General features: G+C 36.4%; 1 pseudogene; it reads right to left on the bottom strand.

The window, feature by feature from the left end:
• Positions 1–32,500: 32,500 nt before the first annotated feature.
• Positions 32,501–33,596, bottom strand: LOC128567896 (26S proteasome regulatory subunit 4-like; annotated as a pseudogene).
• Between the last annotated feature and the right edge of the window lie 38,493 nt (positions 33,597–72,089).

The following is a 72,089-nucleotide window of genomic DNA, read 5'->3' as shown; positions in this document are numbered from 1 at the left end:
GGGTGGGAGGTGATGCGCACAGTTCTGGGAGTGCCTGGCACCCAATGACTTTGGCACAGAGAGCCCAAGGCTCCGGCAGTCTCTTGCCAGGAGATGGGCTCTGTGCAGGGGCAGGAAGGGCTCCAGAGGGCACGTGGCTACCAGAGTCCCTGACCAGATGAGTGGGCCAGTGTGGAGGCAGGAAGGGTACAGAATGGAGGACACAGTTTTGTGTGGGTCCTGCAGTTCCTGGTCAGGGCATGCGGAGGCCTGGTGGGTACGTTTTGCTAGTTGGGGGGTCTTGGCTCAGCTCTTATGGAGGTCCAGGCAGTGCCAAGCCCAGGAGTTTGAGGTTGCTATGAGCTGTGATGCCACGGCACTCTACACAGGGCAACAGCCTGAGGTTCCAGTGTGCCAAAACCGGCCTCACTCTGCCCCTGAGGGTTAAGGCTGTAAGGCAGCTCAGTCTCCACCTTAGGCTGCTCAGTCAGTATGTTACTAGCTCCTGCCTGATCCCTGCTCTGCAACCCTGAGGGGGAAGCTTGCTGGGGCAGTTCTCTCACAATGGCTCCCTGTGGCCCACAGCAGAACACTATTAGCTCCATCTGGCTCAGCGGCTCAGTCTGGAGCCCTAGACAATGCCCAAAGTTCTCCGCACCCCTGCTCAAGCTCTCGCCAAGGTAGTTCAACTCAGTGCCAAGTCCAAAAACACCACAACAGTTCACAGGTAAGGCCTTTCCAGTTTGCAGTCTCACTGCTGCTTGTACTTACAGTTGCTGGCAGGATTAGGTAGATGGAACACACGCAACCACTTGCCAGTTTCCCAGTGTTTTTGTCCTCCTCTTGTGGTCCAGAAGTCCCTTGCTGACTCCTTGTATCCTCAAAAGTATGATTATAGGCAGATCCCACCAGCCAGCGATGTCTGGAGTCTTATCTCCCCAGACTCACCGTGCCCTGTTGCAGGTGAGCTGTTACTCAGCTGCCATCTTGGATTGTTCCCTAAACTCTTAATTATTTACCGGCTACTAAGTTGGTTTCACTTTGGGAATTTTCAAAATCTTATCAATAGCAATGTAAAGGCAGAAACTGTATAATTATGGTCATTTTTATCTCTAATAATTTCTTTAAGACTGTATTTCTACTTCATTAAACTATACATGGATATAATATTATTGAAAAACTGTTATTTTAAACTTTACAATCATTCATTCTGAATGGAATGTCAAGACAGGATACAAAAGAAAAGTATGTTCTGGGAGTTTACTTGTTGATTTTAAGGTTTAGTAAGGTTGCCTGGGAATTCTCTATTCATATCTCCACTCTCCACAAGCACATATGACCTCAAACATAAATGTTGAAATACAAAAAGAACCAAAGTAGCACATTTTGAACAACAGAAAAAGAAACATAATTTAAGCCAGCAGATGGTTACATAACTGGATAACAACTTCTAAATTCTCTGGTAATGTCTTTGGTTTAAATTATTCATATGTAAGTGAACATGCACACATGCATATATACATACAATTTTTTTTCTTATCCTGAAAATTTTCTTTTCTTTTTTGACACAGAATCTCACTCAGTCATCCTTCCTAGAGAGCTATGCTGTCACAGCTCATAGCAACCTCAAACTCTTAGGATTCAACAGATCCTTCTACCTCAGTCTCCCAAGTATCTGAGACTATAAGCACCTGCCACAATGCCTGGCTATTTTTAGAAATGGGGTCTCACTCTTGCTATGGCTGGTCTCGAACTCCTGAGCTCAAGCAATCCACCTCCTTTTGCCTCCCAGAGTGCTGGGGTAACAGGCATGATGCACTGTGCCCGGCCATAATCCTGAGAATTGACTATTAACAATGGTATCTTCTTTGCAGAAGCCAACATTATCTTTAAAAATCGAAGCTGAAATTCTATTCGAAAAAAGTCTTAATTCTACCTGGTGATAGGCTAATGTGTCAGGGTTGGGTGAGAAAGTAATATATTAATAAAATATTGTTGGTAAGTCTTGATGTGGTATGAAAATCTACCTAGTGTATGACTAATTCAAAAATAAAAAATAGTATCCCAAGGTTCTAGAGTCTCAGTTTCTAAAACAGGCATTTATTTAATTTATTTTGAAAGTACTTTTAATTTAATTTTTAAGAGATAGGATTGCAAGTATTAAAAATCAATAATACCATGGAGGTGGTCTTCAGCATTGGGCTGGGTCACATTATTTTTCTGTTCTTTCAGATTATCCAGGAGACCACCTCCAACACCAGGAGGCAAAATGATATACACACTTCAGAAAGGAGACTCTGGAGATGAGACAGGCCAGCCGTCTTTGGCCAAGCAGCCGCCCTATAATCGGATTTGGGGCTGACAGTAATGCATTCCCTGATAAGAGTGGTGGAGGCCCATCTGTGCCGGCCTGCTGAGTCCATCACATCAAGGAGACTGCTAGTCAGCTTTCTGAGAGTGACTCAGAACCAAAATTAGGTTACAGAAAATTTCCATCTTCTCATAGGAAGATGGAAAGAAATCTGCCATTATATGAAAGAGAAAAAAATGCATTAAGTATATTAAGAGACTGTCTTAATTTACATATAGCTTTCAACTTATTTTTTCAAATAAATATATTATCTTTCTAGAATTTCTGAAATATATTTATTTACTCACTATTGGTTAATTTTTTCTGATTCTGATTCCCTGATTTTTTCAAAGTGTTTTCAGTAAGATGACAATATAGCAAAGTTATAGGGTAAGCCCATAACCTGGCTTCCTGGACTGATATTAGCCACTATGTCCTTTTGAATGTTTTTTAGCTTCTCTGGTTTATAGTGTCTTTGTCTTTAAAGGGGGATATACGGGCTTTTTTCATTCACTATTATATATTTATGTCCTATTAGCATTTGGCATTTCAGGCACAGCAGCACAAGCTCAGTTCACATGCATGCATACTTTGCTGTTAGTTCTGTGGTATCAGGAGAAATATATGAGACTTGATTTTGTCTCATGTCGCTTTGCAAAGTCTGAAGAACTGGGATAAAAACAGTAGACGAATGAAGTCATGATCTCCTTCATGCAAGCAATGGATGGTCTGTCTGATCTCCTGAGCCACTGGACTTGTTAGGAACGGCTGTCACTGGCTAAGGAACAGTGCAATTTCTATTTGTTCTGTTAGGGTTACTGCCTTACAAGCCTCTATGTGATCAGAATACCCTCAGGCTGTCTTTCTCACTCATCTTTGCTTGATACCTACTCTCAGATTTTAATAAATCATCCTAAATTAGATGTGACTGATGATGGCATAAGCGTGTTACAGGGTTACCAGCCTTTTGAAAGTATAAAGTATCAAATTGAAAGGATGAAAGAGAGGGTTGAGTCAGGTGCCTGTTAAAAGATGTCACAAATTTCTGCCAGGTACAAGGCTGCTCTCCCTCCATTGTCTGCCCCTCCTGACCTGCTGCTGCTCCTGTGCCCACAGATTAGGCAGCTTTGCAGGAGCAGATTAGACGTTGCTCCTTTGCTACAGGGGGTATTTAGCTAACTCTTAGAAGAATCAAAGACAAGGTGTAAGGAGGTTTGTTTCTGTTTTCCTTTTTATAGCACTGTTCTTTGCTAACTCCCTCAGAGACCTGACCAGTATAATTATAAACTGTGTCTCCCTTTTAATCCTCTTTCATCATCATCTTGTATAATAGCTACTTTGAGAGTTGAGGTTGATTATTTTCCATGTTCTAAATCTTTTTCTCTCTCAGTTGTTTCATAGCACAACTTCATAAAGTTTCCATGGTTTAGAATATCTATTTTCTTATCAATGAGTAAGAATATTTCATTAAATGGGAAAGGGGATAGTTGTGGATTATCTTCCACCTGTCCAACTTTCCCTTGAAAACCTTTCAGTCTGAGCTCATGCCCTGTGGACCTCCTCCTCCTCGGACCGGGTGGAAGTCATATTCCAGTAATTACTTTCTGTTGCCCAGAGCACTTTCCTCTACACTTAGAAGATACTAAAATACCTTGGTTTTGCCACCCCCCCCACCAAATCACCTATATAAATTGGTGTGGATTTTATTAAACACATTAAAAACTACAAAATCAAGAAGAATTTCTTGTACTTAGTCACTGTTTTGAATGAAATATTGAAAAAATGCTGTGGATGAAAGAATTTATTGATCAGCTTATCAAATAACCTTATCAGATGATCATACTGAGGCATGGACTTCTAGAAATAAAATTAAATACTTTTTACTTACAGCAAGGTATTATTCCAGAAAAGTGAACAGAATGCTGTATGAATACCATTATATTACCCTATCATAGTCCTTTAGGATGTTTGAATTAGATTATTTCTTTCTTTTCACAATCAGTGCATTCCTTTGCTCCACATGAGTTTCCTTGGGAATAAATTATTCATGGAACTCATGTGTATGTAGTAGCTAAATCTCTGTTCAGTTCATTCAGATGATTTCTTCACAGACATCTGATGTCAAATTAGGTCAGGTGAGTAATAATTGGATCTAATTAACTTTCCCACAAGCTGTTAATTCTTTTACCTGCAGCCAAATAGAAGACTGGTGATAGCTTGTGTGAATGTGTGGCGTTAGTGTGAAGAGCACTAACACAAAGAGTGGTCTTTGCCACTGAAACATGAAAATATGAAATTTGTTTTCTTTCTGCTTAAAGAAAGCAAATGACCTTGCTATTAGAACAAATAACTTGGGCTTGATTCCTTGGTACCAATAAGAAAGGTATATGTGGCAGGGTTTTTTAAAAAATTATATTCCCCTTTAAAGGGACATATTGAGTGTTTTATTATTAAGAATAAATTTCCCTGGACTTGATAGTTATTTGCAATCTAAAAAGCAATATGGCTTGTAAGTGATACAGATGAGACACTACATCACTCAGGACACACTCAATGTAAGGAACTCAGGACACACTCAGTGTAAGGAACTATCCTGCAAGGGCTAATCCAAGTTTCATTTGTTAGAAAAAAATAACCTTGTCACAAAACATGCTGTCTTAGTCTGCAAGTCTTAGCAACTTCCTCCAACAAGATTAAAAATAAAATAGAAAAGGATAGGGGGTGCAAAACTATTAGAAAGATCATGGGAGTCTCAAATGATTGAAGTAAAAGAAAGGTTTACAAATCAACCATATGTGATTCACATTTGACCATTTAATTTCTCAACTTTTTCCCTCAAATTTGTAGGGAAAAAGTTGTGTGTGTGTAGGGGTGTATTCCAGAAGAATCAACTGTAAAATACAGAAAATGGAAAGTTATAATCAGGGGGATCTCATATAGAAGACTATTCCCAGATAGGATGTGTGTATGGGGGTTCATATAAATAGCTATGAAAGGTTTATTTTATCTATCCTGGTTTTATTTAACAGTGGTAGGAAAGGAAATATCTTGAAAGGAAATGTAGGCTGGGAAAATTATGAATCATTCCAAAACTAGTTGCTGATTTCATCATGTTTTCTCTCAGCTCAAATCTGAGTTGAATCTGAATGACCTTTCATTTGGAATCTTTAATGATATGGCTCAATATTTTTAAAAAATATGTTGCCAATCTTACCATTTATAATGTGAATATTTGAGCATAAGATTTTGTATTTAATGATCTTATTAGGTAGTGCTGTGATGATAAAGAAGATCAAGAGATCGCCCTATCTTAGTAGCTTACCTTGACACGTTTCACTCATGGGTTTGAGAGGTTATTTGAGCCTTGGATCAGATTATTTGCACATGTCTTATTTCAGAATCTGAGCTAAAGGAAGTGCCTGGCTCAAGCATGTGGTGGAACAGAAGTTGGTAAGACCAACAATAAAGCACATTATTTTTAAAGCCTCCGGTTACAGTTACATTACCTATGATCATATTCTATTGGACAAAACGCCTCCTGTATACAAACTCATATTCAGTGGGGGCAGTGTTATGGTTTGAGTGTTTGTTCCCTCCACAACTCATGTTGAAATTTAATTGCCATTGTGACATTAGTAAAAGGTGGGAACTTTAATGAATGAGTAGGTCATGAGGGTTCAACTCTCCTCCATGGGATTGATGCCATTATAAAAGGCAAGTTCTATTCTCTCTTTCTTTCTCACCTTCTGCCTCATGATGACACAGCCGGAAGGCCCTCTCCAAATGCCAGAACCTTGATATTGGACTTCCACCTTTCAAGAACTGTGAGCCAGTATGTTAACTATAAAGTACTTTATCTCAGGTATTCTGTTATAGCATCATAAAACAGAGTAAGATAGGTAGGAAAGAATCTCTGCTCAAAGTGACTTGTAGTAACAAAGGGAAGGAAAGGTGAATTGTTACCAAATAATATTAATCTATCACAACAGGAAAATAAACCAATGCAGAATAAATTTATTGTATTTATCAGGTAATACAATTTTAAATGAAATGCTACTTAAAGAGCATAAAAACTTTACCCTAAAGACATAATTAATTATGAAGAACTGATTGAAGTTTACCAATATCAGAGAAAATAAAATCATCCCTAAAATACGCAACACCAATAAAATTTTGTGTAATTTTCTTATTAGTCTTCGTGTAAATGTGTTCACTCCCTTGGGCTTTGGTATGACATCATTGGCTCATATAAAGAGGTATTACATGTATAATAATTATGAAGATAGTCATAGAAATATACTTTTCTTATAATATAGTAGTAATTGTTCTTTCTTGAGTAACCCTATGTGATTTTGTCATTAAACTTTGTAAAAGTTTTTCTTCTTTTTTTTTTTTAAGATAGAGCCTCACTTTGTCACCCCTAGTAGAGTGTCATGGCATCATAGCTCACAGCAACCTCAAACTCCTGCACTGAAGAGATTCTTTCGCCTCAGCCTCCCTAGTAGCTGGGCCTACAGGTGCCCACGTAATGCCTGGCTATTTTTAGAGATGGGGTCTTGCTCTGGGTCAGGCTGGTCTCAAGCCTGTGAGCTCAGGCAGTACACCTGCCTCGGCCTCCCAAGTGCTGGGATTACAGGCGTGAGCCACTACGCCCGGCCCAAACTTTGTAAAATTATTTCTGATCTAATCTCTCCATTCAGATAGCTGCTAAAAATTTAGACACAAATTAATGTTACCTGCTAGAATACTTACAGAAGTTACCAAAAAAAGTATACACATTTTAAGAAAGGAAAACTCTTTATTATAATTGTGTAACAGTAAAATTTGTGCACCAGTAACACTGGTTACATTATAAATTGTATCTTGTTGCATCTTGTATCTCTTGTAATCGCAGAAGTCAAAGTGACTTGAATATTACAATTTTAATATAGCTTTTACTTTCTTAAAATGTACATACATCTTTCTGACACCCTCTCTATATCTGATTTCATTGCATTAATTGCTATTTTACATATATTCTTGCCTCCTATTATTGTTATCTTGTTTACCTATTTTCTTTTCAGCTAGTTTTCTTTATACCATCTTGACTGTGTTTCAGGTATCATTTTAAACTGGCACAAATATTTTCCAGATCAACATAGGAAATGGGTAAACATCAAGCATTCCACGACTTTGGGCAACTTGATTGATCTCTCTAGACTAGCTCTCATTTTCCCTATAAGGAAGATCAGACAACATTGACTTTTTGGTTCATTTGAGCTCACGCAAGTTGTTAGGAAGAGATTCCAAGGACAATGACTGGGGACCTCACTAAGCTACTGAGATACGAGGACTATTAAATGAGTTAGTGAGCATTCTAGTCTGCACAGTGGAAAGAGCAAGAAGATAAAATGAGTCAGCACATAATGTCTGCTCAGGTGGAAGTTAGATTCTGATTAAGGAAAAGGAAACACGCAATTAGGAAACTTACAAACAAAGCAGATTGTTCATAAAATGAACAATGAGGTGGCTGCTTTACTGCAGTCCTTTCATGTCTGAAGCGGTGACCAGTCACAAGTGGCTCTTAAAATAGTTGCAGTTCTATTTTCTGTGTAACATAGAGATCAGCCCTTGTGCAGGATTAGGAACAATTCAAAAATCTTCCTGAGAAAGCTCCTAAGTATGAAGATTTCTGCATGAGTGAGTAGGCTAAATGACTCCTCTCTGAAGGCAGATTAGGAGCAAAACCCTTCTAATTCTTAACAGTTAGCTCTGCTCTCTGCCTATTAGATGTCTTTTTCCATCTATTTCAGAGGCAGTCTGCATAACAAGCACACTTCAGAGACCTCAGACTCAGGAAAGTTGTCATATTGCTCAGTTCATGTCAATTTCTGTCAGGAAGAGCTGACAGGGCGCTACTCATCATATAACCTGGTGCAGCCATTCACTGCTGTGGGTTTCCTCTTAAATACCACCCTCCAGCAATTAGCACACAAACTGTTTTGAGATTCAAGCAAAGAACCGTTCGTTTCTTTATATTTGAGTACACTGTAAATCAGCTTTAGTCAATTAAATATGGAAGGGAGGCTGAAGATCCAGCACATTCAGCACTCCTAATAATTTGTGTTATTATTGTTTTAATTTTCAGTTTTCTACTTTTTCATTTTTGAAACAAAGTAGTAAGAGTAAAATGTTACAATACAAAGAATTGGCACACATTTCTGTACATTAAGCAAAGGTCTGCAAACTGAGCCCCTGGCTGATAGCTCCCACTGCCTTTCGGAAACTTTGTGCTCTAGTCATTCTCTGAAAGGCATCTTGGAGGCGATGGTGTAACAGTGTGAGCAGGCCTTACGGTAAGGCCAGGCTTCACAGGCAACGTATTAATTGCCTTCTAAACCTTTCTTAACCAAAGGAATAGGTTTGGAAAAGTCTTGAGTTCCAGACTGTGGTGATGAAGTAGGACTATTGGATTTATTTTTTTCTGTTGTTGTGAACTTTACTTAAAGAGACATTATAACATATTCTGTTAACTTCTGGGTGCTCTCTTAGTACCATATTAATAACTGTTCATGCTTATACTGCTTTGTGTTATAAATGCACAAAGAACTTTGGTGAGCATTACTTTTTCTAATTGTTCATGTAAGTACTCTGTAGTATTAATATAAAGTAGAGATTGAAAGTCCAAATCCAGGACCCAGACTGTTCTGGTTCAAAACTAAATTTTGTCATTTATTGGCCATCGCACCTTAGGAAAAAAAATGGCATAACCTCTTTGTTCTTCGATTTTCACATTGGTAAATGCTGTTGGTAATAATAATAATAATAATAATAATACTAGTATTAACTGGGTTGATGAGATTAAATAAGTTACCACACATTTACCAAAGTGAAAGGAGTATAAATATTATGAAAATCAGAATATTGTGTTTAAATTTGGGGATTTAAATTTAGGGCTAAGTGTAAAATTTGTACAAGATTTGACTGAGCGTTTTATTAAATATGTGTCAAAGATGGTCCAAATGACGATTACAGTCCACATTTGGTTATGAAATTCGATTTTCTAAAGAAATAAGCTGACTAATTTACTTGAGTGTGGTAATCACTTCACTATACATGAGTGTGTCAAAGCATCATGTTGTACATCATTAATATGCATAATTAAAAGAAAAAAATGAAGAAAATTATAACCTTCCTCTTTCAGGTTTTGCCCTCTTGCCTGTGTTTGCGTCATCTAGTGGGATTTCAATTATTTAAATTCCAAACATAGAGAGCATATCCATTTCATTTTTAATGACAACCACAACAAAAGCCGATTATAGATTTTAAGAATATAGGAGAGAGCATCTATTTTCTTGCCTACAAACTCCTACTTAATTACTAATAATAGGTAATATTTGCATTTTGGAGGATTAAAATGTTAAATTATATGAAATTATAATCAGACTATATTTCACAAAAAGTTTGATTTTTAATTTATTTTACTCAGTTACTGCAGTACTCAGGAGTGCATGAGACATTATGCAATAATTAGATAGTATTTCTTACACTCAGCAGAAGCCCCATTTCCAAAATATTACTATCTCCAGCCTAAAATCCCTAATGTTGAGTAAATAAATGTATCTAGTGAATATCTAAGAAATGTATCTAGTGAATATCTAAGAAATTATCAACTATTATTAAAATGATAACATTAAAACAGTACCTACCATAATGTTGGGAGACAGGGTGATACGTTTTGTTCAACAGGAATGGTTAGAGGCAAATCACAATGATGGTTTATAAGAGAGGCTACAAAGTTGGGTTAAGTGTAGGGCTTATTCTGAGAATTTATTACATATTTCTCATTGGCAACTTTGGCAAATACCATACAGCTTTTATTTTCTCCTTTTTGTATTTTCCTGAGGTTAAGAAGTCACAGCTCAACACTTTTTATCATATACTCTTACTGTTTTTATGAACCACTCTTATTTCTAACTCATGAACAGATTTTGAACAACAGCTCTCCAACAATCTGAAAGTAGCAACACTGTTCTTTAATTTATAGGTCATTTGTCTAGATCACAATTATCAAATTTTTGAAAGACTCAAGCAAAAGTCAATGACTACACAATCTATGGCATCTTTATACTAAAGAATTGAGAGATCTCCCATTTAAATATGCCAACATGTTAAATATTTTAAAAGGATCTTTTGTTAGTTTCAAGAGTATAAAATGATAGTATCCAGATCCCAGAGTAGATTGTTATATGTTTTAAATAAACTAATGTAAATATAACTCTAAAACATACCTATAATAAACAATTATTTAATGAATGTAAGCTATGACAACACTGTCAATGTTCATAATGACAATAAGATTTGGAGCAGAGAGCTACATCATACCATTTAAATCTACAGAAAATGCATATGATTCAGAGATACACTTGAGTTTCTAGAAAAAAGAATTAAAACAATAGTGGTCAATGCCAATAGTAACCCCTACCATATGAGAACATTAATTACATTGAGAAGAGACAAAAAGAACATCAGTGTAACGGATATACTGGATGTTTCTGAGGCTACTTTGATTGTTTCCTATGGGTTTATTTGCACGGAAATCTCCTATTCTGGAGCAAGCCTATCACATCAATCACACCGGAGAACCATCCTGATGTGAATTCTCAGATGTGAGAACTCCAAGGCAGCCTGTGGATGATGAAAATGAAGGAAAGACAGGCCCGTGCTTTCCTTCAACACCTTAGAAAGTCTATTTCTTGGTATTTTCCTTTCTGCCTAGCACATCATTTGTAGATTTAACACTTAAATCTTTAATTTTTCAGGAAATATTGATGAATATATTCAAATATTTAATGGCTTTTCAGTTGGAATGGTATGTGTATTTGTCTCCCAATACTCAGCGTATGTTTAATAGGACTGTCAAGGTGGGTTTAGTTCAGTAGATTCTTCATTTGTGAGATAGAGACTGACTTAGCGATGTTTGCAACATTTTAAATCTACAGGGTGTTTTTTGGTTAGTACAGACAACGTTTGTATATATTTGGTTGGTGAGTTTGTTGGCTCTTGGTGTTAAGAAGTTTTTGCTTATTTGCTACTTGTCAAAAATATCAGCAGTAATCACGTGACAAAAGAGAAAGAAAGTAGAAATTGTATTAATATTACAATTATAATAAAGATGTATTCTTTAGGAAAGGAAATTCCTGGAGTACATATTGAATTTAACTTATGTTTCCCAAAAGAAGTAGCCCTGGCAAGCTAAATTACTCCTTAAACTTTTAACACTGTGGAAGGCAGACACATAGAATGGTTTGCTATTTCATTTGATTTCTAAACCAAGGACTGTACTCAAAGAAATACTAGCAGAGGATAGAAACAAGAAAGTATCACTCAAAAGAAAAGAGTGTGTTTGAAAGATGACAGTGCATATTAGCCAGGGAGGTGGAGCAAGATGGCAGCCGAGTAACAGCTTCCTTGCATCTGGGCACCGTGAGTCTGGGGAGATAGGACTCCAGGCATCTCTGGCTGGTGGGAACTGCCTATCATCACTCCTTTGAGGATACAGGGAGTCAGCAAGAGACTTCTGGACCCCAAGAGGAGGACTAAAACAGTGGAAAAACAGCAAGTGGTCGCGTGTGTTCAACCTGTCTAAACCCGCCCACAACTGTAAGTTCAGTAGCAGCGAGACTGCAAACCAGAAAGGCCTTACCTGTGAACTGTTTTGATATCCTTGGACTTGGCACTGAGTTGAACTGCCTTGGGGAAGGCCTGAGCGGGAGTGCGGAGAACTTTGGCCGTTGTCTAGGGCCCCAGTCTGAGCCGCTGAGCCAGACAGAGCTAATAGTGTTTGGCGGTGGGTCACACGGAACCATTGTCAGTGATCTGCCCTGGCAAGCTCCGCCCTCAGGGTCGCAGAGCTAGAAACGGATGGGAGCTGGTAACCCAGCAACCAAGTAGCCTAAGGGTGGGGTCTGAGCCGCCTTGCAGCCCTAACCCTTAGGGGCAGAGTGAGACCGGTTTTGGCACACTGGGTAAGTGGATAGCCACACCAGCAGTGATTCCAGCGAGAAAGCTGGGAAAGCTTCTGCTCAGCAAGTTTACAAGTTCAAAGTGCCTTTTAAGTGGGTTGAAGAGAGATTTAGGGTGTCTACCTGCTGGGGTTTGAGAAATCAGCAGCCTTCAGTCGTATCAGAACTGTGATTAACATCTCATACCCCAGAAGACCACGTGTTGCCCAGACAATATTCAATAACATATACATACTGCTTTGGTTTTGGTTGTGTATTTTTTTCTTTTTTTTTTTGTTTGGTTGTTTGTTTTTTTTGTTGTTTATTTTGACGTTGTTGATGTTCTTTTGTTTTTCAATTTCAATCTTTTCCATACAGATCCCTTTTTCTTTCTCAATTTTTCTAGTTTAATTATAATTTCCCATTGCTGCCTTTTTTAATAACTACAACTTCATTTTTGCTAGTGTTTCTACCACTATCATTTGGTTTTTCACCCAATTTTATCCCCGTAAAGTTTTCTGTTTGCTTCTTTTGGTTTGATTTATAGCATTTTTGTCTTTCCTCTCTACTTGGTGGAGGTGGGGTACTGTGTCTGATCAGGTTAGCAAAGAGCTGCTGACCTCAAGGGAACCACCCAACTGGGCACCCCCAGAAGGTGGGGTTTTTTAAGGCTGTGTCAAAGTACCCTACTGTACACCTATATTGCCCTGTCTCCCTCTTTCTGTGCCTCTCTTCTTTTTGTCAATATTCCTTATACCCACCCCCTCTCCTTTCTCTATCTTTCTTTTTTTTCTTATCACTCGGTCCTCCTTTCTTTCATCCCTTTTTTGCTCCTCAACCTTCTCACCCTTCTGGTCCTGTAACCCTTAGTCCACAGGCACAAGAACTTAAAGAGCAGCAGGAAGTGAAAGGAAAATTAGGGCAAGGAAACAGATAAAAGAAATCACTCATGAGGAAGAATCAGCAGAAAACTCTAGGCAACATGAAGAACCAGTCTAGAACAACCCCACCAAGGGACCATGAGGTAGCTACTGCAGATGATTCCACCAGTAAAGAAATGTTAGGAATGACAGAAAGGGAATTTAGAAAACACATGTTGAAAACAATGAAAGAAATGATGGAAACAATGAAGGAAATTGCTAATAAAGTGGAAAATAACCAAAAGGAAATCCAAAAACAGAATCAAATAAGAGATGAACGATATGAAGAATATAAAAAGGATATAGCAGAGCTGAGGGAACTGAAACAGTCAATTAGGGAACTTAAAGATGCAATGGAAAGTATCAGCAACAGGTTAGACCATGCAGAAGAAAGAATTTCAGAGGTAGAAGACAAAGTTCTTGAGATAACTCAGACAGTAAAAGAGGCAGAAAAGAAGAGAGAGAAAGCAGAACGTTCACTGTCAGAATTATGGGACTTTATGAAGCGTTCCAACATACGAGTTATAGGAATTCCAGAAGGGGAAGAAGAATGCCCCAGAGGAATGGAAGCCATACTAGAGAATATTATAAAAGAAAATTTCCCAAACATCACAAAAGAGTCTGACACACTGCTTTCAGAGGGATATCGGACCCCAGGTCGCCTCAACTCCAACCAAGCTTCTCCAAGACACATTGTGATGAACCTGTCCAAAGTCAAGACAAAAGAAAAGATTCTGCAAGCTGCCAGGAGTAAGCGCCAGTTGACCTACAGGGGCAAATCCATCAGAGTTACCGCAGACTTCTCTAATGAAACTTTCCAAGCAAGAAGACAATGGTCATCTACCTTTAATCTACTTAAACAGAACAATTTTAAGCCCAGAATTCTGTACCTTGCTGAGCTAAGCTTCAAAATTGACGGAGAAATCAAATCATTTACGGATATACAAACATTGAGGAAATTCGCCACAACAAGACCAGCTCTACAGGAAATACTTCAACCCGTTCTGCACACTGACCACCACAATGGATCCGCAGCAAAGTAAGAACTCAGAAATCAAAGGACAGAACCTAACCTCCACACTGATGCAAAAGATAAAACTAAGCAATGGACTCTCACAAAATAAGACAAACAGAATACTACCACACTTATCAATTATCTCAATAAATGTTAATGGCTTGAATTCCCCACTGAAGAGACATAGATTGGCTGACTGGATTAAAAAACACAAGCCATCCATTTGCTGTCTGCAAGAAACACACCTGGCTTCAAAAGACAAATTAAAGCTCCAAGTCAAGGGTTGGAAGACAATTTTTCAGGCAAATGGAATTCAGAAGAAAAGAGGAGTTGCAATCTTATTTTCAGATACTTGTGGATTTAAAGCAACTAAAGTCAAAAAAGAGAAAGATGGTCACTTTATATTGGTCAAGGGAAAAATACAACAAGAAGACATTTCAATTCCAAATATTTATGTGCCCAATTTAAATGCTCCCAGATTCTTGAAGCAGACCTTACTCAGTCTGAGCAATATGATATCTGATAATACCATCATAACAGGGGACTTTAACACACCTCTTACAGAGTTGGACAGAACTTCTAAACAGAAATTAAACAAAGATATAAATTTAAATGAGACCCTAGAACAACTATGCTTGATAGACGCATATAGAACACTCCACCCCAAAGATAAAGAATATACATTCTTCTCATCACCCCATGGAACATTCTCCAAAATTGATCATATCCTGGGACACAAAACAAATATCAACAGAATCAAAAGAATTGAAATTTTACCTTGTATCTTCTCAGACCTAAGGCACTAAAGGTGGAACTCAACTCTAACAAAAATGCTCGACCCCACCCAAAGGTATGGAAATTAAACAATCTTCTGTTGAATAACAGATGGGTGCAGGAAGAAATAAAACAGGAAATCATTAACTTCCTTGACCATAACAACAATGAAGACACAAGCTACCAAAACCTGTGGGATACTGCAAAAGCAGTTTTGAGAGGAAAATTCATCACTTTAGATGCCTACATTCGAAAAACAGAAAGAGAGCACATCAACAATCTCACAAGAGATCTTATGGAATTGGAAAAAGAAGAACAATCTAAGCCTAAACTCAGTAGAAGAAAAGAAATATCCAAAATCAAATCAGAGATCAATGAAATTGAAAACAAAAGAATCATTCAGAAAATTAATGAAACAAGAAGTTGGTTTTTTGAAAAAATAAATAAAATAGATAAACCATTGGCCAGACTAACTAGAAATAGAAAAGTAAAATCTCTAGTAACCTCAATCAGAAACGATAAAGGGGAAATAACAACTGATCCCACAGAGATACAAGAGATCATCTCTGAATACTATCAGAAACTCTATGCCCAGAAATTTGACAATGTGAAGGAAATGGATCAATACTTGGAATCACACCCTCTCCCTAGACTTAGCCAGGAAGAAATAGACCTCCTTAACAGACCAATTTCAAGCACTGAGATCAAAGAAACAATAAAAAAGCTTCCAACTAAAAAATGCCCTGGTCCAGATGGCTTCACTCCAGAATTCTATCAAACCTTCAAGGAAGAGCTTATTCCTGTACTGCAGAAAATATTCCAAAAAACTGAGGAAGAAGGAATCTTCCCCAACACATTCTATGAAGCAAACATCACCCTGATACTAAAACCAGGAAAAGACCCAAACAAAAAGGAGAATTTCAGACCAATCTCACTCATGAATGTAGATGGAAAAATTCTCAACAAAATCCTAGCCAATAGATTACAGCTTATCATCAAAAAAGTCATTCATCATGATCAAGTAGGCTTCATCCCAGGGATGCAAGCCTGGTTTAACATACGCAAGTCCATAAACGTTATCCACCATATCAACAGAGGCAAAAATAAAGATCATATGATCCTCTCAATAGATGCAGAAAAAGCATTTGATAAAATCCAGCATCCTTTTCTAATTAGAACACTGAAGAGTATAGGCATAGGTGGCACATTTCTAAAACTGATTGAAGCTATCTATGACAAACCCACAGCCAATATTTTACTGAATGGAGTAAAACTCAAAGCTTTTCCTCTTAGAACTGGAACCAGACAAGGTTGTCCTCTGTCACCTTTACTATTCAACATAGTGCTGGAAGTTCTAGCCAATACAATTAGGCAAGACAAGGAAATAAAGGGAATCCAAATGGGAGCAGAGGAGGTCAAACTCTCCCTCTTTGCTGATGACATGATCTTATACTTAGAGAAGCCCAAAGACTCAACCACAAGACTCCTAGAAGTCATCAAAAAATACAGTAATGTTTCAGGATATAAAATCAATGTCCACAAGTCAGTATCCTTTGTATACACCAATAACAGTCAAGATGAGAAACTAATTAAGGACACAACTCCCTTCACCATAGTTTCAAAGAAAATGAAATACCTAGGAATATACCTAACGAAGGAGGTGAAGGACCTCTATAAAGAAAACTATGAAATCCTCAGAAAGGAAATAGCAGAGGATATTAACAAATGGAAGAACATACCATGCTCATGGATGGGAAGAATCAACATTGTTCAAATGTCTATACTTCCCAAAGCAATCTACCTATTCAACGCCATTCCTATCAAATTACCTACATCGTACTTTCAAGATTTGGAAAAAATGATTCTGCATTTTGTATGGAACCGGAAAAAACCCCGTATAGCCAAGGCAGTTCTCTGTAACAAAAATAAAGCTGGGGGCATCAGCATACCAGATTGTAGTCTGTACTTTAAAGCCATAGTGGTCAAGACAGCATGGTACTGGCACAAAAACAGAGACATAGACACTTGGAATCAAATTGAACACCAAGAAATGAAACTAACATCTTACAACCACCTAATCTTTGATAAACCAAACAAGAACTTACCTTGGGGGAAAGACTCCCTATTCAATAAATGGTGTTGGGAGAACTGGATGTCTACATGTAAAAAACTGAAACTGGACCCACACCTTTCCCCACTCACAAAAATTGATTCAAGATGGATAAAGGACTTAAATTTAAGGCATGAAACAATAAAAATCCTCCAAGAAAGCATAGGAAAAACACTGGAAGATATTGGCCTGGGGAAAGACTTCATGAAGAAGACTGCCATGGCAATTGCAACAACAACAAAAAGAAACAAATGGGACTTCATTCAACTGAAAAGCTTCTGTACAGCTAAGGAGACAATAAACAAAGCAAAGAGACAACCTATACAATGGGAAAGGATATTTGCATATTTTCAATCAGACAAAAGCTTGATAACCAGGATCTATAGAGAACTCAAATTAATCCACATGAAAAAAGCCAACAATCCCATATATCAATGGGCAAGAGACATGAATAGAACTTTCTCTAAAGATGACAGACGAATGGCTAACAAACACATGAAAAAATGTTCATCATCTCTATATATTAGAGAAATGCAAATCAAAACAACCCTGAGATATCATCTAACCCCAGTGAGAATGGCCCACATCACAAAGTCTCAAAATTGCAGATGCTGGCGTGGATGTGGAGAGAAGGGAACACTTTTCCACTGCTGGTGGGACTGCAAACTAGTACAACCTTTCTGGAAGGAAGTATGGAGAAACCTCAAAGCACTCAACCTAGACCTCCCATTCGATCCTGCAATCCCATTACTGGGCATCTACCCAGAAGGAAATAAATCATTTTATCATAAGGACACTTGTACTAGACTGTTTATTGCAGCTCAATTTACAATCGCCAAAATGTGGAAACAGCCTAAATGCCCACCAACCCAGGAATGGATTAACAAGCTGTGGTATATGTATACCATGGAATACTATTCAGCCATTAAAAAAAATGGAGACTTTACATCCTTTGTATTCACCTGGATGGAGGTGGAAGACATTATTCTTAGTAAAGCATCACAAGAATGGAGAAGCATGAATCCTATGTACTCAATCTTGATATGAGGACAATTAATGACAATTAAGGTTATGGGAGGGGAAGCAGAAAGAGGGATGGAGGGAGGAGGGTGGGGCCTTAGTGTGTGTCACACTTTATGGGGGCAAGACATGATTGCAAGAGGGACTTTACCTAACAATTGCAATCAGTTTAACTGGCTTATTGTACCCTCAATGAATCCCCAACAATAAAAAAATAAAAAAAATAAAAATAAATAAAAAAAAAAAGAAAGATGACAGTGCAAAAGTAGATTTTAAAATGCCCAAGTGAACTGACCAGGGAATGAAAGCCTCACTTTCTGGTGTTTTGGGTGTTTAGGAAGAAAAAGTGAATGTATTTGCTCTGAGTTCAGAGCCCAAAGGAGTTTCAGTTTTTTTCAATTCAATTATCAAACTTCACTCACTCACCATGAGTTAGGCATCAAAGTGTGTATAAATATGAGTGTAGATGCAGGTTTAAACCTCTTTAACTACCCACCTGTGTGGCCCGTGGTGAGTTAATTAAACTCTCTGATACTCTTATTCCTCCTATAGCAAATCAAGATAGCATCACAGACCTAACCAGGTTGTTTAATATTGAATTAGACATAACAGGTAGCCTGACATGTATTAGAAACTGTAGAAGTTGGTCGATTAATGATAGTCACAACCTATGTTTATACCTCACAATCAAGAGGATTAAATAGGAGAAATAATTAAATAAAAATTGACTGATAACATTCTAAAACACTTCACTGACGATACTTCTGTAACTCTATTGACCAAAGCTAACCTCATCTTGTGTTGTTTTACTTACATAAGTCAACACATCTCACGCTTTTCCTTTTCTAGCTAGTTTGAAAGGTTTCTGTCATGTAATGTACCAAATTAAAAAATAAATAAATGAACAGCACGCTAAAACCCTCCCCCAAAACCCTGTGAATAAAACTTTATTATGATATTTCAGCTATGTTAAGGGATAAAAAAGAGTTGAAAAAATACTAAGTCAAACCTGTATTAGCTTCATATTTCTTTTTTTTTTTTTTTGTAGAGACAGAGTCTCACTTTATTGCCCTTGGTAGAGTGCCATGGCCTCACACAGCTCACAGCAACCTCCACCTCCTGGGCTTAAGCGATTCTCTTGCCTCAGCCTCCCGAGTAGCTGGGACTACAGGCGCCCGCCACAACGCCCAGCTATTTTTTGGTTGCAGTTCGGCCGGGGCCAGGTTTGAACCCACCACCCTCGGTATATGAGGCCGGCGCCTTACCGACTGAGCCACAGGTGCCGCCCAGCTTCATATTTCTTATTTACGTGATTTATTGTGTCTGTTTGAATATTTCCATTAGGGAGAATTTGGTGCCATCTAAAGGAGCATGTCTTCTGATAATTTTATTTCCCTCTGATAATTTTTTCTTCCTCATTTCCTTCCTAGTCTACTTCACAAAAAAAATTCATTTGATAAACATTATTTATGTACAGACCAAGTGTCAGGTACCATGCTAGACTCTAAAATGTTGCAAACATCGCTAAGTCAGTCTCTATCTCACAAATGAAGAATCTAATGAACTAAACCCGCCTTGACATTCCTATTAAACATACGCTGAGTATTAGGAGACAAATACACATACCATTCCAACTGAAAAGCCATTAAATATTTGAATATATTCATCAATATTTCCTGAAAAATTAAAGATTTAAGTGTTAAATAGAGTAAATAGTTTTGCTTGCACATTAAGATTGGGATGTATCAATTTATAATTTGAAAAAATAAGGAAATATTGATTTAAATATTTTACCAAAATAGAATGAGTTTAAGAAAACATAGATTTTTTTTTTTTTTAAGAGACATTAGGTAGCAGAGCTATTAGAACACAGGACACTTGGAAGAGATTTTTCTATTTAAAACATCTAAAAATACTTATATCTCTCAGAGTTGAACCCATTAAAGTCACAGCAGGTGTGTTTGTTATGACCCATAACTTCTTAACATCACTATAATGATGTTCATAACTGATGGTGTTGATAAACCATCACATAATCGTATGTAGAATATGATCCATAGATAATCATTTATATAAATCTTTATTCAGTTGCATACAATTTGTACCAGATAGAGCAATGCTGTTATAAAATATTTACTTTCTTCAAAAGGCTGTGAAATGCAAAATTTTCATTTTTCAGTGAAAAATTATTTCCTGTCTGGATTATGCAAAGACTTCTTTCTCCTCTCATTTTCTACCAAGAAAGTTATGGCTAAGCAGTTTAACTTTTATCAGAGGGGATGGAGAAGGAACATAATTTCAGTTTACTTGTTTCATCCTTTGAGAAAGAATAAAGTTACATTGATTTATAATTTATATGGCTGTTTTAATTATTGTTCTTTGTAATTGAATACACTAAAAATGAAGTTTGATTGATTTTTGCCTCATCTACTGCCCCTTGAAACAAATGACTTTAAAATATACAGCTTGGCTAAATATTTCACATATTCTTTTTTATTCTTAAAATGTTTTTTAAGATTTTTAATCACTTTGCCTTTGCCTTACCTTTCTGCCCAATTCTTCTAAAGATTCAAGTCCACTATTACTCTCCATAGTTTTTTTCTACATTAGATTATCTCACAGTTTTATCATTATCTTTTAAACATCTAAAACTACTACCCGATGTGCAATTAGCTTGAAAATTATCAAGTCAGTGGCAGTTGCCTCTTCTTGTTTTGTTGTTTTTAAATATAGATTAACCATATGATATAATGCCACTATATTGTCATTTGTGCCTTATTTTCCTCGTTAGATATGGGGCCTGAGAATAAGCATAGGCTTTTATATATTTCCATTACTCAAAATTACTGATTTAATGCCAAGTTTATAGTTAGGCTTCAAAACTATTGATTGATTAAAAACATCATTCAATCCATAGTACTTCTATGAAAAAGTAAATTACCAAGTAGGCAAAGTATCAACATCATAATATAAATTCCTTGATGTAAGCCTTCTTCTTCATGTCAGATAGAGCTTAAAAAGGATTCTGTTTCAGGTACCGGCAACCTCTGTTACTTTATTATTTTATGCATTTGTAATAACTCGTATAGACATATACTTCTAAGGCAAAAGAGAGAGAAACTGCTAGAACTGGCCCAGTTACTAAGTTGACCACAAAAATGTGTCTTTAGAAGTACAATGAAGTTTTGGTCAACTTGATATTTGAGGGCCATTAAAATGGGTACAAATTATATAGAAAAAAGACAACTAAACCTTTACATTAGCTACTATTAAGTAGAATTTATTGATATAAAATAAAGTTCTAACCCTTTGCAAGTTACTATAGTCTTTATTATTTGTCCATGATAATAATAGTATAGATTATACAATCTACATTGTTTTAAAAGTTATTTTTTAAAAAGTTGTTTCATCCAAACATTCCTCATTTCAATGATCCACACAGGATTCATGTCCACACAAGGTAATAAGAGGCACAATGTTATTATACTCTACCCATCCTGATCACATTACTGTTTTGCAGCAGCTAAAAGTAAAAAAAATACGAAAACATCACCAATCATCTTTATTTCCTAGCAATGTGTTCAATGTTCTGATTGTGCCAATAAGAAGATAAAGTAGCTTAGTCATTGATTTGTAACTTAAGTGCCTGATTTAATTTTTTTATTCTCTCTCCATATGCCACTAGATGTGTTTGCTGGTGACATAACATCCATCAACAGAAAACCTCTAGATATGGAATAGGGCTATGAATATAGGCAAGCTCTGTCCAATTGTGTACTTGAGTCTTTTTGTAAGAAAGATTACAAGTAGGAGTTTTAGAGCCTGTGTAGAAACAGTAGGGCAATGCTTTACAAAATGGCACTCCTTGAACCTTCTTAATTTAACAAAGAGGCAATCCATCACCTCTTGGGATTTAACTTATATAACTGGCAGGCAATAATGGTAATTGCCCTTCTCACTCAGATGGGTTGTTTTTAAATGGCTATATAGTGCTTTAAACCACAGTGAGTAGTCAATACAGCACTCAGGTGGCATACTCTAGCATAAATAATATGTCTAATATATGGATATAAGCACATAAATATAGGCTCAATCTGGACTGTCTGCAAACAGAATTTATCAAGGGCGAATTTGCATATATCTATTTTCTTGTGCAGATTGTCACAATGCACAGCCAAAAGAACAAATGTAGAAAACACTTTTCATCCAATTTGACAGAGCTCCATTAAGTGTTAGCATCATCTGTGCATTGGATCAATTACATAGCCATGGCTAATATCTTACTGGTTTGTAAAAAAGAGATTTGTATAGCCCCTAGGGTTTACTTCAAAAACTTCCCATAACTCTCCAAGGATAATCGCAAAGAGATGGACACAATTAGGCATGAAAATAAATCCTACCTTAGAGAATTTGCTGGCCATATCAAGCTTCTTTCACCTAGTAATATAGTGTGCATTTGCCTAAAACCAAAACAAGGACAATCTTTTATAAAACCACACTACACTTAACAAAATAAAAAAAAATTAATAATAAGTATTACCCATAGTCTATAGGTAATCTGATCAGTTATCCCCAAACAGGTCTTTATAAGTTTTTTTCTCTCTCTGGCCCAGGATCACTCATTTCAGTTAACTGCTATATTTCTTTAGTACTTTCAATTGGGAAACTTCCCAGCCTTTTCTTTTTCACTGTAATTCTTAAACTTACTTGACTTGGAAATTTTGAAAAGTAAAATATCCTCCATTTTATGTTTTTTGGATATTTTCTCAGGATTAGATCAAGTTACGCATTTTATGGAAGAACAGCACAGCTATACTATTGTATGATTTTAGCATCCGATGTTAAACCTATGCACTTGCTAAGGAAGTGTGTGTCCCTTAGGTTTCTTTACTGTAAATTCATTACGTTTTCTCTTGCAACTATTAAATATGGTTTAGTCAATTTTTTTAGATTATGTAGATATATTGTTAAAGATTAAATTTGTATTTAATTTTAGTATCTATTAATTTTCTAACTCCATCCTTTCATCTATATTTGTAAGCTGTCATTTGAATGTAAGGAAAGGTTTTCCCTTCTACTACATTTTTGCATTCATTTATTCTTTAATTTATTAATACTAGTACGAAATCATATTGTCTTTTGATACTCAGCAAATTTTAATCCACTATTATCTTTATTTTTATGTTCAAATTCCTCCAGATTTCACCTGGGAGAGCCCCTTTGAGACAGCAACTTTGCCCTGGGATTTGTCTGTGTCATCTTTTGAGAAATTCTGGGCACAATAAAATTCCAGGTTGAAATATCTTCAACAAGATATTTCAGGTTGATATTGCACTTCCCTATCTTTTTTTTTTTTTTTTTGTAGAGACAGAGTCTCACTTTATGGCCCTCGGTAGAGTGCTGGGGCCGGGTTTGAACCTGCCACCCTTGGTATATGGGGCTGGCGCCTTACCGACTGAGCCACAGGCGCCACCCAGCACTTCCCTATCTTAATATGTAATATTGCCTTTTTTCCCAAGGATTGTTGTTTCCTTTAAATGGAATGAGATCTTCTTTCCTTCCTTCCTTTCTCTCTCTCTCTTTTTTTCTTTCTTTCTTTTCGTTTCAGTTGTCCTTGTTGTTTTCATAGTAAGAACTGAGTGTTAGAAATTCTCTCCCTCTTTGAGTGTCGTTTCCTAAAGAGCCTCACTTTCAAGAAAGCTAAGAAGTATAGATTTTAAATATATACTGATGACTTGTATTTGGGCATTCATCGCCCCTGTCCCTCTTCCTCTCCCTTTTCTGTCTCCTTTTCCCTCTTTCCCATCTCCCTTTCTCCAATATAATCAAACCCTGAAAAGTATATTCTCATCTTCTCCCTTTCTTTTTGTTCACCTTTGTTTTCCAAAAGTGAGAGACCTAACTCCCAGATGGTCATTTTTTAAAAAATACTGTTTTAAATTTAGCTGCTAGTTATATCAAATCCCACTAATTGCTACATTTTGTATTTGTTTTTCACATCCTAAGTCAACCTGTTTATTTTATTAAATAAATAGCATATTGTTTTTAGTATTCCTATTATAAAAACATTAAAAGGCTTGGGCGCCTTGGCTCATGCCTGTAATCCCAGCACTCTGGGAGGCCGAGGCAGGTAGATTGCCTGAGCTCAGGAGTTTAGACCAGCCTGAGCTAGGGTGAAACCCCGTCTCTAAAAATAACTGGGCTTTGTGGTGGATCCCTGTAGTCCCACCTACTTGGGAGGATGAGGCAAGAGAATCACTTGAGCCCACAAGTATGAGGTTGCTGTGAGAAATGTGATGCCACGGCACTCAACCAGGGGCAACAAAGTGAGACTCTGTCTCCAAAAAATAAAAAAAAAATAACAATCTTAAAAATAAAAAAGAATTTTAGACTTCTAATCATGTTTGTCATGTATTTATTTAAGATGTGTATAAATACCTATACAAATCATAAAACATACTATTTTCATGTACTAACACCCCTATATGATCGTCATACAGAAAAGGCATATGTGTTACCCTCATGGTAGTTTCATAAAGTAATGATGTGTTCATTTTAATAATTTATGTATATCATAGAAGTATGTATTAACTAAATTACACATTATAAATTATTCTATGTCTGTCTTTTTGCATATTTATGGTATTTATCCATGATGGTGCATATAGAGTTTGATTTGTGCTCTTAGTGATACAGTATTACATTGTATATATTATCATAGTGCTAACCCATTCTGAATTTGATGAGCTTTTCTTTTTCTTAAATTGGGGCTATCATGTAGAGAGTTGTTAAAAGAATTTTCATACATGTTCTTGATTAGTAGTGTACACATTTCTCTTAGGTAAATGCCTAGAAGTGGAAGTGCTAAGTCATAGGATGTTGCATGTTCTGTGTTAATAGACAGTTGCAAAGATGATCTTGGAAGGTTCAATTTAAACTGTCATTAAGAGTATAGGAGATTTCCAATTGCTTGGTATCTCTGCTAACATTTGCTATTGTCTGCATTTCATTACACCTATATAACTTTTTTAGTGTGCAATTGTATTGCATTGTAATTTGAAATCACATTTTTCTGATGTCCGGTGATTTTAAACTAGTTTTCATAAGTTCATAGTCATTTATATCTTTTAAAAATAATTTAAAAACTCAAATAATTTGATCATAAAATCTATTGCATAGGTAGTGTTTTTCTGATTAAAGGAGTTCTTTATATATTCCAGCAATAAGTCCTTTACTAAATATAAATATTGAAAATATCTTCTGGCAAGGTATGGCTTAACCTTTGACCCCCAAGCATGTTTTGTGAAACATAAAAATCATTAATTCTAGTGTAGTGAAATTGGCCATTTTATGGTTATTTTTACCTTGTCAAAATATTTTATTGTTTTACATTTCACATTTATTGATCAAATACAATTAAAGTTTATATTTATGTATGGTATGAAGTAGGATGGAATGTGTTTTTTCTATGTGGATGCTCAGTTAACTCTGGGATTTATTGAAGCCATCATTTTCTCTCTATAGTACTGCCATGCCATTTATGGCGTAAATCAAGTCATGATGTATGCTTGGGTCTGTTGCTAGAAGCTATTAAATTTACTGAGCTCTTTTTTTTCTCTCTCACATCTGTACTGACCATGTACAGTAAAAAATGCTTGATAATTGTTAAGGTAAATACTGTTACTATGTTGTTCTTTTGAAGAGTACTTTACATTTGGATGGAAAGTTTCGAGTCAACTTGTCTATTTCAAAATTTTTGTTAGGATTATTATTATTATGGTTGCATTGATTTTCTAGGTCAGTTTTGGTGGAACTGATAGGTTTAGAACATTGTGTTCCTTTTTTTTGAGACAGAGCCTGAAGTTGTCACCCAGGGTAGAGTGCTATGGCATCACAGCTCACAGCAACCTCCAAGTCCTGGGCTTAAGCAATACTCTTCCTTCAGCATCCCAAGTAGCAGGAACTACAGGCACCCACCACAACACCCGTCAATTTTTTTGTTGTAGTTGTCATTGTTGTTTGGTGGTCGGAATTTGAACCCGCCAGCCCTGGTGTATGTGGCTGGTGCCTTAGCTGCTTAAGCTACAGGCACTGAGCCACATTGTGTTCCTTTTTACAAGCGTGGCATAGTCTTCTATTTATTTAGTTTGTCTCTAATTTCTCACAATAATGTTTAATGGCATTATTTTTTACAGAACAGAAATTTGTACCTTTTTTTCTTAAATTTATTCCTAGGTGGTGGAATGTTTTAAGCTTATATAAATAGTACTTTCTCTCTCTCTCTCTCTTTTTTTTTTTTTTTTTTTTTGGTTTATTGCTGGTATATACAAAAATAGTTTCATGTTTAGTCTGATCTTTCCAGAAAAATTACATATTTGTACCATGAGTTTGTAGAATCTTCTTGATGTTCTACACGTATCATTATGTTATTTTTACGTAATGACATTTATATTGTTTCCAATTCATTTACATTTTCTCATCTTATTGCATTGGCTAGAATCTTCATTCCAATATTGAAGAGAAATGGTGATAGCATTTGTTACTGTTGTCCTGATCTCAGAGAAAAATTTAAATATTTGATGGTTGCTATAATATTTTTTTCTGGAAATTAGGAGTTAAACCATCTTCTACTTTTCTTAGAATTTACAATATAGTTGTGCATCAATATTCATGGTGGGATTAGTTTCATAATCTCCTACAGTTACCAAAATCCATGGATGCTCAAATTCTTTAGACAGTATATAGTGGTACAATATTTGCATGTAATATATTTTATCCTCCTATAAACCTGAAATCATTACTATATTTCTTATAATATCTAATACAATGTAAATATTATTTTTTATGTGAATTTGTTTTCATTGTTGATTTTTTTCCCTAATATTTTCAATTTGTGGTTGGTTTAATCTGTAGATGTGGAATCCACAGCTAATGAGAGCCAACTGTATATATTTTGAATTATGTATTAGTTTTTATTTATTTGCTACATAAAGCATTACCACAAACTTAATGACTTCAAACAACAACCATTTGTTAGCTCGCAACTGTATAGTTCAGAAATTTCCCAGAAAGTATCTTGGTTCTCTTCCCAGAGCATTGCAAAGCTGAAATCAAAGTGCTGGCTGTATTGAGTTTTTATTTGGAGGATTTAGGAAACAAATCTGTTCCTTCTTTAAGCCAGCAATGTCCCATTGAATCCTTCTCATGATTTAAATCTTTAATTTTTCTTATCTCTGACCAGTAGGATTAAAGGACCATATGATTTGATCAGGTTCACCTAGATAATTTCATGATAATAAGGTTAATTGATCTGGAGACTTAGTTACTTCTGCAAGATTTCTCCACTACACCACCTAATTAATGTTTGATTGAGTAACCGGGAGAAAATGTGTATACATAGAGGCTGGGAATCCTTGGGTTCATTTTATCATTTCACCTACCCTAAATTATATTAAGAGACTTCCCCCACACCTACTGACATGACTATTTTATGTTTTTCTTCTTTGTTATACTTGAAATATTCCATATATTTTAATCTTCTAAAATATTAGTTTATTAAAAAATATTAGTTTTTTAATATGTTTTGGCTTTTATATTACTTTGTCTTCTCCACAGAAATTTAACCAATAGAACATATAAATATAAATAGTAAATATCTATATCCAGTAAGTACAGGAAAGGCCAGCACACTAAGATCTCAAGCATGGTCTCTAGGCTGTGTTCATAAGTAGAACTGTGAATTCTACTTCACAAGCTTTGTCTTCAGGAAGCCTCAGTCTTTTCTCTTAAGATCCTCTATTAATTGGATGAGACCCATCCATATGGTGGAGGGTAATCTGCTTTCCTTAAAGTTGAAAATCATTTGACCTTATGATAAGGAAATTAATGGGTAAGCCTCATCTAATCAGGCTTTAAATCAATGTTTCTAATAAAATTCTAAATGTACTTTATCATTTTTTCTCTCAGATTTCCAGTTATAGAATTTTATATTAATTTTATTTATAATTCACTAAGCTACTCTTCCCTGCTATATCTAATATTCTATTAAATTCATATATTTAATTTTAAATTTGAGTTAATACATAACTTTTTAGTTCTAAGATTTCTACTTTATTAGTACAAATTTTGGTATCTATTGGAATTTTCATTCATTCTTTCTGCTTTTTTCTCCATCTTTTTCTCTGTGTAACTTTAATGTCTCTATCACATGCAGTTATCATTCTATTTTTTCTTGTTTTTAATGTTTTGCCTTTTACTTTCCTTGATAATTTTTTTCTTTAAGGTTTGACATTGTGTTTAAAAAACTGTGAAGTATGTAGACGCTGTTTTCTACCTACACAGTAAATACACACTTCCTTCTTCTAGGTGCTGCTAATAAGGGAGGCTGCGCATATGTGGGGGCAGGGAGTGTACAGGAAACCTCTGTACCTTCTTCTTAATTTTGCTGTGAACCTAACATGTATCTTACCAAAAAAAAAAAAAAAAGAATAAAACAAACCTATAACTAACAAGAATGTGAACAGATTATATTAATCAGGGTTTGAACTGATCGAAAGATCGTTTATATTTGGATCCATGAGGTACTGAATGAATTTACCCACGCGCTCACATACAAGCCCTGAACTCTAATTATAATCCTTACTTATCTTCCTGGCACTGCTAAACTGTCAAAATATCTGCTCTGAGATCAGAAATAAAGGTCAAAAACTTAAAAAAAAAATCTGCTCTGATTTTCATATGCAATTTGATTGATTTCTTGGCCTGTTTTGTGCAGTTTTATAATTCAAGAAATATCTAAGGTGGGGAGAGATTCATCGGAAAATAAAATCTAGTTAAGAGCTCTTTTTTTAATTGAGAAAGTTGACCCTTAAACTTTCTCTTTTTTCTAGAATTAAAAGTATATTAATATCTTTCTTGATTTCTTTGTTAGTATGGGTCTTTGTTTCTCTTGCAAGGCATCGTCAAGGGATTTGCTGGCACTCAGAAGTGTCCAGGACTCTACCACAGAAAACAGTTGTTGAATATCCCCTATTAGATTAGTGTTACCTTTCTTTGAATTGTTTTCTTCCTTTGAACTCTTCACTTTTCTGGTTTCCAACCCCTGAGCTGTGGGCTGCTACCAGTCCATGGCCTGTTAGGCACTAGGCTGCAGAGCAGGAAGTAAGAAACGGGTTGGCAAAACTTTCATCACTATTTATAGTCACTTTCTATCATTTGCATCACGGCCAGAGCTCTGCATCCTATCCAATCAGTGGGGGCAGCAGATTCTCAGAGGAGTGCAAACCCTACTGTGAACTATGCATAGGAGGGATCTAGGCTGCACGCTTCCCATGGGACTCTGACATCTGATGATGTAAGTTAGAACCGAGGCAATGATGGCAGCACTGAGAAGCAGCTGCAAACACAGGATGGTTCCATCTAGTCACAGGAAAACAAGCTCAGGGCTTCCACGGATTCTGTTTTATTGTGAGATGTATAATTATTTCGTTATATATATAATGTGTATAATAAATATAATGTGCGTGAATCATCCTTAAACTATCCCCCACTCCCAGTCTGTGGAAAAATTGTGTTCTATGAAAATAGCCCCTGTTGCCAAAAAAGTTAGGGACTGCTGGTTTACTTGACACTTCCGTAAGTTTTTAAACATTTTTTGTCGGTGTCCCTCGGCCGCCGGCCAGCAGGGACGAACACACCAACACAGACAGCTTTCAGCAAGTTTATTATCAGGGGCAAGCAGCTTGTCCGGGGAGAGCAGGATGGAAAAGCCCTAACCTTGTCCGGGGAGAGCAGGATGGAAAAGCTCCCTAACCTTGTCCGGGGAGAGCAGGATGGAAAAGCTCTCTAACCTTGTCCGGGGAGAGCAGGATGGAAAAGCCCTCTCACCTTGTCCGGGGAGAGCAGGATGGAAAAGCCCTAACCTTGTCCGGGGAGAGCAGGATGGAAAAGCTCTCTAACCTTGTCCGGGGAGAGCAGGATGGAAAAGCCCTCTCACCTTGTCCGGGGAGAGCAGGATGGAAAAGCCCTAACCTTGTCCGGGGAGAGCAGGATGGAAAAGCTCTCTAACCTTGTCCGGGGAGAGCAGGATGGAAAAGCCCTCTAACCTTGTCCGGGGAGAGCAGGATGGAAAAGCCCTCTCTAACCTTGTTTACAGCACTCTGTATATATACTCTAGGACACTTCCTGTTGTCGGGTTTCTTGACCTAGATATCTCTCCAATGAGCGCAAAGGGCACGGGCGGCAAGGTTGTTGCCAGGGCGCAGCCTGCAAGCAGGTTTCCTAAATTACGCCTCCGCCATCCTGTTTTTGTGCCTGATCGATACATTGTATAAGGGCCCTCCACAATTTTTATTTGGCTTCTAGAGATGTTCTCCATCTACTGCATTGTTCTCTACATTGGTTTCTGGAAACCACTTGTTCGTGTTGAGATGTAAGTGCATAGGCCTGATTCCGCAAGAAATATACACAAAAATGAATAAATATATTCATGATAAAGTTCAATAAAGTTGAATAGGTCTTTGGATATTACCTTTATGGTTGCAATGAAAATAGAAATAAAATGTCAACCATCTTAAAATAATAATATGGTGACACATTATTATTTTAATTATATAATTATTAGAAAGAATTTCATACTCAAACACATTTCTATTATATTAATAATAATGTAATTATTATAATTTGTATGTAAATAATGTAAATATAATTAAATAATATAATTTTTATAAAATATAATAATATGCTGTAATTAAATATAAAATATATAATAATATAATTAAAAATATATACAAATATAAAATATATTATATAATAATATAATTGTTATTAATATAATAATAAAAATGTGTTTGACTGTGAAATTCTTAGTCTACATCCTTAAAATTGGACTTACAGGCTATAACATAGAAAGACTCCTTATCTTTTCTTTAAGATAAAACCTGGGAAGGTGCTTCAAAGATTTTTCTAGTGGCAGTAAAAAAAAGTCTCAAAAAATGAAGTAAAGAAATTAATAGCTAAGTATCAATGTAGAAAAATTAAACATTTATTGGAGCTATTTGTCCATTTCAGTTTAAGTTTATTTCAGTTAAATTTGTCCCTGAAAACAAATTGTATTTTATTCTAATTTTAAAATTTATAGTGTTCTTACTTCAGTTTAATATACTTTTAGGTTTTATAATGAAATCACAGAATTATATTATCTAACTGCCATGTTTATAAAATTAGGAGTAGATGATCTTGATTTAACAAAAATGAGCTATAGAATGGAAATAAATGCTTTATCTTCTTAGTTAAAGGTTTATTTTTCTCTCTCAAATAAAAAGATAATTTAAAGTTTGCATGTGGGTGGATATTTTAGGGCCTGATTCTATGTGGATCATGTTGTAATTCATTATTAAATTAGAGTTAAGAAAAAAAATAGTGGCTAATTCACCATTTTTTCCAGTGTATATTCAATGAAAGGCATATAAATTTTGTTATTTACAAATGTTGTAAATAGAGTCCTTCAGTTCTACCTTCCCAGAAATTTAAAATTAAAAAGAAGTATTTGCTACGTGTAAACAAGTAACATTTTAAAATTATCTGTGCATCCCTAGGGAATATCATAAGGTCTGGGATGTATACAAGGTATTTCTTATACTAGTATTTCTCCTACTAAGCCACCTAATAAATAAAAAATGCTACAAGAGTTTGAGTAAGCGAAAAATTATAAGCAGCATTTTAAGAATAGTTGTGCTGAGGAAGCAATCTTTAATTAGGGCTTTATATAGTGTGTAGCTTTTAAAATATTCCACTAAAATGTCAATAATGCAAAGATAAACCTACGAAAGTACTCTAGTATGTAAGTCTAGTGTGAGTAATTTAATTTAATATGAATGTTGAAGATAAGTAAAGAGTATTGTTAGAACTAGAAGAACATGGAACGAGATCAGATTATGGAAGGTCCTCACTCACTGACAGACAAAGCTGAATAATGCAGCATGTCGCAGGAGACAGCTGATCAGTGTCATTGAAAGGCACTGAAAACAGCTAGACACATTGTATGCCTAGCAAGTTGACAAATGTGAGATTAGGTTTACCACTTAGGAAATTATTAGGTCATGAAATGCCCAATTTCTTTTTTTTTTTTTTTTGTCTGTAAAAAGAGCCCACTTTATTGGGAAGCAAAGTGCTGCACAGTGACTGGCAGATGAAGGCCACCCAAAGGGAAGCTCATACATCATACTGCAAAAACGCAGAAGATGTTGCTAGTATCAATCACTGGAAGGTGGCCTACTCTGGGCAGCTTCTCCAACCTTACCCGTCTGGGGTCAGGAAAGCCCCCATTTTCCTGATAGCAACTGTGGTTCATTAGAGATAGAGCCCCTCAGGGGTGCCTTCTTATTTTTTATACAGAATATATTTTTTGAAGTCTTCCTTTGTTACTTTCATTCTATGTTCTCTTAAGGCCATCAGACCAGCTTCCATACAAATGGCCTTGATGTCAGCACCAGAGGTCATCTTTAGCCTTAGTCAAGTCATCCAGAGTTACTTCATCAGCCAGCCTCAGCCTGCTGCTGTGAATCTGAAAGATGCTTTTATTTTTAGTCTTTTCATCGGGCAGGGGGAGCTTGATCTTCCTGTCAATGCAACCTGGTCTGATAAATGCTGGATCTAAAGTTTCTGTTCGGTTTGTAGCCATAATAACTTTAATTCTAATTAAGTTCTAATCTTGAATCAAATCCATCCAACTGGTTCAACAGTTCAACATTGTTCACTGAATTTCTCTCTTACCACTAGAATTTGAGTCATATGTTTTTGTCTCCATGGCATCAATTTCATCAATAAAAACAAAGGAAGGTGCATGATTTTCAGCAACTCCAAACAATTACCACAATAGTTTGGACCCATCACCTAGGTACTTCGGAATGAGTTCAGAGCCAAGCACTCATAAGAAAGTGGCCAAGATTTAGTTTGCTACTGCTTTGGTTAACTAGGTTTTACCTGTGCCAGGTGTACCATAGATAATGACCCTCTTAGAGGCTTTATACCCGTCTCTTCATAATATTCAGGATAAGTGAGAGGAAGCTCCACAGATTCTTAATTTTCTAGATTTGGTTGTCCAAGCCCCCAACCGGGGCCTTTTCCACCTCCATTACCATGACCAGGGCATCTGTGTCATCCATCAGCACCTCTATCACAACATGCACCTCTAGTTGAGCAGGACCAAGTAAACTTGTCTACAAATGAAAGGATGCTGACACAGCATTCTGGCCACAGATGTATACATGAAGGCTTGATTTTCATCAGTGGTCTCTTCCAAGGTTCCTACGGACATCAGGGTCCCCCTCAGATCATCCACTTTTGATCTTTCCTCCTCTTGCTTTTCTTCTAATGGTTTTATTTATTCCTGATTTCTAATAAATTCTTCCTCCATAAGAAGATATTCTTTCACTCTTTCTAACTTCAACAAAATGCTGTGATTGTCAAAAAGAATCTATTTTGGGGAGGCGCCTGTGGCTTAAAGGAGTACGGTGCTGGCCCCATATGCTGGAGGTGGCGGGTTTAAACCCAAAAACTGCAGGAAAAAAAAAATAATCCATCTTTTATCAGACATGATGAGACACTGTAGACATGGTTCATCTTTATGTCATGACAGTGAAGACAGGCAAGCTTTGAGATGATTTTCTTCTGACACTCATTTAATTCAAGTGAAATCCATCTATCCAGTTTCTTTACCTTGGCGATTCATTTCCAATGTCCAATATTGTTGGAATATAAATGTCAAACCTTGCTGTTAATTCATGTGTAAGTTGAGATAGAGTCAATCCCATTACAGCTGATCATTCTCTTCTTTGATCTCAGTCCACCTACTTGGTTCATTTACAAAATTAAAATCACCAGAATGGAACACAGACTTACTGTGTGTTCATTAGCCCACATCCTTCCCAAACACTTCAAAGATATTTCAAGTTGTCTGAACTGCATCAGTTCTGCAACGGAACTCATATTCAAGAACTAACATATATTTTTGACTTATCCACAGTTTCACAGAAATTACTCTAAAAAAAATCGAAAGGAAATCATAAGGCAAAATGTGCATTTGAAAGAATGAGGATGTACCTTCACAATGAAAGTAAATAACTAAGTCAAGAAAGAACTTTTCAGAGAAATCAATCATCAAACTTAGTACCTAAGGAAATCAGACATTTCATCCTTAATAACCTAAAGATAATATTCTAAAGATAACTGGTTATAAGGTCACGAGAGTGCAAAGCTTAAAATATAATAAACAATCTTGAATTAATTTGAAACGTGAGTGTAAGGAAACAGAGAGTGAAGGTTCAAAGATTAAGATTTCAGACTTTCCAGAAAAATATTAATATAAAAATATAGTCATAAATGGGAGAATAAGAAGAATAATATAATTTTGACCAGTTAATGGAGGAAATCGGTAAGATGATGAACCTCCTGCAAGGTTGCTTTGATGATCTGGAAAGAAATGGAAATGCTTAATTATCCTTTGCTCATTCAAGAGAGATCTGTGAGATCTGAGAAGTCACACTCTAATTCTGACCCATGGCTGGGTACTACAGTTTGAAAGCCAGAGATGAAGAAAGCTATGAAAAAAAGAGTAAGGAAGAAACATCTATTCCTGTGAAAGAATATTTGATAGACTAGGCAAAGACAAGGAATAATTTAGAATATCAAGTGAGAAAAATTGAGGTCAATTTTTAAATTACTTTAAAAAAAAGGAATCAGAGTCTTCTTAGCCAAACCTTAAAATGAATCAAGTCTTCCTTGGCTTAAAGTCACTGATGGGATGAAAAATAGTTTCAGTTGGCAGAGAAAGGAGCTTCTTATAATTTGGTGCAACTGTATTACTAATGTGTTTGCATGAACTCTGCTTATTCATAGGCAGCTCATTTATTGTCTAGCTTTACCACAAACATACATCAGTGATTTTTAAAAATCTGCTACCTGCATGACTTTCTTTTGAATAATAACATTTACTCTATTGCCTGGGATCTCACAGTAAGCCCACGAAATAAGATGTGCAGCATGATTGTTATATTCTTTCTTTTCCTAAATTACTAACTGGGAAATCCCTAGCAGCTCTTAAAGGCCACTAAGGTAACATGTAGATGCTTCTGTTGAAGCATAAAGGTTAAGAAAAAAATGTAGTTCCCAGGGTTTTATGGATATAAACAAGGTTAGGACCCCATCAGTGAGTTCTAGCAATCATGTTCCTGCTGAAACCCATAAAGCTAAATGTGTTTCAAGCCATGTAATATCATTTTTAATCTTCCAGAATACACATATCATTACACCATTTGGCAATCTTTAAACCAGATGGGGATCAATGTTTTAACTGTGATACATTATACTATACTAGTATAGAAGCCCTAGATAATAAATGTTTCTGCAACCAATTTAAAGAGAATCCATTATGCAAATACAATAATACCTGTATAAAAATTTTGATGTTACAGTTTAGTATCAGGTATCAAGCTTGTTTTAATGACTTTTCAAAATAAGTTTGTTCAAACAAGGGAAAAATAAAATATAATCAACCTGTGCATAGCCATTGTCATAAAAGGGAACAGTGGCACTTAAATATTCAGAATTTATCTTTGAAAATTATTTTGGTTCTGGATAATGATCAAAGTTGGATTTAATCATAGAGTAAATAGGCAATTTCCTAAGTGTCTGATAAAAATATAACATTTTCTCTGCGGCTTTCTGGTATATTTTTTCCCTATAATATCTTCCCATATCACATAGATATAAATATAAATATAAGGATATATATACACATATGGATGTAAATGGTATTAGTATGTAGCTGTACGTCGATATATGGACAAATGCACAAACACACACACACACACACACACACACATATATTTCTTGTATCTTCTCCCTTTCCCTGGACAATCATGTTCTCTTCCTCTGCTGGATAACCTCAGGATAGATACGTTAATCTACATGTTAATGTTCTAAAATGACATAATATTAACAGTTATTACATCTAGAAATTTCCATGTAAAGAACAGAGTCAATGTAAAGAAACACAAATTTAAGCTTAGAGAAGTTTTAAAAATCAACATTGGGTCCACCATGGGAGCCTATGTTATTGAGTCTGACTCCCCTCTAGTGGGGTTAGTTGGCAGCCACAGTGGCCACCCCCCTGCTATTCTTCATTCTCCCCAGTGTGTGAATTCAGGAGAAACCCTTGGAATTCTGAAAGATTCTGGAAAAACCCTAATGCTCCACCAACAATCACCATTTCCCAACCATTGCTTGCCATGGCTCTAACACCACAAATATTATTGTTCCCTCTGCCTAGTTTTTGATCGTTCATTCATCCTCACAAGAAAATGCAGGACCCCAGCCCTTTCCTCACACCTAGAATCCAATATCCTCTTCACATTGCCTTTCCTGTCACATCGCTCATTGCTCTTGAGCTCCTCAAACTTTCTACTCTGCCTGCAGAAACCATTAAAATCTCTAAATTATTTGTGTCTTTTGAGAAAGTTCTACATGCTTCCCTCGAGAAAAAGTAAAAAAAACCTGTGTAATTCATTTTGTACAAATGCTATAGATATTTTTTCACACTTCCTTTGGAAACCACTGTACCTAAAGATGAGTACAGTATCATTAAATTATCAGCCATTTTCTTGAACTCATCTAACAATCTTTGAGCACTTGTTGCTATTTCTAGGATCTTCTAGGTCCTAGATGACTGTGTCTCTCCATTAATACTGATGTTGTCTTTCTTGGTGATTTAAATATTCAGTGGATGATATACCTAAAGCCTTGTAGAGTTAGGACCACAGCTTTTTCTCTTTCATCAACTTCTAGTACTTTTCCTCAGCCTATTCAATTTCAGTCCCACTAATCCCCTTTTTGTCCCTAGGACACACAGGTCTTGCTTACACTATGGGGGTTTGAACAAGTTTCCATTTTGCAAAACTCCATTCATTTGTCACCTTATCAGTGACTCTATCCTTTTTGATTTAAAACTAAATACTCACTTGTTCTTGCATTCCTTATCTTCTTCTTTGATTTATGTTTTCTTTATAGCACTCATACAATCTGATATACTATACACTTTACTTATTTATTTTATCCATTTATATTATTCATAATCTGACACATACTTTAAAAAATAACCTCACAAAAGCAGATAATTTTCTGTTCCTTCAGCATCTACAAGAATTCCTAGCACACGTTGGATTTACAAATGAGAATTACAAATAACTCTTATTTATAAATACTAACCATTCCATCCATTGACATGAAATAGACCATTAATATACTCACTAGTTGATTTATAAACAATTGAATCCATTTATTAAATATGCACATTTATTTTACCTTCTGCATAATATATTCATCAAAATAATCTTTGGAAAGTTGTTTAAAGCAGATAACTTAAATGATAAACCTGAATTTTTGACTGTTTCATTCTAACCATGAAAAACATTAAAATTTATAATCAGAGCAGAAAGAATACATAACTTTGCAGAACCAAACAAAATCTCCTCCAAAACTCTAATTTCAATGACAAGAAAATAATAAACAAATAAGATATTTTTAAATGTGTCTTTTACTTTCTAGTAAACCTTAAAATCTCTAAATAAAAACCAACCAAACTGCAAAGTAGCTGATGATGATCAAATAACATAGTACTTGTAATATAACCTAAAGTCCGGTATAGTGATGCCTGTGGCTTTGTTTTTATTACTAAAAATTTCCTTGGCTATATGGGTTTTTTTTTTTTGTTTGTTTGTTTTTTCTGGTTCAATATGAAACAATGAACTATTTTTTTCAAGTTCTTCAAAGTATGATGTTGGTATTGTAATGGTGATTGCATTGAATCTGTAGATTGCTTTGGGTAGTATAGACATATTAATAATGTTCATTCTTCCCAGTGAAGAGCATGGTATGTTCTTCCATTTGTTAAATTCTTCTGCTATTTCTTTTCTTAAGGTTTCATAATTTTCTTTTCTTTCTTTCTTTTTTTTTTTTGAGACTGTCACTATTTTGCCTTCAGTAGAGTGCTGTGGCATCACAGCTCACAAGAACATCAAACTCTTAGGCTGAAGCAACTCTCTAGACTCAGCCTTCCTTGTAGTTGGCACTACAGGCACTTGCCACAGCACCTAGCTATTTTGTTTTTTTGTTTGTTTGTTTAGCAGGCTCAGGCCGAGTTCCAACCCACAAGCCCCAGTGCATTGGCCAGCACCCTAACCACTGAGCAATGGGTGCTGAGACAGGTTTCATAATTTTTTTTATAGAGGTCCTTCACCTCTTTTGTTAGGTATATTCCTAGGTACTTCATTATTTTTTTTTTAACTTAGTGTGAAGGGAATTGTGTCTTTGATTAGCTTCTCAACTTGGCTGTCATTGGCATATACAAAGGCTACTGATTGGTGGACATTGATTTTATAACCTGAGACATTACTGTATTTTTTGACCACTTCCAGGAGTCTTGTGGTTGAATCTCTGGAATTCTCTAAATATAAGATCATATCATTGGCAAAGAATGAGAGTTTGACCTCCTGTGCTCCCATTTGGATGCCCTTTTGTTAGGTATATTCCTGGGTATTTCATTTTCTTTCTGTATAGATTACAGCTACACAGTAAAAAAAAAAAAAAAAAAAAAAAAAAAAATTATCCATCATGATCAAGTAGTCTTCATCCTGGAGAGGCAAGCCTGGTTTAACATACACAAGTCCATAAATGTAATTCACCATATCAATAAAAGTAAAAACAAAGACCACATGATCTTATTGTGTAGATTACAATTACACAGTAAAAAAATTATACATCATGATCACAATTGCCTGATTTCATTGATTAGAACTTATGGACTATGTTGTATAATGGTGGCAATAGTGAATATTCTTTTCTGGTTCCAGTTCTAAGTGGAAAAGCTTTCAGTTTTACTCTTTTCAGTATGATATTAGCTATAGATTTGTCATAGATGGCTCCAATCGGCTTAAGAAATGTTCCCCATGCCTATTTTCATTTTTTTTTTTTTATTGTTGAGGATTCATTGAGGGTACAATAAGCCAGGTTACACTGTCCCCATGCCTATTTTCTTAAGTGTTCTTGTTAGAAAAGGATGCTGAATTTTATCAAATGCTTTTTCTGCCTCTATTGAGAGGATCGTATGGCCTTTATTTTTGTTTTGATATGGTGAATTACATTTATGAACTTGTGTATGTTAAACCAAACTCTACTCGTTGAGATGAAGACTACTTGATTGTGATGTATAATTTTTTTACTGTGCAGTTGTAATCTATTGATTAAGATTTTTATGGAGGATTTTTGCATCAATATTCACCAGGGAAATTGGTCTATAGTTCTTCTTTTTAGTTTGTTGCTTTCCTGGATTTGGTATCAGGATGATGTCTGCTTCATAGAACATATTCCTTCCTTCTCAATGTTTTGGAATAGTTTCTGCAGGGTAGGTTCAAAATCATCTTTGAAAGTGTGATAGAATTCCAATGTGAAGCCATGTGGCCCAAGGCTTTTTATTGTTGTTGTTGAAAGATTTGTTATTGTTTGCTTGATCTCAGTGCTCAGTATCTGTCTGTTCAATAGATCTATTTCTTCTCAGTTAAATCTAGAAAGATGGTGTGATTCCAGGTATTGCTCCATTTCCTCCACATTGTTAAATTTCTATTGGCACAAAAATGGAGACATAGACATAGGGAGATAAATGAAAACCAAGAGTTGAAACCAGTCTCTTCTAGTCATCTGATCTTTGACAAACAAACAATGCTTACACTGGGGAAAAATCTCTTTTCAATGAATGGTGCAGGGAGAACTGGACAACCACATGTAAAAGACTGAAACTGGATCCGCACCTCTCATCATTTACAAAAATTGACTCAAGATGGATAACAGATTTAAAGCTAAGACATGAAATGATAAAAATCCTAGAAGAAAGTGTGGGAAAAACTCTTGAGGATATTGATCTGGGAAAAGATTTTATTAATGGCCATAGCAACAACAACAAAAAGAAACAAATGGGACTTCATTAAAATGAAAAGTTTCTGCATAGCTAAGGGCACAATAAAAGTCAATAGACAACCTTCAGAATGAGAAAAGATACTTGCATGCTACAAATATGACAAAAGCTTGATAACTAGGACCTAAAAAGAACTCAAATTAATCAACAAAAAAGAGCCAACCATCCCTTCTATCACTGGGCAAGAGATATGAACAGAACGTTCTCTGACCAAGACAGATGAATGGCTAAAAAAAATGAAGAAATGCTCTTCATCCTCGATCATCAGAGACATTTAAATCAAAAGCACCCTGAGATATCACATAACCCCAGTGATAATGGTCCACATCACAGTGCCCCGAGGTGCAGATGCTGGAGTTGATGTAGAGGTAATGGAACACTTTTACACTGCTGATGGGACAGCAAACTAATACAACCTCTTTTGAAGGAAGTCTGGAGAGTCCACAAAAAAAACGAAATTAGACGTCCCATTTGATCCTGCAATCCCATTAGTCAGCATCTACCCAGAAGAAAAAAGATCATCTTATCATAAAGACTTTTGTACTAGATTGTTTATGCAGCTCAATTTACAATCACCCAAGATGTGGAAACAACCAAAATACTCATCAATCCAGAAATGGATTAACAAACTGTGATGTATGTGTACCTTGGAATACTATTCAGCCATAAAAAGATGGAGACTTTACATTTTTGTATTAACCTCGATGGAGTTGAAATACATTCTTGTTAGTCAAGTATCAAAAGAATGGAAAAGCAAATATCCAATATGTTCAATATTAATATGTAGCTGGTAGATGATCTAATATATACCCACATAAGAGAAAAACTGAATTCAATTCAAGTTGGGGGAGGAAGAAAAAGGGAGAGGGGAAAGGAGAAGAGGGGAGGGAGTGGTGTAGTCCCACTTAATGGGCACAATGTAAAGGTGCACGGCACACTTGGGTGCAGGACACAACTACAAGAGGCACTCTACCTAACAAATGCAAATATTATAATTTAGTTGTTTGTACACTCACATGAATCTGAAATAAAAGGAAAACTCAGTCCCATAAAACGATATAGTTAATGTAAAGAAAACATTTTTATATTTGTGTTAGCTAGAGTTCTGTGAGTTCTTATAAATGTATAAATAGAACTACAAATTTGTTAACACTTTATAATAAGAGTCATTAAAGTTAAGTTACTAATTAGGAATATACATAGTTAATAATATTTCCATGAGCCAATAATAGCCAATATTTTGTACAGACTTATCCAAGGTACATTTGAGAAGTTGTTCACCATAACCTCAATGTCTCTTACTTTTAAGCTTATTTTTTTCTCTTTCGTTGCATAATTGATGGTCTAGATCAGGGGTTGTGAGATTTGGCAAATAAAATCAGGAATTTAAGATAAATTACAATTTTAGATAAACAACATGTATTTTTTCCAAGTATAATTATATTGGGACTTATATATAATAATTATTTGCTGTTTTTCTCAATTTCAAATTTAACTGATTATACTCTATTTTATTGGGCATAGTCAAGCCTTCTCTGTACCTATCCTCAAGTGTGAACAAATTCAGCGGAAATAGTTCTACCAAATTTCCTTTAACAGCTTAATTCCTATTTGAAAGAACATTACCAGTAAAACCCACAATTGACTATGGAAGAAGTGTGCTACTATATTAAAGAAAACAACATAGAGGATGAAAAATACATATATACATGTACACATACATATGTATATGTCTGTGTGTATGTTTATAGTTTAAATAATTTTCAGACAGAATTGTCTCTAAACAAAACAAACAAACAAACAAAAAAAAAAATGAGAAGGGTTATCTGACTGGACTCCCAGGAGTTTTCCCTAAGGCCGGCTCCTTAATTTCTCTCACTTCCAATTATCACCATATGCTTGACATTTACAATTTTTATAGCCATACATCATAAAGAATGACAGAATTAATTAATATTCTATCAAAAACTTAATGCTTTGGTCTCTGCTAATCACTTCACAAGCAGACACATATGAGTGTATGCACACACACAGACATGCACACACTCACCTAAGTTGTTGTACAATGATCATTCCTTCCTATGGTAAGACAGACTGAAATAAATCTTAAGATTTTCTGAAGAACATTTTATTGAGGTGAATAAAAGAAATATATTTTGATTTCATTTCTCCTTGTTTAATTGAACTCAGATTTGAGATAAAATTTCAGAAGTCCCATCTTTCTCATCTAGTCCCATTTTTTCTCATTTGGCATTTTGCCTTGAGATTTTTGCCTGTAAGAAACTGTGTAAAATTAGAGTTTCAGAAAGCTCTGAAAGAGTTCATGATATTTTGTTTCCATTAAGTGAACACAGCAGCAACAACAACAGAATATTAACATTTCCTACCTCCTTGGTCAAGATTCCCTAATGCATGCTCCATAGCCAGCGTCTCTTATTACACAGAGATTCAGGAAGCTCTCGTTCACAGAGCTCCCAGAAAAGATGTGTCATCAGCTGGGTGGCAAAGGCCCCAGAGATAAGTGATGTTGCAAGTGCTAGTGTTAAGGTAAGGCAGAAATGATGGGGTTCTAAAGCAGTTGTCACACCTCCACAAATATTGCTGTTCACATAACTCATAGAATTCTTTTCACCAGTTTAACTTGAAAAACTGTATTACTCTCAATAATATGAGCCAAGTTACTCTTCTTACAATTACCAGTGACCTGTGTTTCTTATCCTTTTAGATGTCCTTTAACAGGCAGCTTATGAATTATTACCGTTGAGATGCTCTGAGATGCCTCCTCTGCAGCTGCATGTTACACGCTCAGTCTTACCACCCGCATGAGCGCCTATGTACATGCAGCTCCCATCACCATCAACTGAGCAATGTATATTGCACTTGTGAATAACTTGAGAGTTTCAACTACTGCTTTAAGTATAGCTTTTAATTCAGAAATTTGAATGTCCTATTTCAAAAGTGTTAGAAACCTTACCAGACTCAAATATTAAATTAATATGAAATTAAATCATGTAGACAAACAAGTTAAATTTACAAAAAGCCAGTGAAATCAAGCTAACCATTTTCCCTGGTTCCAACAATATTCAACATTTTTGTAGAACTCCAGTCCATTCTCCATGAAGTGCTCATGAAGATGCACCCTCAATCAATCAATACAAATTTTACTGATCATATCATGCTTATCCAGAATAACTACTATGTGGATGTAGAGGTAAGACAAATTAATTGATTACCTGTTGTGGAGGTTAGGGTAGAACGATTCTTTCCTAGTCAATAATAGAGATCAAGTAACAGTACAACTGAATGTTTATACTTTTTAAATATGCTATAAAAACTATTTGCAAATAAAACAAAAGCATGTTATTTATGACATGCATTTTTCTTTTTCATTGCAGAAACATAATTAGTGTAAGTATAAGGAATGTTTGAACTTTATTTTTTAATTAAAATAAAAATAACATTAAAATAATATTGACATAGGGATATAACCTAAGAGGCACAATGCAAAAAGTAAATAAAGAAATGAAATAACACATCATACTAAAAACAAGGAGGAAAGAAATCAGGCAACTGATATTCAATGGTGATGCAAGTGTCAGGATGAATGTGTGATAGGTTGGTAAAGACTGACTTTCCTTCAAAGAAATAACCAGACATATTCTCAAAGATTAAAGAGAGTCATGTTTAAATAACAGGGTGAATGGAAATTCCTGAAGCAAGAGAAACTTGGGAGATTTGAGAAACTGAAAAAGGTCAGAATAGCTAAATTTTATTACTTAAATGGAAAGTGGCATTATACTAAATTAAGATAGATTAGTACAGACCAGACATGATGTGTCAGGTCCCAAAAAAAGACCAGATTTCTTTTAATAAAACATTAAGGCCAAGGAGGGAAAGAGTATTGAGGTATGTGAACAATTGGAGAGTTTACTTTTGCAAGCTTATAAGTAAGCCCATCAAAGTTAAGAATGCTGTTACCAGATTTGAGATTCTTTAGCCTGAGACGAAGGAAATTGTTATTCAGTGTGTAGCAAAAAGTGTGATAATAATATGGATTGAATAAAGCACATAACTACATGATGTAAAGTATAATTCTGTGTGCACGTGTTTGTGTGTAAATAAGTAGAAAATAATTCCAGGGCATTACTTAGTATAAAAATTCAGAATATGACTGAGGCAAGAGAATCGCTTTAGCCCAGGAGTTGGAAGTTGCTGTGAGCTGTGATGCCACAGCATTTTACCTAGGGTGACAGCTTGAGGCTCTGTCTCAAAACAAACAAACAGTAAATAAATGTACAATAAAAAAAAACAAACATGGTGTTGTTCATGTTGTATATGAATATATACAATTTCTTTGTCAAGTATACTTCAGTAAAGTGGGGCAAAAACAGTAAAAAAAAAATTCAGAATATGAGAGAAAGATTTGAATTTTGATTGAACAGAGTTGTAATGTTCACTCTTTTTTTCTTCTGAACTCTGAATATTTAAAAAAGATGGTTCTTTAAATCAATAAAACAAATTTTATTGAAGATAATTAGGGTGCTAAATTTTCAAAGCAGTGATAATTTCATATACTATTGAATGTCATATAAGTTAGCATGCAAATTTTATGATCAGGAAATAATCACGAATGAACGCAAGGTTATCGAGCTTATCCTTTATGACTGGGTGCTAGTCTATTACCACAGCACAATTATTACAACTAAAACTACCTAATATTTAAGTATTTCCCAAGGGGAAAAAATGTTTAAGTATTTTCTATGTACCCGTTATGAAGCTCAAGTCTTTGCAGAGCATTTATTCTCCCTCAAATTTGGAGGAAGTTTTGTTTTTTTCTCCATACTAGGTAAGGAGGAAACAGTAGCACAGAAATGTTAATAAATATTCTCAAGTCATGTAGACCACGAAGAGTAAAGCTGTGATTTGAGCATTTTTTTCCTTGATATCAAATCCTTTGCTTTTGACTAGAGGAGGCAGCTTTAAGCCATTGCCTACTGTTTACATGGGGGGCCATCTGTGAGAGGACTGGAAGGAGACCCAGCTTTTTTTGTTCCTCCTCCCTGAGGGGTGAGTTTGGGCAGATACTGACTATGCTTTGTGCAGACCCTCTAAACTCTCCTTTGATCTACTTGTTCACAGACAGGAAAATCTAGTCGTTCTAGTCCAAACTGATCAGTAAAAAAGTTGATATTTAACAGTCCATTTGTTTTATTCGTGTCTTTATCTTCCTATTGATAGAAAAAAGAAACCAGAAGAAAGGCATGCTGTATACTGTAAATGTTCTAAACATTCCACCATTAAGCACTATATATTTATCTATATAGCTTTATTTTCTCTAAGAAAAGAAAACTGTTAAAGACTTAAAGATACGAATAGCTAGAATATCAGTTGGATGGACATGCACTTTTTTTTCTAATTTTAGAATTAGAGCTTCCTTGTTATGAAGCTTTTGGATAGATTAATACTTAAATCAAATAATCTACTTACTCCAGGAAATGCAAGGGGTCATACATTTATTTACTTTTTTTCTGTTCAGGGCCATGACTTTAGTCACTATTGTCTTCAAGAACTTCTTCGTTTTTTTTCGGTGTCCTTTCAGTCACCCAGAAGGGTGGTCTTTGCTTTTAGTCTTTCTTCTCCTCTTTCTCATTCTCCTTTACCTTCTTCCTTCTCACAATCTTAAATTTATGAGGAGGGAAAAATGGTCCTTTTTGTGTTCTATTTTTATAAATTTAAGTATTTATAAAAATTCATTGATAAAATCTTTACCTTTAGGCTGTTCCCTTCAATGAAATGAAAGGCAATAAACAAATGTAGCAAGTCACATTCTTCACTTAAAAGCTAATAGGTAATACTTTAGTTAACTGAGTCTTGTTTTTCCTCCTTCTTTTTTTTTGAATTTCAGATTAAGATAGAGAAATTTGATAATTTGAAATAAGTGCATTTTCTGTGTAGGAAGCTTGAGGATTTCAGGGTTGAGCAAGGAAGACAGGGCCAAGAGCAGTGATGACACCTGGCAAGATTTCATGAGTATTGTCTAAATCGGTTTCAGGAGAAGAAAGGCCACCACCGAGAAAGGGAAAGAGTGAAAGGTGTTCCCAGGGAGGGGGAAGAATCAGAGAAAAGGAAAATGCTCCTAAGTCATGTCATCAGCAGGCAGGTGGGTTGTCTCTGAGTCTGAGGCTAAAGCGCACCAGTGGTTTGGAGTCTCATGCATGCTGATCAAATGTGGGGTACAATTTTGAGTGATTGGCAAAGTACATAGGCTCTAAAAGGTTAAAAATATTTTTATTTGGGCTATATTGAAAATAACTTGATTTGTAAGAATTTTAGTTTGGCACTCATGGGCTCTGGGAAGTATAGACATTTTAACAATGTTGATTCTTCCCAGCCATGAGCATAGTATGTTCTTTCATTTGTTAAAATCCTTTTTTTATATCAATAATTGATAATTCCTCTCATCACTAAATGTTTTCTACAACAAACATAGTTTAGTCAGACATTTTTTGGAAATACACAAGATCTGTTCATGTAGACTTTCAGAGGCTGCTTAGCTTTTCTGATACTTTACCTCTCCCTCTTGATAATGGAGATAATTGCACAATACTTGCCACTTTGACATATTGAGTTCCTGTTGCTATATATTGTGGGTCCATAGGTTTAAGATGCGCCCATGTATACATACAGTATTATGATTGTCAATTTAATAGTTTTATAGTTTCACAAAGTGTATCCTCATGCCTGTTTTGAAAGATTAATGTTTGTTTCCATTTGGAAACTTTTGTCTGAGAGTTAACAGGAACAGTATAGGAGAGCCAGGGAGCCGTTAGACATCATAAAGATAGCACTATAAATTGTAATTACTAACTTGAGCATGTATTTGCTCTAGTGAAATATAACCCACCATTTATGTTCCATTTCTAGCTGAGAAATATGGTCAGAACCATAAGCAGAGAGGGACATTTTCAATACCTGTCAGGAATGTATGCAAAATACATTAAATGAAACTCATGAGGTAAACAGCATGGATTCCCAAAGCAACTGAGAGTATTTCAAGCAACACACTTGGAAGAATACTATCTCTTGTATTATTTCATCTCACTATGAGTCTACTGATAGAGAACAGTGAAAAGGAGGCTGACAATCAGGGAAGGTTGAGAAATTGAAATAAATTATTTTAGATTAGTTCTTACTTATGAAGTAAATAATAAAAATAGTATTTTAGAATATTTTTCAAGAGAATGGTTTTCCTCAATAAGTGATCAGAGTTTTAAAAGGAGAGAATCTTCTTTAGATTTTAATAATAAGATTTTAAAAATATCATTGCTCTGAGAAAGCATATGATGAACTTTAATATGAGTTCTCATACTACATTGCATGGAGGAAATTGTGCAAACCTTGCTTTTTCTTCAATGGCAAATTGCCTAGTATGTCAACAGATGCCTTTCAAATACCAAACATTAAATTAATATAGCCTCTCAGCAGTGCTCTGTTGTATTAACCCATACAATAATTTGAGCTACAGATTTATAGAATTTTTTTTTTTTGCTACTTTGGCTAGCATTTGCACTGTTGACTCTGCAAAATCTTATTATTATACGAAGAACAAGACATTTAGAATTTTAGAAAAGTACAATTGAGGTTGAAATGATTATTTTAAAACTATATATCTAAATTTTAAAGCTAGTAAAGTTTTCCAGGTATAAATTCATGAACAATAAATCTAGAATAATGTATGCATTATTCTATTATATGGTGAATTCTCATTACATAGAGAATAAATTAGTTGATTATTGTCAGTTTCTTAAATTTGCATACATGATTGTTATTAATGTATATTATGTTTCTAGAAATACATCAAAAAATATGTTATCTAACCTGATAATCTATTTTGGAGACTTTGTGTGTGTTTATTACTACTATTTTCTCTACCTGGAGGATCATTCGACTTCTCCCGTCCTTCCTGATCTCTTCTTATTGCTCAAGAACTTTGAAAAAAAATGGATAGAGTAGAACTCAGTATCACCATTCCAGGACCTCAATGAATATACCAAAGTGAAAAAAAAAAAAAAGAAGAAATAGCGGACAACCTTCTTTAGCATTGAAATTAGAGCGTGGTGGGAACCCAATGCTAAATAGAAAAATCTCTTCCAGACTTACTAAAAATGATGTCACATTAGAAGAATTTTTCACTTGCCAAGACATAATTCGCATTTATGCAAAAGCAGTTCAGTGTTATATAAAATAAATGAAGAGATTCCTTTTCAAATCTTTAAAATATGTTGGCAATAATATGACAGGATGCAAGTTATTGGTGAAGGTATTTTGTGGGTAACTTGGTATCCTCTAATAGAAACATCTTTTGCTGCAGTTAAAGGTCTTTATTCTTATACTAGAGCAAGTGAAAGTTACAACTAATGAAAAGTCTATAGGTCGCTGGTCTTCATTCTGACTCCTTCCCAGTAGGAATTTAAAATAAACCAGACATGAGTAAGTCATATCTTAAATCAAAATGGAAGTACTCTAACCTAGTACAGTAAGGTCTAGAATGTAATTTGTAACATGGAAAATACAGGCAATCCTATTCTAGAAAGATATTTTATCTCCAAGAAGCAACATTTTTTAGAAAAATAGAGGAATAGAGGAAAAAACTATGCACAACCATAATAATGGCACCTGTAAGAGACAGGGATTATGTAGGGGAAACTGCTGTGATACCCCTCCCCCCATGCTAAATTGTTTTCACTTAAACCTGTTTTATGCATCCCCTGACCTTTAGTGTAAATTTGTTTTCTATCTAAGAAATCCAAAGAGTCACAAGAAGGTATAAGAGCTGTTATGTGCAGGAAGCCAGCAGGTGGCTGCCAGGAGAGAGTAAATTCGTGATGATGGATGACACAAATGGCAATAGTATGATAATACCAGGCCAAAGGGTTATGGTAAAGATTCTCTAGCTTCCAAAGGTCACTTGACGTCAGAGGCAAGGACTTGCTTAAGGTCTGTCGTTTTGCGAGAATAAGTTGCAGACACACTGTCGTCTGTTTTCCATGTTCCTCTTTTTACTGCTGATTTTTTTTTCTGAGACAGATTTCTCACTATAACGCCCTCGGTAGAGGGCTGCGGCATCACAGCTCACAACATCAAACTCTTATGCTTTAGTGATTCTCTTGCCTCAGCCTCCCAGTAACTGGGACTACAGGCACCCGCCACAATGCTGGGCTGCTGTTATTGTTGTTGTTATTGTTGTCATTGTTGTTTAGCAGGCCCTGGCCAAGTTCGAACCCACCGGCCCCAGTGCACATGACCAACACCCTAATCACTGAGCTACAAGTGCTAAGCCTTATGCTGATTTTTTGATAAATAATCTTAACCACTTTTTCCTGCTTCATGATAATAAATATGGCCCCAAGGTTTCCTCAGTAGGACTCCTTCAGAGCTCCTCAGGCCTCTACACACATGATCCGTGTCAGGTTCTTCATTTCTCCTACCCAACTCCTTCATCGTTACCCTTGAGTTTTTTTTTTTTCCTGTCATAGAACAAACAATTCTTTGTAAAAAGGATCTTAAATCAGGCACAAAGCATGAGTTACACTGAGAAAATTCCAATTTATCCTAAATTTGCTAGCAAAATAACTTAAAAATGTGATTATACATGGATAGAACACTGATTCAGAGCAGAGGCCAAGTTAAACAGAAAACTAAAGTAAAAGATTTTCTTTAATTAGATATAAAACCAGACTTTTTAAAAATTACATATAAAACATTCTGAACACTCTGGCTGTAGATGAGATATCCTTTTTCCTTTTTGTTTTTGTTTTTGAGAGTCTCACTCTATTTTACCAGGCTAGAATGCTACAGCCACATCCTGGTTCACAGTAACTTCAAACTATTGGATTCAAGAGATCCTCCTGAGAAGCTAGGACTAAAGGCAACTGCCACAATATCTGGATAATTTTTCTATTTCTAGTAGAGATGGATTTCACTCTTAGTTTAGGCTGGTGTCAAACTTCTGCGCTCAAGTGATCCATCCTCCTGCCTCATCCTCCTACAGTGTTAGGATTCCAGGCATGAGCCACCATGCCTGACAAGGAGGGGTTATCTTACAGCAATTTGATGTATTAACATCCTTAGCTACAGATTGGATGGTAAGATGGCTGATATTCAGAGTTGTTTGCCAAGCTAGAAGTGCCAAATTGGAGATGGATCTGGGTGAGAGAATTAGAGGTGCAACTGGTATTCTCCCTTGGTTACAGGCTATATCCCAAGTTTAACCAGGTGAAGAGTTTTTTTGTAGGTTATACCAACTTAAGCAAGTGCCATATATATAAAATAACCACTCCATTGAGACAGTGAGAATTCAGAAATCAGAACATGAGCTTGAGTTTCACCTAGCAAAAGAAGGAAGCTGTTCCCAGAATTCAGAAGGTGATCTATTGTGCAGGCCCACTGATGCCAACCTAAGAAGGCAAGGCGACCCAGTATGGAGGTCTCAGGGGAATATATAGTGTCAGTCTCACACTCCTTTCTCTTCTTTCAACTACTCTTAGGTTCTCTGCTGGAAAACTGTATAGAAGCCAAAGAGCCAGTGATAACTTTTACATAATCTGCACAGGCAAGTCTCCAAGATAAGGGAAGTATAATAAATAAAAGGGAGACTAGGTCAGAGGGGCTTACATAGCACACACAGAGCACCCAAAGGGCCTTGGATCCTCTGAAACTGTCTAAAACTTGAAGAAAACTGAGATATTTTTGTTAATTGTTGGGTTTTGTGTTTGTTCTTAAGTTTTGGCTTTATTTTATACTCAGTAGAAATATAAACTCTGAGCGTGCCAAGATTCTTATAGAAAAAAGGCTAATCCTGTTTCCACATCATACTTGTTATTTTAGATTTGACAAGATCTTTGAACAATGGAAGAGAAAAAATAATCAAAGAGGATGTCCCCTTAGCAGGGTACGGTGGCGCTTGCCTGTAATCTCAGCACTTTGGGAGGCTGAGGTGGGTGGATTGGCTGAACTCAGGAGTTTGAGACCAGACTGAGCAAGAGCAAGACCCTATCTGTAATAAAACAAACAAAAAGAAAAAATTGCTGAGTGTTGTGTCAGATACCTGTAGTCCCAGCTACAGGGGAGGATGAGGCAGGAGGATTGCTGAAACCCAAGAGTTTGAGGTAGCTGTGGACTATGACACCATGGCACACTGCCAAGGTTGATAAACTGAGACTTTGTCTCAAAAAAAAAAAAGGGTGTCTCCTGCTGAAAATGTTTGGCATTAGTTCTTTTCCCAGATGCCCAAAGCTTATGAAAGACCAAACTGTGTGGTTAGATGGATAGATATAGATAGGGGATATATGATAGATTTTATGTGTGTATATATACACATATACACATCAAATTTATATACTATTATAAATATAAATAGATGATATGTAGATCATGTACTTCTTTAAGTTCAGATCATAAGGAGAGTTCAACATCATTCAGATAAATAGTGAGAGAACACTGAAGAAGCTCGTCCATGCAGTCACACCATTTGGTCAGACCTGGAGACACTTGACTGTATTTAAAAATTAATAAACAACAACGAAAATCACCATGGAACCTCTGAAAAAGTGGAATAAATAAATAATAATTTGACCATGTAAAGCATATAGGAAGAGAAATATTAATAGTAGAAAAGAATGAAATATACTCTCAGAAAAATAAACACCATACTTTAGACAGCATCACCTCAGTGCTCTTAAAGAATTAAAAGAAATGAAAGAGGAGATGTGAAGGCAAAAGACTGAACTGAGAAAATAGAGTTAAGAAAATAACAAAAAATTTAGATCATTTGAGGAGTGAAATCTTTAGAAATTGACAAAAATAAAATCTATAATGCAGCAAAATAAAGAACTTTAGGAACATATTGGAAAAGAACACTGTTGAAAATAACTATCAGCAATTTCCTTCATTGTTTTTGCCATACATATTTTAAATTCTCCTTCTGTCATTTCTGATATTTCTTTACAGGTGGAATTCTTTGCAGTAGCTACCTTCTGATCCCATGGTGGGTTTGCTCTGTCCTGGTTACCATGCCTCTGACCTAAGGTAGCAAAGTGTCCTTTTGGTAAAGGACTAAAGGGACGAGAAGAGTGAAGAGCAATAGGGGATAAAAGATAAAAAAAGAGAAAGAAAGAAAAGAGGGTGAGTAAAAAGGAAGACTGACAAAAAGAAGAGAGGAACAGAGAGAAATGGAAGTAATAGTGGAGTGCAGTGGGATATTTTGACCCACACCCACAAATCCCCACTTTCGGAAGGCTTGGGTGGGTCCCTTTATATCTGCAGCTCACTGCCAGCCCAAGCAGCCACAGGACCTCCACCTCCACCAAATAGAGAAGAAAAACAAAAATACTATAAATCAAACCAAAACAAACAGACAAAAACCTTAAGGGATAAATTGAGGGAAAAAACAAATAATAAGGGTAGAAAAACTAGCAAAAATGTAACCCTTATTAAAGAAAGCAGCAATTAAAAATTATATTTACACAAGAAAAACAAATAAAACAATAAAAATCTAGGGGAAAAAAGTTGGAAAAAAAAAAAAAAAGCTATTATATGAAATAGCCAGGCACCTACTACAATGCCTGGCTATTTTTAGAGATGAGGTCTCACAGGCTCAGGTTGGTCTTGAACCTGTGAGGTCAGGCAATCCACCTACCTTGGCTTCCCAAGTGCTGGGATTACAGGTGTGAGCCACTACACCAGCCTTTCTTTTGAATTTCTTTTTATGGGGACATGTGAAAACTGTTTATTCAACTAAACTCCAATCTTTAGAAGTCTTGTAAGCTAGGATAATTGATATGATTACTGGTAATCCTGAAAATCATTTTGAAAATGTTATCCAAAAACTACAGAATTGTAGTATCCTTTGTATTTGTAATGATAGTGGATGTGTTGAAAATTAACAAGAACAATAAAAAATTTAAATGTTGAAAAATATATATATTTTTTAAAAAATGTATTTTAAATATATCATTATCAATATTCAGTGATTCAGCAATATTATATCGCTGAATATTGCCTGGGCAACAGGTGATCCTCTGGGGTATGAGGCGCTGATTGCAATGCTGATACAGCTGTATAACATTGAGACTAGAAGCCTCTGCTGACTTCTCTGCCCTCAAATTCTACAGGGTTGGGAGCCTGAATCTCTCCTCAGCCCACTTAATAGACATGCCTTGATTTTTCTAAGCCACGTCCCTTGGTTAAGCAGTGGCTTTCCCAGGAAAGTATGTATTGTTCAAATCTCTCCAGAAGTGGCAGCTGGCCTAGTAGGTGAGCCAGAAACTGCCTCACTCTAGGACCCTCAGAACTGAGCTGCAGGGCAGCTCTCCCACAACTGCCATGCTCAGCCTGCAGCCAACAATGAAAGCTCTGTTCTGCCCCAGCTGGTCAGCCTCTGGGCAACGTTCAAAATCACTTGCTCACTCACCCATGGTCTGCTAAGGTACCTCAATCAAGTGCCTGAGTCAAAAAAAAAAAAAAAAAAAAAAGCCTGCAGGCAAGGCCTTCCCTCCTGTGCACAACTCTCTCTACTGCTGTAGTTACTGCCACTGTAGCCACCATGGCCAGCCAGCCTCTGTCCAATTGTAAACACTTGCAGCTTCTCCCCACTACTTTCATCCTTCTCTTGGCTGCTGAAGTCTCTCACTGCCTCCCTTTGCCCCCAAGGGATGTTTCTGGGTAAAGCCTACAAGCTAGAGGTGCCTAGAGTCATCTCTTCCCAATCTCACTGTGCCTGGTTGCAAAGAAGCTGTCTCTAGTCTGTCATCTTGCTCCATCCCTCTAAGTTCTTTCTATAAAGGAGAATTTTAGGTGAGCCTAAAAAAGTGAACTAAAACTCATGTACACAGAAAATATGGGTAAGGCGACAATGTAGGGTAATATCCTGAAGCAAGAAAGATCTTGAGGCCTGTGGCTCAGTGGGTAGGGCCTCAGCCCCATAACAGGGTGGCGGGTTCAAACCTGGCCCTGGCCAAACTGCAACAAAAAAATAGCCAGGTGTTATGGTGGGCACCTGTAGTTCCAGCTACTCTGGAGGCTGAGGCAAGAGAAATGTCTAAGCCCAGGAGTTGGAGGCTGCTGTGAGCTGTGACACTAATGCACTCTACAGATGGTGACAAAGTGAGACTGTCGAAAGAAAGAAAGAAAGAAAGAAAGAAAGAAAGAAAGAAAGAAAGAAAGAAAGAAAGAAAGAAAGAAAGAAAGAAAGATCTTGAGGCAGACAGAAAGAGTAAAGGACATCCTGTGGCATTTATAAAGTAATTACCAGTACAATATACTTGGTACTATGGTAAACATGCAAATATATTTATAAACTAGATTTATCTATAAATTTCTATTCCCACAATTCTATGAAGTGAGAACTGAAGTAGATATGGACACTAATATTGAGACATGTTAATTGGTTTGCCCAAGGCATTTCAGTTATTAAATGGTTGATTCCAAGCAGGTCAAATTGACCCAAATGCCTATGTAGAACACTGTCTGAAGAGTAGTATTTTTGGCTAATTATTACATTTGAATAAAATAATACAATTAATAGAAAATAAGAATATTTCAAAAATAGAAAAAAAGGCCAAATCCAAGGAAAGGCTTTAATTTGAAATAAAAAAGAAGTCACCAAGTACCAGATAAAATTAATGAAAAGAATATAACAAAGATGTGGCCCAGATAAATTGCAGTTATCAACTATGAAGAAAGAATGATTTAAGAAATGCTTAAAAATTCAGAGAAAAACAATTGTGCTAAATCAGCAAGATCCTTCCAGGTAACACCCTCCTCCAGGGTACTGTGGAATCTTTACATCAGCAAGATATAAAGTAATAACCCATATACTGATTGAGTGTTGGATTTGTTCAGTAGTTTGTTTACTTTAGATAATAGAGTATGCACTGAGTACAAAAAAATTATTCATAACGTACAATACCCAAAGATCCTAATGCTTAGTGGATTCAAAAAAAATTTAGATACAAAACAGAAAGTAAAATTATAGAAAATCAGTTAATAACTCACAAAAGTTTTCAATGTTAAAGATCCCTGCAATGACAGCATCAAAGGTAGAAATAATAAAGAAAATAATAGATTTTTAAAGATAATATTGAGCTACTTATTTACTGTGATAGACCCTTTAAACATTATTGAAAGAAACAGTTTTATCTGGATAAGTTTACAAGCAAAATATGTATTAGCATATGGTTTAATATGTTTTATCAATAATAAATAATAAGAATTTGCTTGATAAATTTGCATTTTACAAACAAATCTTTTTTATGATTTTTAATTTTAATAGATTTAGGGGTACAATGGGGGTTTTTTGATACATGGATAAATTGTATAGTATTAAAGTTAGGATTTTTAGTGTATACCTAAATAGAGCACAATGTATCTGATAGGTAATTTTTTATCCCCCATCTACCTCCAACCTAGAAACATATTTTTGTATGCTGGTAAATAAATACAAATACTTTACAACTACTCAAAAATACACATTGACAAGAAAAAATTCTTTACCTTTGGCACATTGGCAAGTGTTATAATGAACTGTTTTATAAACTACTGTTGGTGATGTGAGAAAATAAATATACATCATCACTAGGGGCAATCTCTCTCTTTTTTTTTTTGTAGAGACAGAGTTTCACTTTATGGCCCTCAGTAGAGTGCCGTGGCCTCACACAGCTCATAGCAACCTCCAACTCCTGGGCTTAAGCAATTCTCTTGCCTCAGCCTCCCAAGTATCTGGGACTACAGGCGCCTGCCACAACGCTCGGCTATTTTTTGGTTGCAGTTTGGCCGGGGCGGGTTTGAACCAGCCACCCTCGGAATATGGGGCCGGTGACTTACTGACTCAGCCACAGGCGCCACCCACTAGGGGCAATCTCTTACTTTTTAAGATTTTGAGGCAGATTATAATGCAGATTTTAAATAATGTTTTCAGGGAGAGATTAAAGATGGCAGCCGAGTAACAGCTTCCCTGCAACTGGGAACAGCTAGTCTGGGGAGACAAGACTCCAGGCATCTCTGGCCGGTGGGATCTGCCTATAATCATCCCTTTGAGGATACAGGGAGCCAGCAAGAGACTTCTGGACCCCAAGAGGAGGACAAAAACAGTGGAAACCTGGCAAGTGGTTGCATGTATTTGATCGACCTAATCACGCTGTCAACCATAAGTACAAGCAGCAGTGAGACTGCAAACCAGAAAGGCCTTAACTGTGAACTGTTTCGGTGTTCTTGGACTGGGCACTCAGTTGAACTGCCTTGGGGAGAGCTTGAGCAGGAGTGTGGAGAACTTTTTGCATTGTCTGGGGCCCCAGACTAAGCAACTGAGCTGGGCGCAGGAAGCCATTGTGAAAGAACTGCCCTGGCAAGCTCCGCCCTCAGGGTCTCAGAGCAAGGATTGGGCGGGTCAAAGTAACCTACTGACTGAGCAGCCTAAAGGTGGGGACTGAGCTGCCTTACAGCCTTAATCCTTAGGGGCAGAGGGAGACAGTTTTGGCACACTGGAGCCTTGGGCTGTTGCCCTGGGTAGAGGGCTGTGAAGTCACACGTAGAGTCACAGCTCATAGCAACCTCAAACTCCTGGGCTTGGCGCCATCCAGACCTCCATAAGAGGTGTGCAGTGACCCCCAACCCGTGACCCGCACCCACTGGGCCTCCACATTCCCCGACCAGGAACTGCAGGAGCCATGCAACCATTCGTCCTCTCTCCTGTGTCCTCCCAGCTTCCACACTAGCCCATTCATCTGGACAGGGACTCTGGTAGCTGCGTGCCCTTTGGAGCCCTCCCTGCCTCTGCGCAGAGCTCTTCTCCTAGCCAGAGACTGCTGGAGCCTTGGGCTCTCTGTGCCAAAGTCGCTGGGCACCTGGCACTCCCAGAACCGTGCGCACCACCCCCAGCCCTGTTGCTGGATCCAGGTGTGTCACAAACCGGAGCTGCTTCCACAACCAGAACTCCCTTGCTAGAGAAGCCCCAGAGGAACTACACAGGGTCACTCCCTACAAAGATCCAGCAACAATGGAGTGATCCCGCTGGGGTCTAATCTTGGGGAGACACCTTCCCAACTCTGAGGACAGCCAGAGGCAATGGTAAAAAACAATCATGAAGTGAAATCAACAGAAAAACTCTGGCAATATGAATAATCAGAGTAGATCAACTCCCCCAAGGATCAATGGGGCAGAAACAGCACAAGACCCCATGCCCAAACAAATAGCTGAGATGTCAGAAATTAAATTCAGGATCTGGATAGCAAATAAGATCGAATTAGAATTCCAAAAGTTATCTCAAGAATTCAATGGATTCAAAGACCAAATGACCAAAGATTTCGACACATTGAGACAAGAAGTAGCATCCCTCAAAGATCTGAGAAACACAGTAGAATCCCTCAGTAACAGAATGCACCAAGCAGAAGAAAGGATTTCTGACATTGATCCCAAACCCTCAAAGAAGAAAAGAAATGGAGAGCAAAAACAGACCACTCTCTCAGAGAGCTCTCGGATAATTTGAAGAAAACCAATATTCATCTTATAGGGATCCCCGAAAGTGACGAAGTGGCTTCACAAGGCACAGAGTCTCTTCTCCATGAGATTATGAAGGAGAACTTTCCAGACATGCCAAGAGATTCCGAAATTCAGATAGCAGACAGTTTCAGAACTCCAGCACGACTCAACCCAAATAAAACATCCAGAAGACACATCATGATCAATTTCACTAAAGTTAATATGAACGAGAAAATTCTGAAAGCTGCCAGATGAAAGAAAACCCTTACATAAACGGGGAAGAATATCAGAATAACTGCAGATCTCTCTGCTGAAACCTTTCAAGCTAGAAGAGGATGGTCATCGACTTTTAATATCCTAAAACAAAATAACTTTCAACCCAGGATCCTGTACCCAGCTAAACTGAGCTTCATTTATGACGGAGAAATTAAATACTTCAACGACATTCACATGTTGAAGAAATTTGCCATAACTAAACCAGATTGCAAGTACATTCTTAGACCTATCCTCCATAAAGAGCAGCATAATTCTCCACCACAAAAATAAACCCACCCAAAAAATTTTTGATCAAATTCCAACTTCCACAGTCACAAAAGGATTAAAAATGTCCACCGGTCTCTCAAAAGGCTTATCAATACTCTCAATTAATGTGAATGGTTTAAATTGTCCTCTAAAGAGACATAGGTTGGCGGACTGGATACAAAAACTCAAGCCAGATATCTGCTGCATCCAAGAATCGCATCTTACATTAAAAGACAAATATAGACTCAAGGTGAAGGGATGGTCATCTATATTACAGGCAAATGGAAAGCAGAAAAAAGCAGGCATTGCAATCCTGTTCGCAGATGCAATAGGCTTTAAACCAACCAAAATAATTCAGGATAAGGACGGACACTTCATATTTGTTAAAGGTAATACTCAATATGATGAGATCTCAATTATTAATATTTAGGCACCCAACCACAACGCACCTCAATTTATAAGAGAAACTCTAACAGACATGAGTAACTCGATTTCCTCCACTTCCATAGTCATTGGAGATTTTAACACCCCTTTAGCAGTCCTGGATAGATCCTCCAAAAAGAAGCTAAGCAAAGAAATTTTAGATTTAAACTTAACCATTCAACATCTGGACTTAACAGACATCTACAGAACATTTCATCCCCAAAAAACTAAATACACATTCTTCTCATCAGCCACGGAACATACTCCAAAATCAATCACATTCTAGGCCACAAATCTAACCTCAGCAAATTTTAAAAAATAAAAATTATTCCTTGCATCTTCTCAGACCGTCAGGGAATAAAAGTTGAACTAAATAACAACAGGAACCTGCATACCCATACAAAAACATGGAAGCTAAACAACCTTATGCTGAAGGATAAATGGGTTATAGACGAGATTAAGAAGGAAATCACCATATTTTTGGAACAAAACAACAATCAAGACATGAATTACCAAAACCTCAGGGATACTGCAAAGGCAGTCCTAAGAGGGAAATTTATAGCACTGCAAGCCTTCCTCAAGAATATGGAAAGACAGGAAGTCAATAACTTATTGGAACATCTCAAGCAACTGGAGAAAGAAGAACACTTCAACCCCAAATGCAGCAGAAGAAAAGAAATAACCAAAATCAGAGCAGAATTAAATGAAATTGAAAACAAAAGAATTATACAACAGATCAATAAATCCAAAGGCTGGTTTTTTTAAAAGATCAATAAAATAGATAAACCTTTTCCCAACCTAACCAGGAAAAAAAGAGTAAAATCTCTAATTTCATCAATCAGAAAGGGTAATGATGAAATAACAACAGACCCCTCAGAAATTCAAAAAATCCTTAATGAATACTACAAGAAACTCTACTCTCACAAATACGAAAATCTGAAAGAGGGCGGCACCTGTGTCTCAAGGAGTAGGGCGCTGGTCCCATATGCCAGAGGTGGTGGGTTCAAACCTAGCCCTGGCCAAAAATCCAAAAAAAAAAAAAAAAAAAAAGAAAATCTGAAAGAAATCGACCAATACCTGAAAGCACGCCACCTACCAAGACTTAGCCAGAATGAAGTGGAAATGTTCAACAGGCCTATATCAAGTTCTGAAATAGCATCAACTATACAAAGTCTCCCTAAAAAGAAAAGCCCGGGACAAGATGGCTTTATATCAGAATTCTACCAAACATTTAATGAAGTACTAGTACATATACTACTAAACCTCTTCCAAAAGATAGAAAAAGAAGGACTATTACCCAGCACATTCTACAAAGCAAACATCACCTGGATCCCCAAACCAGGGAAAGACCCAACAAGAAAAGAAAATTATAGACCAATAACACTAATGAATATTGATGCTAAAATACTCAATGAGATCCTAACAGAATCCAACAACACATAAAAAAAATTATACACCATGACTAAGTCGGATTTATCCTAGGGTCTCAAGGCTGGTTCAATATACATAAATCTATAAATGTAATTCAACACATAAACAAACTTAAAAATAAAGACTGTATGATTCTTTCAATTGATGCAGAAAAAGCGTTTGATAATATCCAGCATCCCTTCATGATCAGAGCACTTAAGAAAATTGGTATAGAAGGGACATTTCTTAAACTAATAGAGGCCAAACCCACAGCAAACCCACAGCAAATATCGTATTGAATGGAGTTAAACGGAAATCATTTCCACTTAGATCAGGAACCAGGCAAGGTTGCCCATTGTCTCCATTGCTCTTTAACATTGTAATGGAAGTTTTAGTCATTGCAATTAGGGAAGAAAAGGCTATCAAGGGTATCCACATAGGGTCAGAAGAGATCAAACTTTCACTCTTTGCAGATGATATGATCGTATATCTGGAAAACACTTTTAGAAGTGATCAAGGAATACAGCAATGTCTCAGGCTACAAAATCAACACCCATAAATCTGTATCCTTTATATATACCAACAATAAGCAAGCCGAACAAACAGTCAAGGTCTCTATTCCTTTCACAGTAGTGCCAAAGAAGATGAAATATTTGGGAGTATACCTAACAAAGGCCGTGAAAGATCTCTATAAAGAGAACTATGAAACTCTAAGAAAAGAAATAGCTGAGGATGTTAACAAATGGAAAAACATACCATGCTCATGGCTGGGAAGAATCAGCATTGTTAAAATGTCCATACTGCCCAAAGCAATATATAATTTTAATGCAATTCCTATTAAAGCTCCATTGTCATACTTTAAAGATCTTGAAAAAATAATACTTCGTTTTATATGGAATCAGAAAAAAACCTCAAATAGCCAAAACATTACTGAACAATAGAAACAAAGCAGGAGGAATCACACTACCAGACCTGAGACTGTACTATAAATCCATAGTGATCAAAACAGCATGGTACTGGCACAAAAACAGAGAAGTAGATGTCTGGAACAGAATAGAGAACCAAGAGATGGATCCAGCTACTTACCCTTATTTGATCTTTGACAAGCCAATTAAAAACATTCAGTGGGGAAAAGATTCCCTATTTAACAAATGGTGCTGGGTAAACTGGCTGGCAACCTGTAGAAGATTGAAACTGGACCCACACCTTTCACCATTAACTAAGATAGACTCTCACTGGATAACAGATTTAAACTTAAGACATGAAACTATAAAAATACTTAAAGAAAGTGCAGTTAAAACTCTTGAAGGAATCGGCCTGGGTGAATATTTTATGAGGAGGACCCCCCAGACAATTGAAGCAGTATCAAAAATACACTACTGGGACCTGATCAAACTAAAAAGCTTCTGCACAGCCAAGAACATAGTGAGTAAGCAAGCAGACAGCCCTCAGAATGGGAGAAAATATTTGCAGGTTATACCTCCGATAGAGGTCTAATAACCGGAATCCACAGAGAACTCAAACGTATTAACAAGAAAAGAACACGTGACTCCATCTCAGGGTGGGCAAGAGACTTGAAGAGAAACTTCTCTAAAGAAGACCGACGCAAGATCTACAAACACATGAAAAAAAGCTCATCATCCTTAATCATCAGAGAAATGCAAATCAAAACTACTCTGAGATATCACCTAACCCCAGTAAGAGTAGCCCACATAACAAAATCCCAAAACCAGAAATGTTGGTGTGGATGTGGAGGAAAGGAAACACTTCTACACTGCTGGTGGGAATGCCCACTAATACGTTCCTTCTGGAAGGATGTTTGGAGAATACTTAGAGACCTAAAAATAGACCTGCCATTCGATCCTATAATTCCTTTAGTAGGTTTATACCCAGAAGACCAAAAGTCACAATATAACAAAGACATCTGTACCAGATTGTTTATTGCAGCCCAATTCATAATTGCTAAGTCATGGAAGAAGCCCAAGTGCCCATCGACCCACGAATGGACTAGCAAATTGTGGTACATGTGTACCATGGAATACTATGCAGCCTTAAAGAAAGATGGAGACTTTACCTCTTTCATGTTTACATGGATGGAGCTGGAACATATTCTTAGCAAAGTATCTCAGGAATGGAAGAAAAAATATCCAATGTACTCAGCCCTACTATGAAGCTAAATTATAGCTTTCACATGAAGACTATAACCCAACTATAGCACAAGACTATGGGGAAAGGGCCAAGGAAGGGGAAGGGAGGGGGGAGGTTTTGGTGGAGGGAGGGTAATGGGTGGGGCCACATCTATGGTGCATTTTAGAATGGGTACAGGCGATTGCACTAATGTACACAGTTATGATTTAACAATAAAAAAAAAGAAAAAAGAAAAAGAATTAAGAGTTTGTGCAGGAGGTGGTGAGCTGTTTCTGCCACCCCTATGGAAAAAAAAATAAATAATGTTTTCACACTCTCACATATGAATGTTTCATACTCTCACATATGAAAACATCTGTGTATTCTCTCACATACATATTGTGTATTTAAAATCATTTAACCTTTTAGGAACTGGCCTAATAAAATTATCAGATATGTTATTAGATATATAGATAATTATTCTTACTTATATTTTAAAAAGTAGATTTTACTATTATTCAACTTTGATGAGATCAACATATTAGGGAAATATCACCAATAAAAGGATGACTTGTTATAGACAGTTGCCAATAGGAGTGGTCATACCACACCACAGAGGTCCACGAGGAAAGTACATGGGTTGCTCAGGAGGCAGAGGGAGTGAGAAGAAAGTATGGATTTGAAGATTTTGTATTGTTAAGATGACAATAAGTTTATTTTTTGACACTTTAATGGAATCACAATTTATTGTTATTCAATAAAATGTTATAAAATGCAAAATTCTGTTGTCCCATTTTCTTTTTATTTATTTATTTTTTTATTGTTAAATCAAAGCTGTGTACATTTGTGCAATCAAGGGGTACACTGTTCTGGTTTCATATAAAATCTGAAATATTCTCATCAAACTGTTCAATGTGCCTTCATGGCACTTTCTTAGTTATTGTATGTGGACATTTGTATTCTGCATTTAGTAGGTTTCGTCTGTACCCATTCTAAGATGCACCGTAGGTGTGGCCCCACCCATTACCCTCGCTCTACCCTGAATTTTCCCCTCCCTTCTCCTCCCTTGGCCCTTTCCCCATATTCTTGTGCTATAGTTAGGTTATAGCCTTCATATGAAAGCTATAAATTAGCTTCATAGTAGGGCTGAGTACATTGGATACATTTTCTTCCATTCTTGAGATACTTTGCTAAGATGAATATGTTCCAGCTCCATCCATGTAAGCATGAAAGAGGTAAAGTCTCCATCTTTCTTCATAATACTCCATGGTATACATGTACCACAATTTGCTAGTCCATTCGTGGGTCGATGGGCACTTTGGCTTCTTCCATGACTTAGCAATTATGAATTGGGCTGCAATAAACATTCTGGTACAGATGTCCTTGTTATATTGTGATTTTTGGTCGTCTGGGTATATATGTAGTAAGGAATTATAGGATCTAATTGCAGATCTATTTTTAGCTCTCTAAGTATTCTCCAAACATGCTTCCAAAAGGAATGTATTAGTGTGCATTCCCACCAGCAGTGTAGAAGTGCGCCCTTTTCTCCGTATCTACTCCAACAACTCTGGTTTTGGGATTTTGTTATGTGGGCTACTCTTACTGGGTGATATCTCAAAGTAGTTTTGATTTGTATTTCTCTAATTATTAAGGATGAGGAGCTTTTTTAAATGTGTCTGTAGATAGTGCACCTATCTTCTTTAGAGAAGTTTCTCTTCAAGTCCTTTGCCCACACTGAGATGGGATCACTTGTTCTTTTCTTGCTAATGTGTATGAGTTCTCTGTGGATTCTGGTTATTAAACCTTTATCAGAAGTATAACATGGAAATATTTTCTCCCATTATGAGGGCTGTCTGCTTACTTTACTTACTATGTTCTTGGCTGTGCAGAAGCTTTTTAGTTTGACCAGGTCCCAGTAACGTATTTTTGATATTGCTTCAATTGCCTGGGGAGTCCTCCTCATAAAATATTCATCCTTCAAGAGTTTTCCCTGCACTTTATTCAAGTATTTTTATACTTTCATGTCTTAAGTTTAAATCTTTCATCCAGTGAGAGTCTGTCTTAGTTAATGGTGAAAGGTATGGGTCCAGTTTTAGTCTTTTAGAGATCGCCAGCCAGTTCACCCAGCACCATTTTTTAATAGTGAATCATTTCCCCACTGAATGTTTTAAATTGGCTTGTCAAAGATCAAATAATGGTAAGCAGCTGGATTCATCTCTTGGTTCTCTATTCTGTTGCAGACATCTACTTCTCTCTTTTTGTGCCAGTACCATGCTGTTTTGATCACTTTTGATTTATAGTACCATCTCTGGTTTGGTAGCGTGATTCCTCCTGCTTTGTTTTTATTTCTGAGTAATGTATTGGCTCTTCGAGCTTTTTTCTGATTCCATATAAAAAGAAGTATTATTTTTCCAAGATCTTTAAAATATGACAATGGAGCTTTGATAGGAATTGCATTAAAATTATATATTGCTTTGGGTAGTATGGACATTTTAACAATGCTGATTCTTCCCAGCCATGAGCATGGTATGTTTTCCCATTTGTTAACATCTTCAGCTATTTCTTTTCTTAAAATTTCATAGTTCTCATTATAGAGAACTTTCACATCCTTTGTTAGATAAACTCTCAAATATTTCATCTCCTTTTGAAAGGAATTCCTGTGAAAGGAATAGAGTCCTTGACTATTTTTTCAGCTTGGCTATTGTTGGTATATATAAAAGCTACAGATTTATGGGTGTTGATTTTGTAGCCAGAAACATGGCTGTATTCCTTGATCACTTCTAAAAGTTTTGTAGTAGAATCCCTAGTGTTTTCCAGATATACAATCATGTCATCTGTGAAGAGTGAAAGTTTGATCACTTCTGAACCTATGTGAATACCCTTGATTGCCTTTTCTTCCCTAATTGCAATGGCTGAAACTTTCTTTACAATGTTAAAGAGCAATGGAGACAATGAGCAACCTTGCCTGGTTCCTGATCTAAATGAAAATGATGTCAATTTAACTCCATTCAATTCGATATTGGCCGTGGGTTTGCTGTAGATGGCTTCTATTAGATTAAGAAATGTCCCTTCTATACCAATTTTCTTAATTGTTCTGATCATGAAGTGATGCTGGATATTATCAAAAGCTTTTTCTGCATCAATTGAGAGAATCATATGGTCTTTATTTTTGAGTTTGTTTATGTGTTGAATTACATTTATAGATTTACATATATTAAGCCAGCCTTGAGAGCCTGGGATAAATCCCACTTGGTCTTGGTGTATAATTTTTTTGATGTGTTGTTGGATTCTGTTTGTTAGGATCTTATTGAGTATTTTAACATCAATATTCATTAGGGATATTGGTCTATAATTTTCTTTTCTTGTTGGGTCTTTCCCTGGTTTGGGCATCAAGGTGATGGTTGCTTCATAGAATGTGTTGGGTAATATTCCTTCTTTTGAAGAGGTTTAGTAATATAGATACTAGTTCTTCTTTAAAGGTTTGGTAGAATTCTGACATAAAGCCATCTGGTCCTGGGCTTTGGGAGATTTTGTATAGTTGATGCTATTTCAGAATTTGTTATAGGCCTGTTCAACATTTCCACTTCATTCTGGCTAAGACTTGGTAGGTGGCGTACTTCCAGGCATTGGTTGATTTCTTTCAGATTTTCATAGTTCTGAGAGTAGAGTTTCTTGTAGTATTCATTACGGATTTTTTGAATTTCTGAGGCGTCTGTTGTTATTTCATCATTATCATTTCTGATTGATGAAATTAGAGATTTTACTCTTTTTTTCCTGGTTAGGTTGGCCAAAGGTTTATCTATTTTATTGATCTTTTCAAAAAACCAATTTTTGGATTTATTGATCTGTTGTATAATTCTTTTGTTTTCAATTTCATTTAATTCTGCTCTGGTTTTGGTTATTTCTTTTCTTCTGCTGGGTTTGGGGTTGGAATGTTCTTCCTTTTCCAGTTGTTTGAGATGTCCCATTAAGTTATTAACTTCCTCTCTTTCCATTTTCTTAAGGAAGGCTTGCAGTGCTATAAATTTCCCTCTTAGGACTGCCTTTGCAGTATCCCAGAAGTTCTGGTTATTCGTGTCTTGATTTTTCTTTTGTTCCAAAGATTTGGTGATTTCCTTCTTAATCTTGTCTATAACCCATCTATTTTTCAGCATAAGGTTATTTAGCTTCCATTTTTTTGTATGGTTATGCAGATTCCTGTTGTTTTGTGTTCAACTTTTATTCCCTGATGGTCTGAGAAGATGCAAGGGATAATTTCTATTTTTTAAATTAGCTCAGGTTAGATGTGTGGACCAGGATGTAGTCAATTTTGGAGTATGTTCCGTGGGCTGATGAGAAGAATGTGTATTCAGTTTTGTTGTGATGAAATGTTCTGTAGATATCTGTTAAGTCCAGATGTTGAATGGTTGAGTTTAAATCTAAAATTTCTTTGCATAGCTTCTTTTTGGAGGATCTAAAAAGGGGTGTTAAAATCTCCAACTACTATGAAACTGGAGTAAATCAAGTTGCTCATGTCTGTTAGAGTTTGTCTTATAAATTTAGGGGCGTTCTGGTTGCGTGCATATATATTATTAATTGAAATCTCATCATATTGAGTATTACCTTTAACAAATATGAAGTGTTCATCCTTATTTTTCCTTATTTCGGTTGTTTTAAAGCCTATTGTGTCTTCGAATAGGAATGCAAAGCCTGCTTTTTTCTGCTTTCCATTTGCCTGGAGTATAGATGACCATCCCTTCACCTTGAGTCTATATTTGTCTTTTAATGTAAGATGAGATTCTTGTATGCACCAGATATCTGGCTTGAGTTTTTGTATCCAGTCAGCCAACCTGTACCTCTTTAGAGAACAATGTAAACCATTCACATTAATTGAGAATATCGATAAGCCTTTTGAGAGTCCAGTGGACATTTTTAATCCTTTTGCGACTGTGGAAGTTGGAATTTGATCAAAATTTTCTGGGTGGGTTTACTTTTGTGGTGGAGGATTATGCTGGTCTTTATGGAGAATTGGTCTGAGAATATCCTGGAGAATATCCTGGAGAGCTGGTTTAGTTATGGCAAATTTTTTCAACAGGTGAATGTCATTGAAGTATTTAATTTCTTTATCATAAATGAAACTCAGTTTAGCTGGGTACAGGATCCTGGGTTGAAAGTTATTTTGTTTTAGGAGATTAAAAGTTGATGACCATCCTCTTCTAGCTTGAAAGTTTTCAGCAGAGAGATCTGCAGTTATTCTAATATTCTTGCCCCTGTAGGTGATGCTTTACTTTCATCTGGCTGCTTTCAGAATTTTCTCCTTCATATTAACTTTAGTGAAATTGATTATGATGTGTCTGGAGGATGTCTTACATGGGTTGAGTTGTGCTGGAGTTCTGAAACTGTCTGCTATCTGAATTTCAGAATCTCTTGGCATGTCTGGAAAGTTATCCTTCGTAATCTCATGGAGAAGAGACTCTGTGCCTTGTGAAGCCACTTCATCACTTTTGGGGATCCCTATAAGATGAATTTTGGTTTTCTTCAAATTATCCAAGAGTTCTCTGAGAGAGTGATCTATTTTTACCCTCCATTTGTCTTCCTCTTTGAGAGTTTGGGAGCATTCGAAAGCTTTGTCATCAATGTCAGAAATCCTTTCTTCTCCTTGCTCCATTCTGTTACTGAGGGATTCTACTGTGTTTCTCAGATCTTTGAGGGCTGCAACTTCTTGTCTCAATGTGTCAAAATCTTTGGTCATTTGGTCTTTGAATGCACTGAATTCTTGAGTTACCTTATGGGTTACTGCTTGGAATTCTAATTCCAACTTATTTGCTATCCAGATTCTGAATTTGATTTCTGACATGTCAGCTATTTGTTTGTGTATGGGATCATGTGCTGTGTCTGCACCATTGATACTTGGGGAAGTTGATCTACTCTAATTACTCATATTGCCAGATTTTTTCTGTTGATTTTGCCTCATGATTATTTTTCACCATTGCCTCTGGCCATCCTCAGAGTTGGGGAGGTGTCTCTCCAAGATTAGACCCCAGCTGGATCACTCTGTTGTTGCTGGATATTTGTAGGGAGTGACCCTGTGTAGTTCCTCTGGGGCTGCTACTCCAGGAAGTTCTGGTTTTGGAAGCAGCTCTGGTTGTGACACACCCAGATCCAGCAACAGGGTGGGAGGTGGTGCGCACGGTTCTGCAAGTGCCTGGCGCCCAGTTTCTTTGGCACAGAGAGCTCAAGGCTCCAGGTATCTCTGGCTAGGGGAATGGCTCTGTGCAGAGGCTGGAAGGGCTCCAGTGGGCACTACCAGAGTCCCTGGCCAGATGAGCGGGCTGGTTTGGAGGCAGGGAGGGTCCAGGAGGGAGGACTCAGAGTTGTGCAGGTCCCGCAGTTTCTGGTCATGGATGCGGAGGCCCACGTGCACAGATCATGGGTCAGGGGTCACACTGCAGCTCTTATGGAGGTCGGGGAGGTGCCAAGCTCAGGAGTTTGAGGTTGCTATGAGTTATGATGCCATGGCACTCTACCCAGGGCAACACCCTGAGGCTCTAGTGTGCCAAAACTGGTCTCACTCTACCCCTGAGGGCTAGGGCTGTAAGACAGCTCAGTCTCTGCCTTTAGGCTCCTCAGTCACTGGATTACTAGCTTCTGCCTGATCCTTGCTCTGTGACCCTGTGGGTGGAGCTTGCTGGAGCCATTCTCTCACAATGGCTCCCTGCAGCCCATAGCTGAACACTATTAGCTCCGTCTGGCCCAGTGGATCAGTCTGGGGCCCTAGACAACCCCTCAAGTTCTCCACACTCCTGCTTAAGCTCTTCCCAAGCAGTTCAACTGAGTGCCATGTGCAAAAACACCGAAACAGTTCACAGGTAAGGCCTTTCCAGTTTGTAGTCTCTCTGCTGCTTGTACTTATGTCTGCTGGCGGAATTAGGTTGATCGAACACACGCAACCACTTGCCAGTTTTCCACTGTTTTTGTCCTCCTCTTGGGGTCCAGAAGTCTCTTGCTGACTCCCTGTATCCTCAAAGGATGATTATTGGCAGATCCTACCAGCCAGAGATGCCTGGAGTCTTATTTCTCAAGACTAACCGTGCCCTGTTGCAGGGAAGCTATTACTTCATATGCAGATTTTTTGATGACTTTTTTACTTACATGTGTGTCAGATATTGCATAAAGCCTGCACAGAACTTTTCTTTTGCTCATCAGCTTTCCTTTTTGTATTTTATGTGTGGCCCAAGGCAAAATTATTCTTCCAGTATGTGGCAGAAAGGAAAAAAGGGTGGATGTTCCTGAGAGTATAACTTCTCACTCCTTAATTAGGGATTATGCAAAGTGACTTCCTTTCAAGGAGTAATGTATGGGAGGTGAAAAAAAGAAGTCTAATAAATACTACCTCAGCCATGTGATCAAGTCAACACTAACAATCGTAAGTCATATTTATACCAGCCTGTTTTCTTCCTGAGGCTATAATATCAACATATTATATTGATACACAGGTCATTACAAATGTTTGAGGTACACAGAAAAAAATTCAGTAGTGACCCATGTGTTACTACATATATCCTTGATGTTATGTGATGAAAAGTGCATTTTACCGCTGAACTCTTCTTCCCCTAAAACACAATCTCATTCTCTAATTATGAGAAAACTATCAGACAAATCCCAGTTAAGAAATATTCTACATATTTTAACCACTACTCCTCAAAACTTTGGGGATCATCAAAAAGAGAAATCTAAGAATAGCTGAGGAGACACAACAACTAAATTCAAAGTAGTGCTCTGGACTCAGACTGGGTCTGCTAAAAACAATGATGAAAAAAAAAAGTGTTCTCTGGACAGAATACTGAAATAGATGAAAGGAAATAAATGAAAATTAAGAGTATCTTGATAAAACATTGACTTTAGTTAACATATTACATCATTACTGGTTCATAGTTGTAACAAATGTACCATAGTAAGATAAGATTTTAATGATATAGGAATCAGGGTATACTATTATCTTCACATTTGCATCTGTAAATCTAAACTATATAAATTAAATTATTGTTTTTAACATAAAAACAAAATTATATGTTTGGGTGTATTTTAAATTATATTTTAAAAATCAAATCTTTTATAACTACATTTTTTCTATCTCTGAATAAGTAAAATGGCTTACCTATACAGAAAAGCTTCCCTTATAAAGGATTCACTTTTTTAACTCACTTGACTTTAATTTCCTTTCCCAGTCCAACAAGGTACTACACACAGAAAATGTTTTTTGATTATTTGACAATTTTATTTGCCATCATTCTTTCAGCTTTGGGCCTAATAAAAGCATCTACAATATGTCATCATTTATTTAAACATTTAAATATTTTGTTTACCATCAACATAACAATAAAGAAAAAGAAGACACATGCGACTTTGTTCTTCTTTGAATGTTGTTTTAATCAGTGATATTAGGAAAAATCTCAAATCTTCAAGAAGTCAAAGAATAGCCAGTTTGCTAGAGTGATTACTTTCTATTTTCTGTACGCATTTTCTCTGAACAGCTATTAAGCTTCAGGATCTGCCTGATTATACTGATTGTACTTTGTGAACTAGTTACTAGGTCATCACAATCTGATTATAATTTATATTTTTATCTTTAAAAATGGACAGTGAAAAAGATAATAAAACAAAAGTCAATTACATCTCTGACACTATATATCCTCTTTGCCATGAAGAACAATGCATATTGGATAATAAAATAAAATATTAAGCATGTGAGTTAGTGTGATGCAAACTACTTTATCTTTTTCTTTTTTGATGAACAAATTAATTCAGAATTAAGTGCAAATGTGAAATTAAAATCAATGGATAAAGTGGAACTCACTAATGTTGCTAAGGTGAGTAGGATTGGTAGTGGACAGTTTTTATAGAGAGTCTATTAAAATGATCTGATCATAGGGATGCATATAATAGTGATGAGGTGCACAGTTAATAAGTTCAAAATTACTGATTATTTTTATTTCATTTTAATGATGGAAATCAGAGAAACTTATAGTGGGCTAAATTCAAATTTCTGGCTTACCTTGTTAACTAGAGTAAATGAACATCTTTTTTCTCCGTTATCTTAGAAGTTAAGAAAAAAGTGATTACAATTATTCTCTCACCACTTCTACCTTACTAGCACCTGAGGGGCTTTTTATTGACTGATGTATTGCAATTAATCACATTATTATTGTTTCTAATGCAACATACATTAGAATAAACTTCATTATTTGTTTTACCTTTTATTTAGTACTTGGTTTCTCATATTTTCTGTTAGAATGAATATGCCATCATAGCTTGAACTTTCTTCTGAGGGGAAAAGAATGCAAGTTAATGCATTAGCCTAAGAGATAAGACAAATGTGATGACTCAATGTGAAGGATGGTGAGAAATCATGACGATATCTTTTTAGCAGCAATGCATTATTAGTGTGTCCTTAACATCACATAATTTTATAACTTTGGATGGCCAAGAGCTTACAAGAAGCATTTTCAAGCTACATGATTCATCCTGGCTGCAGCTTACAGAATTAATATTCCCCGGCACTCGGCTTTAGTTTCTTATGTAAGTATAATATCCATCGAATGCCTAGCTGAGTCTCTACTGATGTTTCTTCTAATCAACCCCATGTTTCCATCTCCAGTGCCCATTAATATTATCATAGAAGCATAGTATGGCTAGAAGGCAGCCATAGCCTTAGATCCAGGCAAAATGGCCATTGTCCCGAGCTCTACATTGTTGAGGATCCTGCTTTGATTTTTCCCTGGTTGTTCACCTTTTGATAGTGTGAAGAGAGCATGCACACTGACAGCCTGTATGCCCAATTTTAGATTATATTCTGGGGACTGGAGCAAAGCTAGACATTTAATTAATTCAAAGCATGCATAGTTTCTTTTTCATTTT

The sequence above is a fragment of the Nycticebus coucang genome, chromosome 16, assembly GCF_027406575.1.
Source record: "Nycticebus coucang isolate mNycCou1 chromosome 16, mNycCou1.pri, whole genome shotgun sequence".
Taxonomy (NCBI): Eukaryota; Metazoa; Chordata; class Mammalia; order Primates; family Lorisidae; genus Nycticebus; species Nycticebus coucang.
This window is presented reverse-complemented; position numbering and strand designations above follow the sequence as displayed.